The sequence below is a fragment of the Malus sylvestris genome, chromosome 9 (assembly GCF_916048215.2).
Source record: "Malus sylvestris chromosome 9, drMalSylv7.2, whole genome shotgun sequence".
In the NCBI taxonomy this organism is placed as follows: domain Eukaryota; kingdom Viridiplantae; phylum Streptophyta; class Magnoliopsida; order Rosales; family Rosaceae; genus Malus; species Malus sylvestris.
The window spans coordinates 10,349,887-10,403,136 of NC_062268.1; the positions used below are offsets into that span (position 1 = coordinate 10,349,887).

General features: G+C 37.1%; 4 protein-coding genes and 2 long non-coding RNA genes across 8 annotated transcripts; all 6 read right to left on the bottom strand.

Moving 5' to 3' along the window:
* Positions 1 to 10,001: 10,001 nt before the first annotated feature.
* LOC126582435 (7-deoxyloganetin glucosyltransferase-like) lies at positions 10,002 to 11,606 on the bottom strand. Its single transcript, XM_050246586.1, has 2 exons — positions 10,687 to 11,606; positions 10,002 to 10,594 (listed from the first exon to the last, which is right to left on the bottom strand). Exons 1-2 carry the CDS (start codon positions 11,210 to 11,212, stop codon positions 10,218 to 10,220), a joined length of 903 nt encoding a protein of 300 aa, XP_050102543.1. The 5' UTR covers positions 11,213 to 11,606; the 3' UTR covers positions 10,002 to 10,217.
* Positions 11,607 to 11,681: 75 nt separating this feature from the next.
* LOC126582434 (7-deoxyloganetin glucosyltransferase-like) lies at positions 11,682 to 33,496 on the bottom strand. Its single transcript, XM_050246585.1, has 3 exons — positions 32,764 to 33,496; positions 31,752 to 32,206; positions 11,682 to 12,381 (listed from the first exon to the last, which is right to left on the bottom strand). Exons 1-3 carry the CDS (start codon positions 33,263 to 33,265, stop codon positions 11,905 to 11,907), a joined length of 1,434 nt encoding a protein of 477 aa, XP_050102542.1. The 5' UTR covers positions 33,266 to 33,496; the 3' UTR covers positions 11,682 to 11,904.
* Positions 20,841 to 22,895, bottom strand: LOC126582436 (uncharacterized). 2 transcript variants are annotated; one of them, XM_050246587.1, is made up of 4 exons: positions 22,631 to 22,895; positions 22,452 to 22,550; positions 21,729 to 21,791; positions 20,841 to 21,047 (listed from the first exon to the last, which is right to left on the bottom strand). In XM_050246587.1, exons 1-4 carry the CDS (start codon positions 22,831 to 22,833, stop codon positions 21,041 to 21,043), a joined length of 372 nt encoding a protein of 123 aa, XP_050102544.1. In that variant the 5' UTR covers positions 22,834 to 22,895; the 3' UTR covers positions 20,841 to 21,040. The 2 variants fall into 2 exon arrangements, 1 of the variants encoding a protein (XP_050102544.1); XR_007609525.1 differs by lacking the exon at positions 21,729 to 21,791 and having other exon boundaries at positions 20,841 to 21,437.
* On the bottom strand, positions 26,653 to 28,718 carry LOC126582437 (uncharacterized). 2 transcript variants are annotated; one of them, XM_050246588.1, is made up of 4 exons: positions 28,443 to 28,717; positions 28,264 to 28,362; positions 27,541 to 27,603; positions 26,653 to 26,859 (listed from the first exon to the last, which is right to left on the bottom strand). In XM_050246588.1, exons 1-4 carry the CDS (start codon positions 28,643 to 28,645, stop codon positions 26,853 to 26,855), a joined length of 372 nt encoding a protein of 123 aa, XP_050102545.1. In that variant the 5' UTR covers positions 28,646 to 28,717; the 3' UTR covers positions 26,653 to 26,852. The 2 variants fall into 2 exon arrangements, 1 of the variants encoding a protein (XP_050102545.1); XR_007609527.1 differs by lacking the exon at positions 27,541 to 27,603 and having other exon boundaries at positions 26,653 to 27,249; positions 28,443 to 28,718.
* Positions 33,497 to 34,934: 1,438 nt separating the features above from the next.
* LOC126582438 (uncharacterized) lies at positions 34,935 to 35,395 on the bottom strand. The gene is made up of 3 exons (XR_007609528.1): positions 35,283 to 35,395; positions 35,074 to 35,169; positions 34,935 to 35,004 (listed from the first exon to the last, which is right to left on the bottom strand). It is a non-coding gene; the product is annotated as an uncharacterized LOC126582438 (long non-coding RNA).
* Positions 35,396 to 43,749: 8,354 nt separating this feature from the next.
* LOC126582439 (uncharacterized) lies at positions 43,750 to 46,774 on the bottom strand. Its single transcript, XR_007609529.1, has 3 exons — positions 46,129 to 46,774; positions 45,081 to 45,187; positions 43,750 to 44,122 (listed from the first exon to the last, which is right to left on the bottom strand). It is a non-coding gene; the product is annotated as an uncharacterized LOC126582439 (long non-coding RNA).
* Between the last annotated feature and the right edge of the window lie 6,476 nt (positions 46,775 to 53,250).

Consider the following 53,250-nt stretch of genomic DNA (forward strand, 5'->3'; position numbering starts at 1 on the left):
ATCCTTCAGTCAAGTTGGACACTTTTCCATATAATGTTTGGTTCAGGGATCCTTATACAAACATAATATTCTTATGTATTTCAATCAGACTTGACCATCATGATTTGATATGTGTAAACTGCAGCTTGGTTCTGTTTCTTCAGTTTCGTATGGAAACAGACCTTCTATTTTTTTTGCCCTTCAACAGTTGTGGTTCCAAAATCAGCTACTTGAACAAGTCCTTTAACACTTTCTGTTTTAAATTACCTGTTGAACTAGCTGCCTACACTGCAGGACACATATTATATGTGTGAACCATATGTTCTACTGTTTCTTAAGGAAACAAATTTTTTTTGGAAACCATCTCTTTCTAATCAAACACATACCAGCCTCGAGTGAGTATCCCTCTGTTTGTTTGTAATTGTCTTAAGTTTATTCAACTTAAATGTGTTTTATCCATCCGATTACTTCTGAAACAATTGGTGCTCGCAGTAACGCGTAGGTGTAATTTCTAGTAGATCCTAAAACCATGGCAGGAGAAAATCATGTGTGCCACCGCGTGAGTACACTCGAGTGTCTGCATCTATTGTCATGTGACACCAGTGACAGGGTAGAATCTCTCAGCAAACATAGCAAATAATGTAACATTAAGTTCAACCTGAAACTAATATCTAGATAAATTTGAAGATGGTGGCTGGCTAAACATGATGCTAATTCATTAAACCAACAACTTCTATGACTGCAGTGCATGTTTTCTTGGTTGTTCTTAAGCAGAACATCTGGATTTTTCTTAAATTTGAATTTGATTCACTAAATTTTCTAAGTTTGCAGATGATGAACCATGTGGCATCTGATTGAGAAGTAACTGGAGAGGGCCAATGGCGTAATCAGGTGGAGACATACTTGAGAGGGCATCCAAAACATCTTGCTCCAATGCATCAAAGGTGTGTATAATAATTGCTGAAGCTTCATGAACTCTATTCATTACTTCAAAGATGTTAGAATTTTATCGTTGGGATTTGTTGTTACAAAGTCATTGGGGAGATCCCTCAAACGGATATTTTTCATTCTTGGAATCCAATCTAGAACCTTGTCCAAATAGCCATTTGTCAAACAACTCTCATCCACAACACAAAATTTTTTATACACGTGTTATAAATAAGCAATTCAATGAGTTAACCATAAAAATCAGTGTGTTCAATAGTTGTATATATTTAGTGTTGAGTGGTGCAAGTCCTTTTTCGAAAAAGCACGAAGTTGAATAAGCTCATGAAGCTGCATGCAGCAATAGTGTAGAACAGTACTATAGGGACTCCAATTTCTTCAGCAGCTGTGATTGTGAATGTGGACAATGAAACCATCTTAAATTATGCGCATCACTGGAGGATTGTTGGATGTTGATGTGGCATCATTGTTGAGTTCATTGAGGAGGGCACGAAAGGGAGCCAACAAATTCGGTTTTCTGACATAGTCGGCAAGCAAAGTGAGATCTTGGGTGGTATCTTCATCTTATCTGGAAGGCCGTCTGGAATGGCTTCGCAACAAAAATCTGGCAAGCCATCAAGGGAGTTGGGGCCGAGAGATTTAAGAAAGCGCTTGTTGTTGAACTCCGTGTTGACAAAGGTGATATGAAAACCTCTGTGGTGGAGGAGCTTTGCAAATTTCAGCATGGCCTTGATATGGCTTTGAGCTGCAACTGGAATACAAACATCATGAGGCTTATTAGGTACTTCTTCAGTATCCATCCTATATTTTCTGTATGCCTATTATTCGTAAACTTTGTATTGCAGACTTGCAGTGGTTGCATAATGCAGAACATTTAGGGGGCGTTTGTTGTACCGGACTATCTTGGACTGGATTAGCTTCAGAGACTAAGTTGGACTGGCTTAGAATAGACTAAGCTGGACTAACTTAGTGAAGCGTTTGATGCACTATTGGACTAAATAAATAAAATAATAAAAATAATAATTAATTCTTATCTTTTACAGTTTTTTCTTTTTCTTTTTTCCCCTTATCTAGAAAAGTTTCCCACCCCCAAAAGCTCTCCATCTTTTTCTCCTGCCTTTCCAACTCCCTCTAACTTTCTCTCTCTACTTTCTCCTTCATCGTCAAACTTCATTCATTTTCACTATTATCTGAAAAAGCCATTTTTGGATGTTGAAATTGCAGACCATCAAACACCATTTCTTTTCACTATTATTGTCAAACTCCACCATTTTCACAACTCGAGCATTTTTGAAAAATATAATATGGGTTATGTAATTGATTTTTTGTTTTCTGGGTTTTGGCAGATTCGTGTCTAGGTTTTGGTGGGCGTCATGAAATTTGGTGACGGTGTCGTGGTGGATAAGGCGCGGTCGAGCGAGGTCAAGCAAGCCGAGGATCTGAACAGAGGAGAAGTATTGCCTCTCGACTGCAAGATCGGTGATAAACACGAGATGCGCGCGAAGAAGCGCAGGGAGTCGCGAATCTGCCTGATTCTGGGTTTAAATTCAGGGCGAGGAGAGAGGAAAGAGGGAGTGAAACAGAGAGCAGGGAGAGTTCTTAGCTAGTCCCATGGTTTCGAGGGACTCTCGCTAAGAACCTTTAGTATAGGCAAGTCCGGGCTAGTCTCATTAACACTAGTCCCGGATGATAACAAACACCGAATTGGACTAATAGTTAGTCCGGTCTAGTCTAGTGATAGTTAGTGAGGGCAATCAAACGCCCCCTTATGGTCCTAGTGAGAACTTTTCAATATGTTTGTGTGACATAAGTTGAGATTTCGCAATAAAATCAATTGGCAAATTAGGGAGTAATCCAACTCTTTTTGCGTACATGCAAAGTTTGGGTAAAGTTCCCATGTAAGACATTTTTCGTTTTCTCACACATTTTCTCATATGTGACGAATTTTCAATCAAGACATGTGGATAACCAAACTTAGTGGTGTGGAATACATGTGGACGTTTGGTTTCACATGTGAGCCAACCTATTCTGATTCTGTGAATCACATACAAGATTTTAAGGGGAGCTTTAATGAAACGGGCTTGGGCCAACAAATATTTAACCAAAAACCATCATAAAATGTTATTTAACCAAAAGAGCTCAAAGTTTAATAAAAAATCATCCAAAACTATTGTCTACCTTTTTCGAACCCTTATCATCCTCTTCCTCATCATTGTCCTCATCGTTATCCTCTTATCAGCACCACGTGTTAGTATTTTATTCGAGTCAGATCCAATAAGGACCTACGGTCCCAATGATGTACGTATATGTCAGGCATCTGTAAATAGAAAAAAAAAAACAAAACATAAAACTGTTTTTGGAGAACCCAAAACATAATATTGTGTCTGGAAAAAAAAAATCAAATACAATGTTTGTTTTTTCTATGCACAAACAAACACTGTATCTGGAAAGAAAAGAACTAAAATCCAGAAACAGTGACTTAAATTTCAGAAATAGTGACTTAAATTCCAGAAACAGTCTATGTTTTAACCTTTGATTGTTTCTTTTCTTTCATGCATCAGTTGATTATATTTAAGAAACAAAATGCTTATTTTGCTTTGAATCCAAATATAATGAATTTCACTATTTCTTTTCTAGCTTACATTTAAGAAACAATGTGTCCATTTCATTTGGATCAAGAAACAATGACTTAGATTCTAAAAAAAATAACTTAGATTCCAGAAACAGTTTATTTTTACAATCCAGAAACAGTGACTCATCATTATTATTGAATAACATGCAAATCTCAAATTTATTTTCTGGAGAAACAAACGATGAACTCCACTAAAGAAGAAAAATTGAAAAACAGTACCTCAAATACATTATGAATAATAACGACGATCACGTTTCAACGAAATAATACAAAATATAAATTAAATAGTATGAGGATCTATATTTTTGTTTCAAAGAAAAAGAAGAAGGTCTACAAAACAACGATGAACTCTATTAACGACGAAAATCTAGAACTCAACCTAAAAATGTTAGGGGTAAAATCAACAAATCATAATTTATTATAGTTAGACCATTTTTAGTTGGACTACTTTAATATGGGCCTTATACTAATCATTAAACATAACTTATAACATGGTTTTTTATTAAAACTAAAAATTTTCAAGCCCTTTTCATTAGTTTTCATTTCTTCATGTTGAGACATTTCTTCACATCCTTACATTCCTATTCTTATCTTCACGCCAGTTCAGGCAGTGAAATATATAATCTTGTTTGAGGAATCTTAAATGGGTGATTCAAGTTGAATAACGAGTCAATTGTAATAACAAAATAATCAGAAAGTCCTTTGGGTGTGATCATATGCTTGATGTAAAAGACACATAAACCATGTAATATAAGGAATTCTAGAGAAAACTGTTTTGAAGAAAGTCCTTTGGGGCTTTTGATTGCCCAAAGTAGGATTGTATTTGGCTATTTAACACCAATTCCAACTTCAACTAAACATGAGGTTAATTGACAACGGAATTAATTCGAAATACAACTTTTTTTGAGAAATTTGGAAAAATAATTAGAATTTGAACCTCGTATAAAATTATAGTAATTATTTTAATTTCATGTAATTATAACCAAAAATTATTATGAAAGTACTAATATACCCTTAAAAAGTACTATTACACGAAGTTGTCACTTGCAATTATTAGCTATGATTGCAATGAGGAAGAATTATGAGTTCAAAGTGGATAGATCGAATAAGGATCGTTTGGAAGTTAGATATATAGATGATAATGGCAAGTAACAACTTCGAATTAAATTTCAATGTATCCACTTTGAACTCATAATTAAAATATTGACTATAATTTTACATGGGGTCCAAATTTCAATTATTTTTTTTCAAATTTCCCCTTTTTTGTGGGGGCTTATTTTAAACATTTAAAATGAGGAGTCTAAATAGAATCGATCCAACACAAGCCACTAATCCAAATTAACCAATCTCTATAATTAGTCCAAATCAAGTCAATCTTATAGATTAAGTGTGCGTTTAAGTGATTATTATCAGTGTGCCTTTATGTGATTATTTTTTTTTTTTTAATAAACGATATTATCTATACTAATTGACTAACAATAATATGATTCAAATTCGTTTTTTTTTTTTTTTATCAAAGTCGCCTTAACCTCTCATTATGAGTGTGTAAAAGGACGTTTCCGTTGAAATTACTCAAATATTCACTAGGTCTTCTATTGTGACAACCCGTCCCAAATTTTACAATTTTACAAAATTTAAAAGTGTGACTTTACGAAAATGCCCTTAGAGGCGAGGGTCTTGACTTCCGTTGACCAACATATAACGAGGTGTATAAATTAATCTATTAGCGTTTTCTTGAAGTACTTTTGGTTTGGTCACTATTTATATATATATTTTTATATATTTTTCTAAGGTATTTATTTTATTTATCATTTTAGTGATTTGAAAAGAGTTGAAAAAGAGGAAAGAAGAAGGGGGAAACGGGGAGAAGGAAGACAGATGGGCTGCTGCCCAATTGTAGAAGAGGAAGAGAACTACCTAATTGGGCGAGAAGGAAAAGGTGAGCAAGGAGAGGGGGGGCAGAGACTGCCCAATCAGAAGAGGGAAAAGGAGGGAAAGGAGAGGAGAAGAAAAGGAGGGGAAAATGGAAAACTTACTCGGATCCCCACAACCCGGTTGCTACCCATTCTCTTCCCATCGCCGATTCCGTCAGTTTTTCCGGCGATTTACAACCTTCCACCCCTACCAAAAAACTCCATAGTCCTCCCTCTTCCATCTCCACTCAGAATTGATGGGGTTTAAGCTTGAATTTGGGTAGAATGGAACCTGTGGGTTCCGAGGGTGCCACGGCGAAATCCGACGATCGTGAAAGTAATATCGACCACCACCACCAAACCACTTCTTCAAATGCCAGGAACAAAGCCCAAACAGGGCGTTGGTGTTGCGGTTGGGTCAAATTGAAGAACACCCAAATACTAGGGTTTTCCGACGAGTTTTAACAAAATTGGGACTCTTCCAAGCCAAATTGACCTTGGCCGCAGGTATAAAGTTTACTCTACTCTTTGAGATCTTCATTTATGTAATTTTTGAGAATTTTTAGAAATAGTTAAATTTTCCGGCTGGTTGATTGTTGAATCTAAATTCCCGATGATATGTGAATAGGCCAAAATATGAATCGACGATCCAACCGTTGGATCGTCACCAAACTTTAATATGTTATAATACGTAATATTTAAGAACCATAGGAACTTATGGATCAGGAATCCGATGTACGGATCTTCCCAAATTGAATTTGGAAGTTCATAAAATAAATGTTAACCGCCATTTGATTTTGGGCAATTGGTGGAGATCCGACCATTGGATCGTAATGAAATTTTAGTATGTTATTCTAGAGGGAAAATGTGGATCTTTGGAAGTTGTGGATTGAAAATCTGATATGTAAATCTTCCGGATCGAGTTATACATGGTTGTAGACCCTACCGTCGATCTTTGATCGACGGTTAACTCATAGTCAATGAGTCTCAAACTATTTGAGAATGTCCTTGAGGATGTGCTTTATGTGAATTTCGTATTCTATCGATAAGAATTCTGAGATGTGATCCGATAATTGTTATAGGCGCCAATCTTTCGGGACGTCTCAATGTGCGTGCTAGAGAATCATAGCGTGGACTCCTGGTGAGTGGGTCTTTTCCTTTTATCATAGGCATATAGTTGATAGTTCCACAAATGCTTCTAAATTGATTTATGCATTTTATGCCAGGTCATATATATATATATATATATATATGTGTGTGTGTGTGTGTGTGTGTGTTCTAAAGTGCTAATAGATGGTTGAGTTTAGATTATGTCATAGTATATCCATATGCATGTTATCTACAATTAATTATTGCGAACTACGAATGGCTTGATCCCTATTTGGGGTATGTAGGCAGTCTAGCGAGACGTTAGATGCAACCATATAGGAAATGAGATTAAATAATTAAGACAATAACCTTGTTTAAGGAATTGAGCGATGTGATGGATATTGGTGAAAAATGTGCGTTTTAACTTTATGTTTTGGTGATTAATAGTTAGTACACCGTATTATATAATTGGAAATATTATGAAATGTTTTAATTTTAGATTTTATCATGGCATATCCATACGTATATTCCTTGCACATAATTATTGTGAACGCTCTGAAGCGGAAAGGTGAACGCAGGACACACAGGTAAGTTCAGGTAAGTTTAGGTGAATTCAAGTAAGTATACGATATTAGTTGAATTGATGGGGTTATGATATGACTACATTTATGTTTTTAGCAACTTCAACACAGTTGTACAGGTTGCATATGAATCGTACATGTGTATTAGATGCATTTAAAGCTCATAAACCTGCACCCCAGGTGATTGTGATTTAACCAAAGATATGATACATGCCTATTTATAATGTCACCTCCCTCACCCTATACTCACATTGGATCTAATTTAGGTGCACAGTCTTGTTGTACAGACTACCATAGGTGGTTCCGACTCGTAAGTGATTAACGATTTATCACATGGCTATCTTGAGTGCGTAGCATTGAGCATAACTATATTACACCCAGTCTTGTTGTACAGACCTTTTCAGTGGTTTCGACTTGTGTGCAGTGTAGTGCCATATACGTCAATTATAGTGACTCCGGCTTATGTGCTAGCAATGATTGATTTCAGTCGTACAGGTCACTAAAGGTGACTCCGGCTTATGTGTTAGCAATGATTGATGAGATATGTGATGAAATATGGATAAGTCGTATAGGTCATTATAGGTGACTTCGACTTACGAGCTAGCATACGTGATGAATATGTGATGAAAATGTGATGAGCTAGCATACGTGATGAATATGTGATGAGCTAGCATATGATGAACTGTGATGAAAATGTAATGAGCTAGCATACATGATGAATATGTGATGAGCTAGCATATGTAATGAATATGTGGCGAGCTATCCTATGTGATGAACTAGTATATGTGATGAGATATGGATAAATCGTACAGGTCACCCTAGGTGACTCCGACTTGCGTACTAGTATGAGTTATTAATCGTATGATTATTTGACATTATTGATGAGATGCTGTGTGTGGTATACTATAATTTTTCTGGAAATTATACAGGTGTTGTAGCGAGGGATTATAATTGTTTTATATGTTTTATATTAGTATTTTAGTTATAGGGTCACTCAGCCTTGTCTTGTCTTCACCCTCCAGGTTTTATTAGCTGCGTTTTCTTATCACCAAAGACTCGTGGCGATTCTTAGTATCGGAGACTATTTCGAGGATACGATTCTTAATTCACTTTTATGTACTTGCTTATGCTTTAACGTCACGTGTGAAGTGAGATCATTCCCGCTCACCAGTGCACTCTGGTATTTAGGCACTCTTAGGTTTAAATTTATTCATAATTTTCCACATCATCACACTTTATGGCTTCGTCACCTTCCAGGTGTCGGCCAGCACAGCTTAATTCGGAGTCCTAATGGACATTTCGGGTCAGGGTGTGTCATATATTCTTGTTGTCATTGCTGGAGATTTAATCCAAGTTTGTATGTAAAATTCAATGTTACAGCCAAGCATGAAGGCAGCGCATACACGTGCTATATATAAAAGTTTTGTTTACATCTTCGCTTTCGTAAAAAGCATAAAATAACTTTAATTTAGTATTACGATCTAGTAGTATTCATTTTCACTTGTAAGTGAAAGGTCTTAGATTCGATTCTCGCCGCCAAATGCGAGTTTGAACCATATTATTGCTAGTCCATTGCGAGGCAAAGCCACCCCTTTTTTCTTAGCGTAGATAATACTATTTGTTCAAAAAAAAAAGCATAAAATAAGGAAAGTGTTATAGACACTCTAAAAATCTCATTCTATATTCCTCACAAGTGTATTTTTCTTTCCTACTATAGAAAGTTTGGAGTGTAAATGAGATTTTTGGAGTACTAATAACAATTCCCTAAAATAACTACAATTATTAGACCCTAGTATATAAAAGGGGAAAAGGGTCATCGCTGAATCTTTTTCCTTGGGATCCTAGGGATCTCGTGATCAGGATCATTTATCGTACATCGTACGGTAAGAAATCATTTTAAATTTTAAAATTAAATATAAATAATATCTAAATAAAACTAACCGTATGATGAACAATCCCGATCACGGAATCCCTAAGATCCGAGAAGGTTCTTCAATCATGCAGCTGCAATGAATATATGGGGTCGCCGGATCCTTTTCTTATATAAGGTTCTTCAATGATGCAGCTACAATGAATATATGGGGTAACATATTAATGATCTGTGTCGGTTGTCCCATATATTGGTCATGATGCACAACCACGCTACCAAAACAAGCAAGCAAACGTTTGAGGTTGGCAGGCCTATCATTTATTACAGGGTATCTTAACGAAATATTTCTGGTAGTGTCCACTTTTAACGAAAATGATATTTTTATCTTGGAAAGTCATTCCTGGTACTATTCCCTTACACTTTTATTTTGTCACTTTCATTAAAACTAAAGTTTTTGAGGACTTTTCGTGAGTTTTTCTTTTATTCTTTTATATAATGCTGAGAATACCGTATACTCATATAGTTTCAAAACTCAGAGTTGGTTTAGGATAGTGGTACTTTAAAAAAAAATATCAGTTTATTAAAAAATTGGAACATTAAATGTGTTTGGTAAAATTAAAAAAAAATTGTTTTTAAAAAACAGTTGTCAATGACAGTAAAAAAAGGCATAGAAAAATAGAAGCATAGTCTACCATGCTTCTAAAAAAGTACCATGCTTCTAAAAAAGTTTTTTTTTTTTTTTTCAAAGCATAGTGAACAATGCCTATTTAATGAAATTTTCAAACAACAAGTATACTTCCGCATATTTTACAAAATTATAATAATTGTTCCTGCATTATTTTATTTGGCAATTATTATGTCATATTTAGTAGCATATTTTTTAAGTCATTCATATTCAGAACAATTTTATATAAAAGTTTATCAAAACACTCTCGACATTGGTTTTTTTTTTTCGTTAAAAGAATTTTTACAAAAAAAAAATTTACCAAATACTCGATAACTTTGTTTTACAGTTGCTTATTCACATAGCACAGTAGAAATAATTTTTTTTTTTAAATTACAGCAATACCAAACTAGTTCTTAGAACAATAATAATATGGGTAATTTTGAGATAGTACTAACCACATACAAACATTTATTTATTTTTTAATTACGAACGATATTCTACACTAATGAAAGAAAGAGTTCTAAATTACATACTCTCGCATCTAGTTTTTTCTTAGTAGAGCTCGATTCACTAAATTGTCTAATTTTTTGTATGAAGAACCATTTGGCCTAGTAGCTTCTTTTGCAAGTTTCTTCCACTCCATGACCTTATTTTTCAACTTCTTACCCTTCTCTCCCTTCATTAACTCCTTGACAAGCTTCTCTACTTCATCCCTCTTCACATCCTTACTAATCTCCATCCCAATGCCCCATTCATTACAAGTATAGTGGCAGTTCATTTGCTGGTCGCCAAAGGATGGCCAACATAGCATAGGCACTCCTATGGTCATGCTCTCAATTGTTGAATTCCAACCGCTGTGAGTTAAAAATCCTCCTACTGATGGATGGTTCAGATATCCATTTGTCAAACAGCTCTCATCTACAACAAGAAAATTTCATTTGCATGTTTAGAAAATAAGCAAGAGTTAACCACAAATTAAGCAATTGCTTCAACGTTTATATATATTTCACCTTCGAGTGGTGCAAGTCCTTTTTGAACCAAAGTGCGAAATTGCATAAAGCCCATGAAGCCGAACGCAGCAAAAGTGTAAAGCAGCACTGAAGGGACTCCAATATCTTGTGCAGCTGTGATTGTGAATGGGGACATGAAACCATCTGAAACTATGCAAGTCACTGGTGGATTGTTGGATGTTGATATGGCATGGTTGAGTTTATTGAGGAGGCCACGAAAGGGAGCCAAGAAATTCTGTTTTCTGACAGAGTCAGCAAGCAAAGTGAGATCTTGGGTGGCATCTTCATCTGAATCTGGAAGGCCATCTGGGACGGCTTCGAACCGGAAATCAGGCATGCCATCTAGGGAGTCAGGTCCTAGAGATTTAAGAAACCGCTTGTGATTGAACTCCGTGTTGACAAAGGTAATATGAAAACCTCTACTGTGCAGGAGTTTTGCGAATTTAAGCATTGCCTTGATATGGCTTTGAGTCGGAACTGGAATGCAAACAGCGTGAGGCTTAGTAACTACTGTTGTAGCATCCATTTTAGATTATGTGTTTGCATTGCAGTGCAGATTATTCATAGTATTACTGTGCTAGTAGCGAGCTACTTTTCAACATATATGTGGTTCAAGTTGAATGGTAGATTTTCTTGTGGTTGAATTTAGAGGGAATGTATGCGTTAAGATCTGTAGGGAAGATGCTTTAAGATAATTTGGTTAGTAATTTGCTTTCCAATCAAAGCTGCCAACGATAAGTGAAGCTAGACTTAGTGGCTTCTTCTGTTGTGTCATATAGCATCACTTTTGCTTTTCTGTATATTGCTGAAGAGAAATGATAAACGCACTCTTTTTCTACTTCTGCACACCTTGTTAGATCCTTTCTGTTGTTTTGTTTGATTTATTCAGCCTGATGACAAGAAATAAAGAGGGTATGTGAGAGACTGTTTTTAATTAAATTGATCTTATTTGTCTTAGAAATTTTTGATTAAAAGTCCAAAAATATCAACACGAATAGAAGAACTAGCGCATTGTTGCTCATATATATATATATAACCTACAAAACCATTTCAAATAGTTTAATATCAACATGAATAGAAGAACTGATTTTCACACCATTTTTAGTAACTAAATAAAACTGAAGATGTAGTAGCAGGCATAACATGTTGCTAGTTCTTTTGAACCGATAACTGTTAGGCATGCAATACATGTCTCTTATTAGTTCCAATGCACAGCATCTAGATCTTTTTAGACTGAATTTGATTCACTAATTTTTCCAAGTTTGCAGATGAAGAACCCTGTGGACCAGTGGCTTCCTCTGCCAATTTTTTCCACTCCATGGCCTTATTCTTCATTCGCGTACCCTTCTCTCCCTCCATTAACTCTCTAACAAGCTTCTCAACATCATCTCTCTTGACATCATTATTGATCTCCATACCAATGCCCCATTTTTTGCAAGTATAGTGACAGTTCGTAGGCTGATCAGCAAAGAACGGCCAACACAGCATAGGCACTCCTGCAGACACACTTTCCACCGTAGAATTCCAACCACTGTGTGTCAAAAATCCTCCAACTGATGGATGGTTAAGGACTAGCTCTTGAGGGCACCAACTCGCTATTAGACTTCTCCCCTTAGTTTCATCCACAAACTCGGGTGGCAAAATTGTTGATCTACCAACTACCAAGCCAGGCCTAATTACCCAGAAGAAAGAAACCTTGCTATTTGCAAGTCCACAACCAAATTCCACAAGTTGTTCCGGGGTCATGACCGTTATGCTGCCGAAAATTCACATAAACAACTGAGTTTGGCGCCTTATCGTTCAGCCATTCGAGGCACTCTGTTTCTTCTTTCCACAGGCTATATCCCAGGGACTTCAAAGGGTGTTGTGGTGTCTGATTGAGAAGTAACTGGAAAGGGCCAACGGCGTAAACAGGTGGAGACATAGATGAGAGAGCATCCAAAACATCCATCTCCAATGCATCAAAGGTATGTAGAACAATTGCTGAAGCTTCATGTAGTCTGCCCATTCCTTCAAGTATGATATTCCAGATTGCATCATTGGGATTTGTCGTTATAAAGTTGTTAGGAAGATCCCTTAAACGAATACTTTCAATTCCTGGTATCCAGTCTACCTCTTGGTCTAAAAAGCCATTCGTGAAGCACCTCTCATCTACAAACAGCCAAGTAATGCTTTATTAGTAAAAAGTATCTTCATTTGCTTGATTAACATATACAAACTCTCTCATGGACAATTTGTCTTTTTTTGCCAATGCAACAATTGTCGTTCATGAACTTTGAAATTAGGACGTCTCCAACAAATTCGAAATTGGGTGCTACTAGATTAATTGACCATTAGCAACCACTGTTGTTGATTAATTAAAAAATTAGAACTAATAACCAAATTGTGAAACTGTTATTAGCACTTCAGAAAGTAACCATGCCTTCTTCCCTTTCTTTATTTTTTTGGGTAATTGCTTATGTTGATTACCACTTTTTCTCACACTGCACATCCTTATTTATTTGTTACTATTGAATTGGTTGAATAAATCAAAGCATAATCAAGTAACAAAAATAAGCATGATGAAATTATTTCCCTTACTTTTTCACTGGGGAGGAGTGTAAGATGAATTTTTGTAGATTCAATAATAGTTTCCTAAAATCAGACCCCAAAAAAACAAAAAAAAAAATAGTTTCCTAAAATCAAACAATTGCTTTAATTCTTTACCTTTGAGGGGTGCTAGTCCTCTTTCCACCAAAGCAGGATACTGCATATAGCCCATGGTGCTGCTTGCTGAATAAGTAAACAAGAGAATGACGGGGATGCCAAGTTGTTGAGCTGCAGGGGTTGTGAATGGCATGAAACCATCTGAAAAAATGCATGTCACTGGAGGAGTACTACTACTATTGTTGAGTCTCTTTATCAGATCAACAAAAGGTGCCAAGAAGTTGTTTGTGATGGAATCTGCAAGCAAATTGAGGTCTTGGGTGGCATCTTCATCCGAATCCGGTAGGCCATCTGGGATCGTTTCAAACCGAAAATCATCAGGCAAGCCATAGAGGGACTCGGGTCCTTGAGATTTGACTAACCGCCTATGATTGAACTCGGTGTTGACATAGGTTATACGAAAACCTTTATGGTGGAGAAGTTTTGCTAATTGAAGCATTGCCTTTATGTGACCTTGAGCCGGAGCTGGAATACAAACAGCATGAGGCTTGTTAGAACACATCTCAGATTTGTGGATCTCAGAGTGTATGCTTACTGTATGAGGGTATTTTAACAGCAAACGTGTATGGATCTATGAATTTGTAGTCTGTCTTGAGACAATGAATGGTGCAAACTTACAAAAAGTAAGGGCTGGATGTCAATAATTTTGGCAGTGCCGATGAAATTCACAGGGTGATGACAAAGCTAAATTAAAAGAACAAACTAACAATGGGATGAAATAGAAAGCTAGGTCCCCTCCCCCCCCCCCCCCCCCCCCCCAAAAACCCCCCCCCCCCCCCCCAAAACCCCTCCTTCAAGATAACATTTAAGTGGCAAAGACACCACCCCCCAACCCCGCTTTCAAGATGACATTTAAGTGGCAAAGACCATCACGTAATGAGTACTATGGCCTAGTTCCCGCAACTCTACCCTAATAAGTTTTGCATTTCCCTTCATTTGCAGAGGACCGTCACTATGCCTCAATTCTAAATGCTTTATTACAATAATTTAAAGGAGGGAAGTTTTGAACTCGGATTACATGGGTAGAAAGTTAGAAACCTAACACTTTATCTATTAGGATGTTGGACCACGTGGATGACATAGATTTCAATGTGTTGAAAACACGGTATAGTACACCAAATATCATAATACAAGTGGTTGAACACTTGAAAAAACAATTTACAACCATTTATATTATGACATTTGATGTACCGAACCACGTTCTCAGCGCATGAAAACATAATTTCAAAGGCTTAGAACCTTTTGCTCATGCCGCCCCTATTTTCTATGCATTTTAGTTCAACACTAGATATTTGTACCCACACGTTGCTGAGGGATTGAAAATTTTATGAAAGATTATGCAACTTCATTCTCTTCATAAGCAATGTTTGAGTTAATTTTGTTCCATTTATGCAGCAATGAGAAATTGTAGAAAGGTAGAATTAACGTATGCCAAATGTATTTCAATGGCACTAATTATATAGAATTGGAAAGTCAAATAAAACATATATAGCCACAAAATAGTAACTGGTGCAGATGAGATTAATCAACATCTACCAAATCAAAAGTAGATGTACAATTGAAATAATAAACCTTGTTTTTTGTTCAAAAGGTCATGCAACGAGGGGAACATGATAAACCGGATAGAACACTATGAGAACCAGTTTGGAAGAATTTTCCATAGTGATTCTTTCGTGCAACAACTACCATGAACTTTGGAGACCACCCTTCATCAAGAAGCTTGCAGGCCTGAAATACATATATATATATATATGTGTGTGTGTGTGTGTAAGAAATTTTAGATTTGAACATTTCCTATTTCCAAGAAAGAATTAGAAAAAACATTTAAACTGGTGAAGGCTCAATTCATCATTTAAGACTTGGTCAAACTGTGATAAACTCACTCCATCCGTAAACAAAAGAAACCCAAACCAAGTTCAGCAAGAATTATTAGGGGTGGTTCGGTATGGGATGCCGAACCGAAACCTTAGTCCCGATTCCCAAACCGAAAATTTTGGGATTCCCAATTTCAAGACCGGTCCCAAACCAAATTTTCAGGAATCCCGAAATAGTTTCGGTATTTCGGGACAATGGGAATCCCAAAATATTTTTGAACTTTTCAGCTTTTCGGCTATAATAACTTGGTTGTGGCTGTGCAGTGTGCAGAATAGCAAATCTGCACCGCATATCTTGGCTGTGCACTGCATATCTTGGCTGTGCAGTGAAGTGATCATCATAAAAGAACAGCACCACCTATCCATTAAACACCACGAAATGAGCAAGACCATTTATTAATTTGAAACATAATATCAACACATGAGTCATGACTAATAAATTTCCAGATTAACTATCAATTTTCAGTTTTCACTACTTATTTCAACCACTTAACAAATACATACATTGCCCATAATTATATTCCAAAAAGGATGTTGTGTAAAGCAAACCCAAGTATACACTATACTACAGAAAGTGTTCACCTTTAGCTAAAATTTGAAGCCAGACTAGTGATAAAGATAACAGTAGAAATTATGTTTGGCTCCGGTTGTAGTGATAAACATCTGTAGAAACATGACTCCCACACATTTTACATTATTACATATATAGTTGTTGGTAAACCTTTTCATATGCCATGATGATCCAAGTGACTTCATTCAAACCAACTGCTCAACACACCATTTTTTTTCTTAAGATATCTCATTTCATATTTGTCCTTCCATACCACCAAATATATATACTCTCTCAAGACTCATCATGTCAACATACATTGAAGTTTGAACAATCGTGTATATGAAAAAACAAAATAGCTTATAATTATATCAGGGGGCAAAAACCAGAGTTTACTAGGTTCCTTCAGAATCTCTTCTACGACTGGCATAATTTGAGTCAGAGAAGTGGGATATGAACTTATAGTTTACATGTGTGCAAGTGTTCCCGTGAGTGAGGATCTGTGCATGTGTAAACAGTTTAAAAGCACAGATAATGTCATGCTTTGATGACCATTCCAGCAAAACGTTTTACAAGGAACAAAGAAACAAAAGTAAAAAAGCTCTGATTGCAGAAGGTATTTTAGAAAACATGATTTACGTCAGGCTTCCTCCCCCCCCCCCCTCTTTTAACCTCTCATTCCCTCTATAACCTCTCTGTCGATTCAAAATCCCTAATTTTAAAAGCCCTAATTCAGAAACCCTAATTTCAGAATTCCTAATTCAGAAACCCAAATTCAAAATCCCTAATCGAATTTGGAATCAAACAATTTGTATGAACTTTGGTTGAGTTTATTGCAGAAATTTCTTACCTTTTGCAGTGAGGAAGAGTGCGGACTGAGACGGAGAGTTTGATTCGGGAGTCGAATTTGGGTGGTATGGACAGTGTGTGAAGGCGCGATTCTGGTGAGGAGTGAGGACTGAGAGGAATGAGGACTAATGTGGGTAGATTCAGGATTCAGGCGATGGATGTGGGAGGAGAGACAAATCGGCGAGGAGAGTGGTAAGGTTTCGTTCAAAAGATACTGAGGTGAGGTGAGGTTTTGAGTCTGAGGTGAGGTGAGTGTCGAGAGACCGAGAGAGAGAGTCGGAGACTGGGTTTGATAACTTTGATTTATATTCAACGGTTGAGATTAAATCTCAACATAATCCGACGTCTATAAAAATTCTAAATATATATTTAAAAATTAAATAAAACATATATATATTTTTCGGTTCGGTTTGGGATTACCGAAATCCCAAAAACTTGAGACCGATTCCCGTGCCGAAATTTTGGGATCGGTTCTGTATTGGGTACCGAAATTTTCGAAAATTTCGGTTTGGGATTTTTTCGGTTCGGTTTCGGGAATTTTTCGGTTTGGTTTGGAATTTTTAGGATTTTTTTCTGGCCCTAAGAATTATGCACAACCTTTTTGAAAACTATATAATGAATTATAAAAAATTGTTAAACAAACATGGACCGGAGGTTATCTTAAAATTCATTTAAATGAAAAATGGTATATTTGGTTCACTTGAGATGGTAACCTTTCAAAATACGATACTAATCAAAGTTGCATGTAAGGATGAAATGCATTAACACTTACACTTAATCACAAAAAACTAACAAAATTCTAATTTGTTTTTCTACTCAATGTTCTAGGAAATTGCCTAAACAGCAAAAAAACAATTGCACATGGAGCCTATAGGTCAAGATGATTGCCTGCCTCTTTATTTAAACCATAAATAAACACTTGCAATAGTTTCCCGATGACGATGGAGGGCATAATCAAAATGAATTTAACTCTTTATATATGTGGCATTACTCTTTTGAATAATACTACATCCGAAAAATATTATTTGTTCCGGTTTACTGCTCTTTGAAGCACGATAAAAATCTAGCAACAATTCCGTAAAAAGAACATATATGTTACAAAATTGATTGAAAAAAATATAACAGAAGTCTACTCAATTCTTATTAAAGCATGCAAATTTCAATCTTTTGACCTCCTCTATTGGTGTCAACAATATCTAACTACTTTCCTTTATATGTAGTAATAAAATTTTCTTATATGCTTTCATTATTGTTCCCTTTCCTACGTCATGGTTTCCCCGAATCTGTTTATTTCTAATCTAGCATTCCTTTACATGTCCACATATTTGCCTTCACTCCTCATTGCAAGTAAAAGCCAAAAAAGTAGAATTGCAATAAGCAGAAAAATCGAAGAAATCAAAGATTTACCTTAAATATGAAAAACGAATTTGAGACAATAATAGGTTTCTTAGACCTTCCACCATATGTTACCATGGTCCTGCCGCGCCTATAACACAAACAAATAATATTTACAAATGACTATTAGATTTGAAAATCACTAAAAAAAAAAGGGTTTCCTTCTTCAAAACATGTAGGACTGTAAGTCTGCAAACCATACCTCCAAACAAGTTAAGAACCAAAAAAGCAGCATTGCCTCCAACACAGTTAAATCCCAAAGGAAGTTCAGTTAAATCAGTTTAAATGGAAAATGATTAGTCAAACTCAAACAACTAAATGGAGGAAAAATCAAATCGTAATATACAAATTAATTATAGTCAGTTCCAAACTTCCAGAAGACCCTTGACATCATAACTGTAGAAAGCAGATAGTGCGGTAAATTAAAATAAGATCCTTTACAAGAAAATTTATTTTTTCTGGACTATAATAGTGAACTTTCATTAGTTTTCCTTTTAAAAAAACAAAACTGAGATTCAAGTATTCAAAGTTACAATTCGTGCAGAATGGTAATCATACAATTAAAAAAAAATGGGCATGCAACACTAAAACACCTGTAATAGAAGCACACGAAGCGCTGGAAACTGGAATTTGCCTACTAAAAATCCAAATCAACTCCCCTGCAAAGCAACTAAACTATTTTCAGCAGTCTAAAATGAACCTAAGTAAAAGAATTACAAAAACCCAACAATCAAAGGTCTCATTTACCTAAAAACAATTCGACAATTTTATTGCAAGTAATAAGAAAATCAAACATCACTCTATTCATATATCTATGAAGAATGCGGTCAACAATGACTCAATACTATATTACAGTCTTGGTAAGTATTATGGTTCTATGTATGGGCATTTTCGTATGCGATCTCGAAGCATATACAAACAAGTTTGACTATTGGATCGTTGAAATTAGTTTCATATAATTTGTATCACATCAAAACGATAGATTCACTAACATTTAGAGTTTATTTATACTTTCATTAAGTATAACATAAGATTTTGTGGTATCCACTAGTGTAAATATTTTAAATTGAAAATCGAATTCATTCATTGTATTCATATAGGGTCAATGAGTGTAGCTCTAAAAAAATCATCAAAATCAGAGTTAAAATAACCGTTAAATCATGATTTTTTGTTTTACAACCGTCGAAAAGTTTTGTTCCGTTATTTGATCTCTGAATGTTTGTTTTTTGCGATTTTTTGCTGATGCGATCTTGAAGCATATACAAACAAGTTTAACGGTTGGATCGTTGAAATTAGTTTTGTGTATCTCATCAAGTTCAATGGCATGTGTATATATATATATTATGTAGATTTAAATCTATTTATTTTGTACGTATAATTATTATAGTTTTTAGGGGTATAAAATTTAATTTAAAATTTAATATATATATATATATATATATATATATAATTATTATAGTTAATATTTTGGGGATATAATTATTTTAGTTAATATTTTGGCGGTATAATTATTTTAGTTAATATTTTGGAGGGTATAATTATTATAGTATATATAATTATTATAGTTAATTTAATATATATATATATATAATTATTATAGTATTTTTTAGGATTATAAAATTATTAAATTAATATTCTACTTATCGTGTATTGTGTTACCCACGTGTATACCCGAACCAACCCGTTATCTTAACAAGTGCTTTTCGGGTTACCCGATAACACCCGATTCATTATCATGTCGATACGAACACTGTTAAAGAAGAGAATGCTTTGAATAATAATATATTCTTCTCAATAAGAGGAACTTATAGGTGTACAACCCTAACATAAAAGGAAAGAAAACTAATTACAAGTGATTACATGGGATTACATATCAATTAGGGATCCTACCTAAAATACAAAAGTCAACACTCCCCCTCAAGTTGGTGCATATATGTCGCTCATGCCCAACTTGTGTAAGAAACTTGAAAACTTGTGACTCGAAACAGCTTTTGTGAGGATATCTGCCAACTGATCTTCTATTCTTATCGCCGGTACTTCAATTATTTTCCCTTCCAATTTTTCTTTGATGAAGAATCGATCAACTTCAACATGCTTTGTTCTATCATGTTGTACCGGATTATGTGCAATGTCACGAGCAGCTTTATTATCACAAAATAATTTCATGGGCTGATCATGTTGTATACCCAAATCGCTTAACAGAAGCTTAAGCCACAAAATTTCACAAATCCCCAAAGCCATACCTCTGTATTCTGCTTCTGCACTGGAACGGGCAACCACATTCTGTTTCTTACTTCTCCATGTAACCAAGTTACCCCCAACAAACGTAAAGTAACCTGATGTTGAGCGTCTATCATCAATGGAACCTGCCCAGTCTGCATCAGTATAACCTTCAACACTAAAGTGATTATTCCTCTTAAACAAAATTCCTTTGCTCGGACTTCCCTTCAAATATCGCAATATTCTCATCACGGCATTCATATGTTGTTCTCCAGGATCATGCATGTATTGACACACTACACTCAAGGCATAAGCAAGGTGCGGTCTTGTGTGTGCCAAATACATCAACCGGCCTACTAACCTTTGGTATCTTCCTTTGTCAACTGGTACTTGATTAGGATTAACACTAAGCTTCAATCCTTCTTCTAATGGTGTAGCTACTGGCTGACAAGCTGACATGACACGCCCCGATCCCGATATTCCTCGAATACCAAGATAGGCACGTGCTGGCCGACACCCAAGGGTGACGACAGCCATTAATTGAAAGCAAATGCTGAGAATAAGGAATAAATAAGGTTTATAAATATAAAAGAATAAAGAATATGCATTTAAGGAACGTGTTCAGAGCACACATCTAATCGAGAATATTAGAAGAATTAACATAAACAAATTGAATGAACACAGAACGGGGTCCTACACCTAGAGGACTCGAAGATACCGATGCGGAAGTGTCTGGATGTCGGGATTGTACGCCTCGATTCTAAGTCCTGAAGGGGGCGCAAAACAAACATGAGTGGACCAAGTTGATATATATATATAATAAAACAGTTATCAACGTACTAACCCCCAGGTTTTATGAAAACACATATATAATGTTAAACATAGGTTTTCCGAAACCTAGCATGTCGTGCAATGTCTCAAATCATAACTCATATATATAATAATCACTAGTGAATTGTCCGATAACCTGCAGGCCCCATGCCAGCTCCCCGTCTCTGAGCGGACAGTCAGAGGAATATACACTACAGGCCCCATGCCGGCTCCCCGTCCCTGTGCTAAATAGCCAGAGGAAACACACTCCAGGCCCTATGCCAACACCAAACCGTCGCCCGGGACGGACCGGAATCTATCCCTACGTCCCGTAGCGGAAAGGACCACTAGGTAAGTACGAAACCATTGAACATATATATACTGAAAAACAACTTCGTAGTATAAAGTCATCCATCATCTATACTACAAAGAGGTGTTCTAAACATGTTCTAAATATCATATCGTCATCCATCGGATATTCTATAAGAACATGGGTTATAGGAAAAATAGTAATAATTCAATCTAGCCTCAGTAAGCATACTATCTCATAAAGTATTTCATAAAACATAAGTATTAAATCATGATTTTCATGTATGCATTTCTATTGTTAAAACATGCTTTTGAAGGGGTCCACTCACAAATACTTAGCCGCCGAAGAGCCACGCAAACTAGCAATCATGGAAACGTCACAAATATTGCCCCTAAGCACATAAAGGGTACAATTAATAAAACTATATAATAGCAATTGAATTTGGGAAAACGGACGTTGGAAACGGATTCGGAACGTCGAATTTAGCCTAGGAGAGGTCTTGGACGAAACCCCAAAAAGTCAACTCAAAAAGTCAACGTTGATCGTTGACCGATCAAAGTCAAAGTCAACTCTGACCGTTGACCGTTGACCAGGTCAACAGTCAACTGGTCAGAGGTCAAAGTCAATTGGGCTTTGAATTGGGTTGGGCTGAAAAGGGCTGAAAAGGGTTTTGAGGAAAAGGGCTTTCAGCCCCTTAACAGAAAATGGCCCAAATGGCCCTAAATTCCTAAAACAGAAAATAAAATAAACAAAAACCTTAAAAGGTTTTTGGGTTGGGTCATGGGCCACAGACCCTAAACATAAACGGCCCGAGGGCCTTTGGTCTTAACAAAATAATTAAATGAAAACAAATAAAAGGAAATGGGTTGGATTGGGCTGGCCTCACCACACGGGCCTAAGGCCCTCTTGCTACAGGAACCGGCCTGGGAGGCCTGGCCTCACCGGAGCACCACCACCAGAGCTTCACAGCTCCGGCCGACTTCCACACACAACCCTAGACTTCGATCTAGGTACCAAAACGAAGAGCAAGACGAGGGGAGTATTTCTATACCTTCCTTTCGTCGTGGAATGGCCGGAGATGGCCGGAAAAAACCCCCGAGGTTGCCGGAGTTGGGTGTGCTTACACCCGGCTTCGATTTCGTCCCATAACCTCCAAAAATCACGAATTAACTCCAATTAAACCTCAATCTCGCAAGAATCAAGGACGAAAAGAGAGAATTAGGGGCTTACCTAACCGGAAAATACAAAAATCCGCCGGAGTTCCTTTCCGGGTTTTTCGCCGAGTTCACAGAAACGAGAGGGAGAGAGAGCAGGACGAGATGATGAAGGGTGATGGGCTTCCTCGCGCGGGGAGATGGGTGCGTGCGTGTGTGCACGGTGCAGAGAAGAGGGAGAGAAGTGAGAGATGAGAGAGAGCCGAGAGGGAGAGACATGAAGAAAGAAAAGAAAAACAGAAAAGAAGAAGAAAGAAGGGAGTTCACGGGGGAAAAGAGAGAAGAAAGAGAAATTGTTTGGGGGGGCTGCCACGTGGCAGATTTAGAAGGAAAAGGGATCCAATGCTTTGGATCCTGATTTGGTAGACAAAAAGGATGAAATAGATATATTTAAAACATTTAGGGGTAATTACAAACATAAATCTTTATAATTAGGGGGCGGGTGTTACAATCTTCCCCCCTTATAAAAATTTCGTCCCCGAAATTTAAAATCATTTACTAAACTGAAGTATTCGAAAATAGTAAGAAGAATATATGTATAAAGAGAAATCAAGTCAGAGTGGGTGCATCAAAGAGAATATGCCACACCGTCGCGAGCGGGTTGCAAAATCCTCTATCATGCCTCCAAGCTCTTACTTTCTTCCCCATTAGTGTAAAAAAAATAGAAAACATACTTTAATAAGATATAAGGTCAAAAACATATATTGACGTAAGGAAAAAAATAAGTACATAAAATACGATAACGTCAAAATAGAGATTACTAACATATAGGTCGAAAACTCGAGCTGAACTTAAAATTGAAAACGGAAAACACTTTCCTCTAAACATTTATAAAGACCAAAAACAATTAACTAAATTAGAGGAAGTTAAAATACTTATACTAAAAACCAAAACTGAAAATGGAAGTGGGTCTCGCCCAAAAATTCGTAACTTCACGTACTTCGAGAAAAGATGAGTCTTTGGGTCGAGTCCCAAGAATATCAATTCCGAATCTGCATCAGCTGCTGTAGACGAATCTTCTTTTCCACTTGCTTAATGAATCCAACGAATAAGTTATCGATACAACAGTCAGCCGCCCGTGATATCGATTACACATTTGTTGTCTCGATAAGCAAGCAGTAATTTCCTGAGGGTGCACAATTTCACACGTTGTAAATTCGATCCTCCGAATACAAGTTCGCACAACTCCTCTATCAACCAATGTTGCATGTAGCAACTTTCATACCATGTCGCGAAAAGTGCCATCCACAAACCGAGCAAAATAAGAACTGTCGTCGTAAAACTTTATCCAGCACCAAGCATCCTATCCTCCTCAATTCTTCCAAATGTGACCAACTACTCCAGAATTTTGCCAATAAGTAACCCATTTGAAAACTGTACCTTGAGATTCAAGAGAAGTGGCTACCATGCTAGTAGTAGACCCAAAAGCTCAAACCAAGCAAGCAGAAAACGAGAAGTCATCTTCCTCAACATGAAGTATCTCTTGGGAACTGTTGTAGTGCTTAATCCACCTCTCCATTTTTGCTTAGTTGCAGATTTCTAGTCAACCAAGGTCAAAGTTGGTGGAAAGAAGAACGACTCGCAAATGGTCAACCTAAAAACAAAAGAGAGTACACACATTTCGAGAGAAGTGCAAAGATTATCCGATTCTTGTCTCGATCGTTCTGTAATGCCATTCCAGAATGCACCAAACAGATCTGCTAGAAGGGATTCAACATCCACATACTCACAAGAATAAGGTTCAGAAGTGAAGCAGTCGAAATATGCATTGAGACGAACACATATCGTTGGAAAATAACCGATGTGATGCCTATGAATTGTAGTAAGATGGTGATACAATATGCTGACCTTCTGTACTAAAACCTTCAACCAACTCTTACTAAAAGACCACTCAAGCCTCATGCCCACGTGCTTTCAAACCGAATGATCCTGGTTAGAGGTAGTGGAAAGTTGCGTTGAGGCGAACATATCACATCATCAAAAAGGTCTACCCGAGTAAGATATGATGGTTATGAGTTGTAGCAAGATAATGAGTGGTGACCATTCAATTCAGCATGAAGATAGTGATGCAATATGCTAATCACCTGTACCACAATCTTCACCGGTCTCTTACCAAAAGACGAATCAAACTTCACACCCACGAGGAACTCTTTCTGGTAAGTCTGGTAAGCTTGTCAAAATAATATGCTCCCAACATTCCTGTCCAAAACGATAAGAATTGGGCGTACACTTCTGCCGAATTGATCGATCGTGAATTCCTCACTGATTGAGCGAGAAACCATGTCGAGAAGGCTAAAAGAACATTCAAGAATTTGAGAGTCAAAACAAGTCCATTAAAATTGGAGTACAAGATATCGGGATTTAAACCAGAAACCATGCTGAGAACAAATTTTTTTTTTTTTGTTCCGACATGATTGAGTTTACATTGAGAAACAAACAAGCGAAGGAAAATGGAGATGCAGAAATAGAAGTCACTGTTTATGATTATTTGGCTAATCATCACAATAAGGTCGACTGGTTTCTTAGCCAAAAGGAACAGGTCTAATCTCAAGAATAGTTAGAAACTGCTAATAAAATTTGACGAGGCCAAAGATATTTCGAAATTCACAATACTTTGTGAGATTTGTTTCAAAGTTCAAAAATTAAACATAGAACCTTTGAATCAACAGAATGACGAAGAAGAAACATACAAAGCAGCCTGCGTATGCATGCAGTGACACGATTAGCTACCTTAAAGTGATGCTCTTGCGCAAACCAAGGCTCAATGAATCCAGAGAAGTTTAGAGCAAAGCTCGATCTTCGTACAATGATGAATATGGTAGAGTCTCAAGTCATTACACTGAAAATTACAAGGCTGAACAGTTAATGGACAGAAGCACTAGTCAGTTGAGCTACAAGCAAGAGGCTAAGTTCACCTCTACCGAAAAGTACGTAAACAAAGAGCTAAGGTTTACTACCGAGTACCAGACCCAGGTGAAATTCAAGGAATCTGTTTATCCAAACAAGTCTGAATTTTCATCATCCAAGTCCAACTACAACAAGAACAAGAATCGTAACTCCATTTTGGGAAAATTGATGGGAATAGCATCTGCTACCGAGGAGTTTCCCAAGAAAATGAAATCTCTAGACGAAGTCAACTCTCGAAGGATTTGATGTGAAGTTGACGATCAAAGGTTCGTGAACTTGTCTTCGTCATTGAGTAAACAAGAAGGTAATCGATAGAACAATCGCCGAGAATTGTTATAAAGATTAATCCAAATTTCTTTGGTGGTAATGAGTCCGAGAACATTGATTTGTTCCCACTAACTACCACCTACTAACCGTCGTCACCACTCGCACTTACTCGCTTACTTAGCACACACTTCGAACAATTCAAGCAATTTCCAAGAGATATGACTCTGCCCGCCATTCCTAGGGAACGCATGTTGCAGAGTGATATCACCGCTTCAGATCTCTAGTTGGTCTTAGTCAATTCATACTGCCAAGATTTTTTTTTTTCCGCTTCCCAAGATTTCGATGCAAAGCCGACTCCGCCCGTAATTCCTAGGGAACGCATGTTGCAGAGTGGCATCGCCATTTCGGATCTACAACTGGTCTTGACCAGAATTCCTCAAACTGAGATTTCTAAAACACGCCGCTTCCAAGTAACACCGACTATGCATGTCATTCCCAGAGAATGCACTTCACAGAGTATCGATCCGATGCTGAAAGTCGTCCAACAATTCAAACACGTCACCGATAAGGCACAATCCCGACACAAATTCTTGAATTTCAACCAGAATGTGACAATTCAATCAGAGAGAGATTTGCACAACTGCACCGACTGGCACAAAAATCTGGAAGTCGTGACATCCAAATGATGTCAAAACCAAGACTTTATGAGAATAGAAGAGAATCCTAAGTATGCTCTGAACAAACCACGCTCTGATACCAATCTGACACGCCCCGATCCCGATATTCCTCGAATACCAAGATAGGCACGTGCTGGCCGACACCCAAGGGTGACGACAGCCATTAATTGAAAGCAAATGCTGAGAATAAGGAATAAATAAGGTTTATAAATATAAAAGAATAAAGAATATGCATTTAAGGAACGTGTTCAGAGCACACATCTAATCGAGAATATTAGAAGAATTAACATAAACAAATTGAATGAACACAGAACGGGGTCCTACACCTAGAGGACTCGAAGATACCGATGCGGAAGTGTCTGGATGTCGGGATTGTACGCCTCGATTCTAAGTCCTGAAGGGGGCGCAAAACAAACATGAGTGGACCAAGTTGATATATATATATAATAAAACAGTTATCAACGTACTAACCCCCAGGTTTTATGAAAACACATATATAATGTTAAACATAGGTTTTCCGAAACCTAGCATGTCGTGCAATGTCTCAAATCATAACTCATATATATAATAATCACTAGTGAATTGTCCGATAACCTGCAGGCCCCATGCCAGCTCCCCGTCTCTGAGCGGACAGTCAGAGGAATATACACTACAGGCCCCATGCCGGCTCCCCGTCCCTGTGCTAAATAGCCAGAGGAAACACACTCCAGGCCCTATGCCAACACCAAACCGTCGCCCGGGACGGACCGGAATCTATCCCTACGTCCCGTAGCGGAAAGGACCACTAGGTAAGTACGAAACCATTGAACATATATATACTGAAAAACAACTTCGTAGTATAAAGTCATCCATCATCTATACTACAAAGAGGTGTTCTAAACATGTTCTAAATATCATATCGTCATCCATCGGATATTCTATAAGAACATGGGTTATAGGAAAAATAGTAATAATTCAATCTAGCCTCAGTAAGCATACTATCTCATAAAGTATTTCATAAAACATAAGTATTAAATCATGATTTTCATGTATGCATTTCTATTGTTAAAACATGCTTTTGAAGGGGTCCACTCACAAATACTTAGCCGCCGAAGAGCCACGCAAACTAGCAATCATGGAAACGTCACAAATATTGCCCCTAAGCACATAAAGGGTACAATTAATAAAACTATATAATAGCAATTGAATTTGGGAAAACGGACGTTGGAAACGGATTCGGAACGTCGAATTTAGCCTAGGAGAGGTCTTGGACGAAACCCCAAAAAGTCAACTCAAAAAGTCAACGTTGATCGTTGACCGATCAAAGTCAAAGTCAACTCTGACCGTTGACCGTTGACCAGGTCAACAGTCAACTGGTCAGAGGTCAAAGTCAATTGGGCTTTGAATTGGGTTGGGCTGAAAAGGGCTGAAAAGGGTTTTGAGGAAAAGGGCTTTCAGCCCCTTAACAGAAAATGGCCCAAATGGCCCTAAATTCCTAAAACAGAAAATAAAATAAACAAAAACCTTAAAAGGTTTTTGGGTTGGGTCATGGGCCACAGACCCTAAACATAAACGGCCCGAGGGCCTTTGGTCTTAACAAAATAATTAAATGAAAACAAATAAAAGGAAATGGGTTGGATTGGGCTGGCCTCACCACACGGGCCTAAGGCCCTCTTGCTACAGGAACCGGCCTGGGAGGCCTGGCCTCACCGGAGCACCACCACCAGAGCTTCACAGCTCCGGCCGACTTCCACACACAACCCTAGACTTCGATCTAGGTACCAAAACGAAGAGCAAGACGAGGGGAGTATTTCTATACCTTCCTTTCGTCGTGGAATGGCCGGAGATGGCCGGAAAAAACCCCCGAGGTTGCCGGAGTTGGGTGTGCTTACACCCGGCTTCGATTTCGTCCCATAACCTCCAAAAATCACGAATTAACTCCAATTAAACCTCAATCTCGCAAGAATCAAGGACGAAAAGAGAGAATTAGGGGCTTACCTAACCGGAAAATACAAAAATCCGCCGGAGTTCCTTTCCGGGTTTTTCGCCGAGTTCACAGAAACGAGAGGGAGAGAGAGCAGGACGAGATGATGAAGGGTGATGGGCTTCCTCGCGCGGGGAGATGGGTGCGTGCGTGTGTGCACGGTGCAGAGAAGAGGGAGAGAAGTGAGAGATGAGAGAGAGCCGAGAGGGAGAGACATGAAGAAAGAAAAGAAAAACAGAAAAGAAGAAGAAAGAAGGGAGTTCACGGGGGAAAAGAGAGAAGAAAGAGAAATTGTTTGGGGGGGCTGCCACGTGGCAGATTTAGAAGGAAAAGGGATCCAATGCTTTGGATCCTGATTTGGTAGACAAAAAGGATGAAATAGATATATTTAAAACATTTAGGGGTAATTACAAACATAAATCTTTATAATTAGGGGGCGGGTGTTACATGACATGCCAGTTTCGTGCAACAAATTAATAATATACTTCCTTTGAGACAAGAAAATTCCAGAACTGCTTCTCGACACCTCAATCCCTAAAAAATATTTCAAGGATCCAAGGTCCTTCATTTCAAATTCTGTAGACAGGTATCTTTGCAAGGCTGCACGTTCTTCCGGATCATTACCTGTTACCACCATATTGTCTACATACACAATAAGTGCAGTAAGCTTCCCATTCTGTCTTTTCAGGAACAAAGTATGATCAGAGTTACTTTGTCTGTAACCAAATGCTCTCATAGATTTTGTGAATCTTCCGAACCATGCTCGAGGGGACTGCTTCAAGCCATACAAGGATTTCTTCAACCTGCACACTTTTCTTTTGTATTTATCTGGAGCATTACATCCCGGTGGAAGATCCATATAAATCTCTTCTGTCAAGTCTCCATGCAAGAAGGCGTTCTTCACATCGAACTGTTGTAAGGCCAATTAAAATTTGCAGCCAAGGATAACAAAACACGAACTGTGTTGATCTTGGCTACAGGTGCAAATGTGTATGTGTAGTCGATTCCATATTTTTGAGTGTATCCTTTTGCTACCAGTCTTGCCTTAAAACGATCCACTGTCCCATCTGCTTTGTATTTCACAGTATAGACCCATTTGCATCCCACAGGTTTCTTGCCAACTGGCAAATCTGTGATCTCCCAGGTAGCATTCTTCTTTAAAGACTTCAACTTTTCATTCATTGCTACTTGCCAACGTGGATCAGTTAAAGCCTCATGCACACTGTTAGGAATAGATACAGTAGATAATTGATGTACAAACGACTTATTTGATTCTGACAGGTGACTGGTAGACACATAATTACTTAACGGGTATAACACATTAGACTCAGGGTTGGGCTTACTCACCGAATACCTAGTTTTACATTTAGGGTCAGCTTCATAAGTAAGTTTAGGAATACCTCGGTTGACGCGATCAGGGAGACGATGTGGTGGTGGTGCATCCGGGATCGAAGACGATTGATTATGGTTATTGGGACTCAAGATCGACTGTGAGGTAGCTGGAGACACAGGGCTGTCTAGTGGTGAGGAAACTGGCAGTGAGCTATCAGGCAGTGAGTTATCTGGCGATGTCGACTCGTCCCTTTCAAGGTTTTCAACATTGTTTCCATGTGAATGATCACCACTTGTCTCCAAGACATTACCACTTAATTCCAATTCATTCACATCATTATTTTCGTGTGAATGATCACCACTTATTTCCAAGACATCACCACTTAATTCCAAATCATTCACTTTATCTATATCTGGAATAGTATAATCAAGAGTTTGAACTTCTTTCTGATTCTCCCCCTGAAGTGAAGACTCGGGATTGGCAAAGTACATATCATTCTCATGAAACGCAACATCCATAGTGACAAACAACTTATTCGTCGGTGGGTGATAACAACGGTATCCTTTCTGCCTTGATGCATACCCCACAAACACACATCGTAAGGCTCGAGGTTCAAGCATACTACGCTGTTGTTTATGAAGATGAACGAAGGCCAAACAACCAAACACATGAGGTGGAAGATTAGGGACTGCAAGAACATCAACATGTGAAGAAAGTGCCTGAAGAGGTGTTTGAAAATCAACCGATCGGGATGGAACACGATTAATGAGATACGCAGCTGAGGTGAGAGCTTCTCCCCAATAGGATAACGGGAGACGAGCCTCGAGTAAAGAAGCACGAACAACCTCCAGAAGCTGACGGTTCTTTCGTTCGGCAACCCCATTTTGTTGTGGAGTATATGGACATGTAGTTTGATGAACAATCCCATGATGATCAAGAAAGGCACCAAGTTCAAAGTTAACATATTCGCCACCATTATCACTCCTGAGAACCTGTATTTGTGACTTATATTGTACTTGTACCATTTTGTAAAACTGTTGAAACAAAAAAGTAACTTCACCTTTGGATTTCATCAAACAAACCCAAGTCATACGTGTGCAGTCATCAATAAAAGTAACGAACCAATGAGCACCACCAAATGTAGCAGTTTTAGATGGACCCCAAACATCATAATGAATTATCATAAATGGAACAGAACTTTTATTCAAACTGGATGGAAACGAAGCACGATGACTTTTAGCTAGTTCACAAACATCACATTTAAAGCTAGAAACATCATGCTTAACAAATAGGCTAGGAAACAACCTCCGTAGATAGCGGAAAGAAGCATGTCCAAGTCGACGATGCCACAACCAAACCTCCGAATCTAAGACAAATAAGATCAATTTAATTAAAAACCGTAACAAAATAAAACTGAAGATGTAGTAGCAGGCTAAACATGTTGCTAGTTCTTTTGAACCGATCACTGTTAGGCATGCAATACATGTCTCTTATTAGTTCCAATGCACAGCATCTAGATCTTTTTAGACTGAATTTGATTCACTAATTTTTCCAAGTTTGCAGATGAAGAACCCTGTGGACCAGTGGCTTCCTCTGCCAATTTTTTCCACTCCATGGCCTTATTCTTCATTCGCGTACCCTTCTCTCCCTCCATTAACTCTCTAACAAGCTTCTCAACATCATCTCTCTTGACACCATTATTGATCTCCATACCAATGCCCCATTTTTTGCAAGTATAGTGACAGTTCGTTGGCTGATCAGAAAAGAACGGCCAACACAGCATAGGCACTCCTGCAGACACACTTTCCAGCGTAGAATTCCAACCACTGTGTGTCAAAAATCCTCCAACTGATGGATGGTTAAGGACTAGCTCTTGAGGGCACCAACTCGCTATTAGACTTCTCCCCTTAGTTTCATCCACAAACTCGGGTGGCAAAATTGCTGATCTACCAACTACCAAGTCAGGCCTAATTACCCAGAAGAAACAAACCTTGCTATTTGCAAGTCCACAACCAAATTCCACAAGTTGTTCCGGGGTCATGACCGTTATGCTGCCGAAATTCACATAAACAACTGAGTTTGGCGCCTTATCGTTCAGCCATTGGAGGCACTCCGTTTCTTCTTTCCACAGGCTATATCCCAAGGACTTCAAAGGGTGTTGTGGTATCTGATTGAGAAGTAACTGGAGAGGGCCAACAGCGTAAACAGGTGGAGACATAGATGAGAGAGCATCCAAAACATCTATCTCCAATGCATCAAAGGTATGTACAACAATTGCTGAAGCTTCATGTAGTCTGCCCATTCCTTCAAGTATGAGATTCCAGATTGCATCATTGGGATTTGTTGTTACAAAGTTGTTAGGAAGATCCCTTAAACGAATACTTTCCATTCCTGGTATCCAGTCTACCTCTTGGTCTAAAAATCCATTCGTGAAGCACCTCTCATCTACAAACAGCCAAGTAATGCTTTATTAGTAAAAAATATCTTCATTTGCTTGATTAACATATACAAACTCTCTCATGGACAATTTGTCTTTTTTTGCCAATGCAACAATTGTCGTTCATGAACTTTGAAATTAGGACGTCTCCAACAAATTCGAAATTGGGTGCTACTAGATTAATTGGCCATTAGCAACCACTGTTGTTGATTAATTAAAAAATTAGAACTAATAACCAAATTGTGAAACTGTTATGAGCACTTCAGAAAGTAACCATATATGCCTTCTTCCCTCTCTTTATTTTTTTGGGTAATTACTTATGTTGATTACCACTTTTTCTCACACTGCACATCCTTATTTATTTTTTACTATTGAGTTGGTTGAATAAATCAAGGCATAATCAAGTAACAAAAATAAGCATGGTGAAAATATTTCCCTTATTTTTTTTCACTAGGGAGGAGTGTAAGATGAATTTTTGTAGATTCAATAATAGTTTCCTAAAATTTGACCCCAAAAAAAAAAAAAAATAGTTTCCTAAAATCAAACAATTGCTTTAATTCTTTACCTTTGAGGGGTGCTAGTCCTCTATCCACCAAAGCAGGATACTGCATATAGCCCACGGTGCTGCTTGCTGAAAAAGTAAACAAGAGAATGACGGGGATGCCAAGTTGTTGAGCTGCAGGGGTTGTGAATGGCATGAAACCATCTGAAAAAATGCATGTCACTGGAGGAGTACTACTACTATTGTTGAGTTTCTTTATCAGATCAACGAAAGGTGCCAAGAAGTTGTTTGTGACGGAATCTGCAAGCAAATTGAGGTCTTGGGTGGCATCTTCATCCGAATCCGGTAGGCCATCTGGGATCGTTTCAAACCGAAAATCATCAGGCAAGCCATAGAGGGACTCGGGTCCTTGAGATTTAACTAACCGCCTATGATTGAACTCGGTGTTGACATAGGTTATACGAAAACCTTTATGGTGGAGAAGTTTTGCTAATTGAAGCATTGCCTTTATGTGACCTTGAACCGGAACTGGAATACAAACAGCATGAGGCTTGTTAGAACACATCTCAGATTTGTGGATCTCAGAGTGTATGCTTACTGTATGAGGGTATTTTAACAGCAAACGTGTATGGATCTATGAATTTGTAGTCTGTCTTGAGACAATGAGTGGTGCAGGGCCGGATGTCAATAATTTTGGCAGTGCCATTTAAGTGGCAACGACCATCACGTAATGAGTACTATGGCCTAGTTCCCACAACTCTACCCTAATAAGTTTTTCATTTCCCTTCAACACTAGATATTTGTGCCCACACGTTGCTGCGGGATTGCAAATTTTATGAAGGATTATGCAACTTCATTCTCTTCATAAGCAATGTTTGAGTTAATTTTGTTCCACTTAAGCAGCAATGATAAATTGTAGAAAGGTAGAATTAACGTATGCCAAACGTATTTCAATGGCACTAATTATATAGAATTGGGAAGTCAAATAAGTCATATATAGCCACAAAATAAGGTGCAGATGAGATTAATCAACATCTACCAAATCAAAAGTAGATGTACAATTGAAATAATAAACCTTGTTTTTTGTTCAAAAAGTCATGCAACAATGGGAACATGACAAACCGGATAGAACACTATGAGAACCAGTTTGGAAGAATTTTCCCTAGTGATTCTGTTGTGCAACAACTACCATGAACTTTGGAGACCACCCTTCATCAAGAAGCGGATAGAACATATATATATATGTGTGTGTGTGTAAGAAATTTTAGATTTGAACATTTCCTATTTCCAAGAAAGAATTAGAAAAAACATTTAAACTGGCGAAGGCTCAATTCATCATTTAAGACTTGGTCAAACTATGATTAACTCACTCCATCCGTAAACAAAAGAAACCCAAACCAAGTTCAACAAGAATTATGCACAACCTTTTTGAAAACTATATAATGAATTATAAAAAATTGTTAAACAAACATGGACCGGAGGTTATCTTAAAATTCATTTAAATGAAAAATGGTAAATTTGGTTCACTTGAGATGCTAACCTTTCCAAATACGATACTAATCAAAGTTGCATATAAAGGATGAAATGCATTAACACTTACACTTAATCACAAAAAACTAACAAAATTCTAATTTGTTTTTCTACTCAATGTTCTAGGAAATTGCCTAAACAGCAAAAGAACGATTGCACATGGAGCCTACAGGTCAAGATGATTGTCTGCCTTTTTATTTAAACCACAAATAAACACTTGCAATAGTTTCCTGATGGCGATGGAGGGCATAATCAAAATGAATTTAACTCTTTATATATATGTGGCATTCCTCTTCTGAATAATACTACATCTGAAAAATATTATTTGATCCGGTTTACTGCTCTTTGCAGCACGATAAAAATCTAGCAACAATTCCGTAAAAAGAACATATATGTTACAAAATTGATTGAAAAAATATAACAGAAGTCTACTCAATTCTTATTAAAGCATGCAAATTTCAATCTTTTGACCTACTCTATTGGTATCAACAATATCTAACTATTGTAGTAATAAAATTTTCTTATATGCTTTCATTATTGTTCCCTTTCCTACGTCATCGTTTCCCCGAATCTGTTTATTTCTAATATAGCATCCCTTTACATTTCCACATATTTGCCTTCACTCCTCATTGCAAGTAAAAGCCAAAAAAGTAGAATTGTAATAAGCAGAAAAATCAAAGAAATCAAAGATTTACCTTAAATATGAAAAACGAATTTGAGACAATAATAGGTTTCTTAGACCTTCCACCATATGTTACCATGGTCCTGCCGCGCCTAAAACACAAACAAATAATATTTACAAATGACTATTAGATTTGAAAATCACTAAAAAAAAGGGGTTACCTTCTTCAAAACATATGGGACTGTAAGTCTGCAAACCATACCTCCAAAAAAGTTAAGAACCAAAAAAGCAGCATTGCCTCCAACACAGTTAAATCCCTAAGGAAGTTCAGTTAAATCAGTTTAAATGGAAAATGATTAGTCAAACTCAAACAACTAAGTGGAGGAAAAATCAAATCGTGTTATAAATATGTAAAAGTTAGATAAATAACCTTTATAGTGAGTTGAGCGAAGTAAAGACAAAATATCACATTATAATTATAACTCAAGTGAATGACAAATAAAAAAGGGAGGGATGGATGATGTTATTGATCTTTCTTTCTTTCTGTTTGCTATGTGTCTTGAAAGCATACGGAGCACTCTATTTATAGAGCAGCTCCGATCAAACATATTAATTATACATTTGAATTTACAACACAACTTTTGAATCTGCATCCCCAAAGTCAATTTTGATTTGTATGGGCATTGAAAACTTCTGCCAAAGTACTGTGGGCATTCACTACCCACCAACATTTTCAACACTCTCCCTTGGATGCCTACATATCAACATCAGTTGCCTCGTTAAAACCTTGCTTGGAAAAACCCAGTGGGAAAAAACCATAGAAAAGGAAAAAGAGTACAACTTTTCCTAGATTGTTGATATAGTGTTAAATATGCTTATGTTGCCTCGTTAAAACCTTGATAGGAAAAACCTAGTGGGAAAAATCCTAATTGAAGGAAAAAGAGTACAACATGCATGTATCATGGATGCTCCCCCTGATATGTATCTCCCCCTGATTCCGCATTCTCCAAATTTAGCTGTTTGGTAAGTCAACGCAATCTGATACTTTGCACTAACTTTTGAAACGTGCATTTTGGTGGAGACTTGGTGAACAAGTCTACCAGATTTTCATTGGAACGGATTTGTTTGATTTCAATAACTTTAGCCTTCTGAAGCTCATGTGCACTGAAAAACTTTGGAAGATATGTGTTTAGTCTTATCGCCCTTGATGAATCCTTCCTTCATTTAGGCAACACAGGCTGCATTATCTTCATGAATAATAGTTGGAGTGTCTGTCTTTGAAGTTAGACCACATGAATTCTGGATATGATGGATCATTGATCTTAACCAAGAACATTCACGACTTGCTTCATGTAAAGCAAGTATTTCTGAATGATTTGAAGATGTAGCAACTAATGTTTGCTTTGTTGAGCGCCATGAAATTGATGTATCTCCATTCTTAAATACATATACAGTTTGTGAGCGGGCCTTATGCGGATCAAAGAGGAAACCAGCATCTGCATATCCAATAAGGACCTGGTCATTTGTGGAGTTCTTTGAGTAGAAGAGACCCATGTCTGTTGTCCCATGAAGGTATCACAATACATCTTTGATACTCTTCCAATGACGAATTGTTAGAGCAGAACTATACATTACTAACAAGTTGACTGAAAAAGCTATACCTGGTCTAGTACATTATGCTAAATACAAAAAAGCACATACTGCACTCAGATATGGTACTTCTGGACCAATGACCATTTCATCTTCTTCTTTTGGACGGAATGGATCTTTCTTAATGTCCAGAGAACGAACGACCATTGGCGTGCTGAATGGATAAGCTTTCTCCATACCAAATCGCTTCAGGATTTTTTCAATATAAGTTGATTGGTGGACCAAAATTCCACTAGCACAATGCTCAATCTGCAGGCTGAGACAAAATTTCATTTTTCCAAGGTCTTTCATTTCAAATTCACTTTTCAGATATTCAGCAGTTTTATTGAGCTTTTCAGGGGTTCCAACTAGGTTCATATCATCGACATATACTGCCACTATAGCAAATCCAGAGTTGGATTTCTTAATGAACACACAAGGGCAAATGACATTTTTGATATATCCTTCTTTGATCAAATACTCACTGAGACGATTATACCACATTCATCCAAATTGTTTTAGCCCATACAATGATCACCTTAATTTGATCGAGAGCATACCTCGTGGTTTGTTAGTTGTTTCAGGCAACTTAAGTCCTTCTAGGACCTTCATGTATATGTCAGTATCTAATTCTCCATATAGATATGCAGTGATGACATCCATAAGTCGCATGTCAAGCTTTTCTGAAAACACTAAACTTATTAAGTAACGGAATGTAATTGCGTCTATTACAGGAGAGTATGTCTCCTCATAATCAATTCCAGATCTTTGCGAAAAGCCTTGTGCAACGAGTTGTGTTTTGTATCTTGCGATCTCGTTTTTCTCATTGCGTTTCCTTGTGAATACCCATTTGTAACCCACATGATTTACATCAGGCGGGGTTTGGACTACTAGTCCAAAAACACTTCGCCTTTCCAAGGAATTTAATTCTGCCTGGATTGCATCTTTCCACTTAGGCCAATTTTGTCTCTGTTTACATTCAGCAACAAAGCGGGGCTCAATATCATCACTTAATATGATTTCAATGGCTACTGTGAATGCAAACATATCGTTAATGATTATTTCATTCTGATCCCACAATTCATTAGTACATGCATAATTTATGGAGATTTCTTTACCTTCATGTACTTCTGTCTCTTCAAGGACATATGTCTCATCGAGGACATTTTCTTTTTCTGGAAGTCCAGAATCATGAATTGTGGATTTGTCATTCATTCTCTATTCCTGAATGATTTCATTTGGATTCAACTATGCCTTTGTCTTTCTCTTTCTAGTGGCTGAATCTTTTGAACCTGGGGGTCTACCACGCTTCAGGCGTGCACCAGATGAATCATTCGCTGCCACTTTATTTTGTCCAACAGTGACATCAATTCTTGCAGGTGCATTTGCAGCTGGTATATGTGATTTTGTCACTTTCATAGCATCATTAAATGCATATGACATTTGATTGGCAACGCTTTGAAGATGAACGATCCTTCTTACTTCATTTTCATATTGAACATTTCGACGATCAAAATGAGATAAGGTGGGAACAACCCATGTCAACTCTTTTCATTTTTCTAGAACGGTCTTTTCTCCCCCTAACAACGGGAAAACTATCTCATCAAAGTGACAATCAGCAAAACGAGCTGTAAACATATCACCTGTCAAGGGTTCCAATTATCTAATGATAGATGGTGAATCAAAACCCACATAAATTCCCAGTCTACGCTGAGGTCCCATTTTAGTGCGTTGCGGGGGTGCAATAGGCACATAAACGATACAACCAAAAACTTGTAAATGTGAAATGTTTGGCTGATGCCCAAACACAAGTTGTACTAAGGAGTATTGGTGGTTGGCTATAGGTCTCAATCAAACCAATGATGCAGCATGTAAGATGGCATGTTCCTATGCAGAAACTGGCAATTTTGTTTTCATGAGCAGAGTGCAAGCTATTAACTGAAGCTGCTTGATCAATGCTTCTGCTAAACCATTTTGAGTATGGACATGAGGAACAAGGTGTTCAACATCAATGCCCAATGTCATACAGTAATCATCAAAGGTTTGAGACGTAAATTCACCAGCGTTATCAAGTCGGATTGAATTAATGGGATAATCTGGGAACTATGCTCGTAACTTAGTTATCTGAGCAAGAAGTCTTGCAAAAGCTACATTTCAAGTAGACAAGAGACAAACATGTGATCATCTGGTAGATGCATTAACCTTTAGTTGTGATGGTCTGAATACCAACTTCCCTTGAGAACAAGCCTTGTAAGGGGTTATCATTTAAGATAACAATGTGTCTGCTCAATAATAGATGTCCATTAAAGTTGGTAATGATCCCACGCATCATGGTAGATCCTGGATGACCTAGACGGTTATGCCAAAGCATGTAAACTTTTGAATCAATGAACTTCTGGTTCATGACAGTGTGTGATTCAACTGTCTTTACGTATGTATAATACAATCCACTCGAAAAACCATGCAACTTCTCCAATATACGCTTCTGGGTATCATTAGAGGTAATGCATAGATACTTCACATTTTCTGCACTTTTCATTTCAATGTGGTATCCATTTAAACGTATGTCTTTGAAACTCAACAAATTTCGAGTAGATCGAGTAGCGTACAGCGCATTCTGTATGGACAATATTGTTCTATTTGTTAACATAATCTGGGCTTTCCTTGAGCCTTCAATTACATCTGAAGGTCCTGATATTGTTGTTACCCTTACTTTTGTAGCATCAATCTTGAGAAATACTTTTGATCTTGAAGTAATGTATGCGTAGTTGCGCAGTCTGCAAGACAAATATCTTCGTCATTTCTCATGTTTTGAGAATGACCATAGTCTTTATCCATGCTCTCTGAGTAAGGGAATCAGAGTTAAAAGCAAGTTATAGCAGGAAATTTACATGCTACTTTTATTGAATCTAAAATGTCACTACAAGTTCAACATAATAAAAGTACATCAAATATAAACGATTCAGTCGGACCGGTATATACTTCATTCCCCCTTTCCATAATGAAGTCTGAAACATCTAGGTGAGTTGTGTTCAACTGCCCTGATAAGTCACACACTGGATCAGGTATATCCATTCGTTTAGCCTGGTCGAGAAAATTAGTCTCGACACATTCTCCTTAAGGGAGGCTTGATATAGATCCACCAGCTGTTTTGGGGTACGACAAGTACGCGCCCAATGCCTATTACCACCACACCTATGGCAGGCTCATTCAGAGTTCCTGGGAGCATTGTTCATGTGAGCTTTTCCTTTGTGGCGATTCACATTTTTAAAGCTCGGGCCTGAATTATATCTTGGAACCTGGTTGTGAAACTAACCACCATGGTTATTACCTTTCTTATTCCATCAACTTCGCTTGTGGCCACGTCCTCGTTTATGATTATCACTACCAGAAGATGTGGCGTTCACTTCGAGGGAAGCAGCATTCACTTTTGGGAATGGTGCAGATCCAGTAGGTCGAGAATAATGATTTTTTATCAGGAGTTCATTGTTTTGTTTAGCTACCAGGAGCACAGATATCAGCTGGTTGTATTCAGTGAAGCCTCGTGCTCTATACTGCTGCTGCAGGAGCCCGTTAAAGGCATGAAATGTGCTGAAAGTCTTTTCCAGCAAATTTTCCTCAGTAACAGTATCCCCACAGAGATTCATCTGAGAGGTAATTCTGAACAACGCATAATTGTACTCAGCCACTGACTTGAAATCCTGGATCCTTAGGTGAGTCCATTCATAGTGAGCTTTTGGAAGAATCACCGTTGTCTAGTGATTGTATATGCTTCTCAAGGTCTGCCAAAGAGCTAACGGATCTTCAACCGTTAAGTACTCTTTCTTTAGTCCCTCATCAAGATGGCGACGAATAAAGATCATGGTCTTCGCTTGCTCTTGAGATGATGAGTTGTTCTCTTCCCTGATGGTATCTCCAAGATTCCCTACTTCTAGATGGATCTTGGTATCCAGTACCCAGGTAAGGTAATTCTTCCCGGTAATGTCCAGGGCAGCATATTCAAGTTTTGCCAAGTTCGCCATTTTCTTTTCTGAAAGAAAAATGAGATGTGTAAGAACTTGCAATAATATGTATTCCTGGAGGAATATAGTGTTAGAACTTCTGGTTCTTACAAATTTTTCATTTTGATCTTTAGGCCAAAATAATAAGCATTCGAAACATCTGGCTTAAGATTTTCAAGGTGAATGAGGAGAGTAATTGTACCACACCATTCTCATTGAAATAATATAACATATGATGGGCGATTATTCCGCACCACTCCAGTAGCAGGAAAAATTTAAATACGCAGAGCAAGGTGGGCGATTATACCGCACCACCTAAAATTGTAATGAATTCAACAGCAGGCAAATTTAAATATGCAAGGTAGGGTGGGCGATTATACCGCTCCACCTAAAATTTGCAATAAAATTAGATCTGCAATCCAAGATAGGCGATGATACCGCACCATCTTGGATCGCAATAAGATTAAATTTGTAGTTCAAGATGGGCGATTGTACCGCACCATCTTGGATTGCAGTAAAATCAACATAAATAAATACTATGTTAGTAATCAAGATCTACACCAAACAAGAAATCAAAGATGTATGTAACTGTTAAGTTGAAAACTAAAAGCAGGTATGGAGCAAACAGTTCATCGCGAGGGTATATCGCGCAGTTGAGGTAGAGGAAGAAGATGAACAGTAAAAACCTTAAAGGAAACCTTTTTTCTTTCAGCGAAGAGAAATGAGGAATAGTTATATTTAGATAGTCGTGCTGATAACATGTTATAAATATGTAAAAGTTAGATAGATAACCTTTATAGTGAGTGGAGCGAAGCAGAGGTAAAATATCACACTGTAATTATAACTCAAGTGAATGACAAATAAAAGAGGGAGGGATGGATGATGTTATTGATCTTTCTTTCTTTCTGTTTGCTATGTGTCTTGAAAGCATATGGAACGCTCTATTTATAGAGCAGCTCCGATCAAACATATTAATTATGCATTTGAAATTTACAACATAACTTTTAAATCTGCATCCCCAAAGTCAATTTTGATTTGTTTGGGCATTGAAAACTTCTGCCAAAGTACTGTGGGCATTCACTACCCACCAGCATTTACAACAAATCGTAATATACAAATTAATTATAGTCAGTTCCGAACTTCCAGAAGACCCTTGACATCTTATGTCACAACCGTCCCAGAATTACATTATCGTTGATGTGAAAAGATGAAATTACCCTTGACGGGTACTAATGTACGTGTGACGTATTATTTGGAATAATGCATACTCTCCTAATTTCTTGGAAAATAAATTAAGTGGATTTATTTTGTATGCATTTTGTGTGGTTAGGGATTAAAGGACTTTGGAATTGGGTTTGTTTTGTATGGACCACACACACACACAGGACAAGTACTCCCCGTGCTCTTTCTCTCCCTTCGAACTGTACGGATACACTCACCCACGATCATCCAAGCACGGATCGAAGGTTCCAAGGGCACCATTGTACTCGTGAGGACCCTACGAACTCATCCATACCCATTTTAGGTAAGAAATATTTCGATTTCACGTTGAAAACTCAAGGTCCGATTTGGGTACTATTGATGTGGGTAATTTGGTATTCTTGAAATTATCACCTTGGAGAGGTGTAGTGCGATTTGTAAAGAAAGGCAAGCTAAGTCCTAGGTATATAGGACCTTATGAGATCACTGAAATGATTGGTGAAGTTGCTTACAGATTGGAGTTGCCTCCGGAGTTATCTAAGGTACATAATGTGTTTCATGTCTCGATGCTTCGACATTATGTTTTAGATCCTTCACATGTGATTCCTCCTCAACCTTTAGAGATTAATCCGGATTTGACGTATGATGAGGAACTAGTGACTATCTTGGATTGGAAAGACAAGGTTTTAAGGAATAAGACAGTGAGCTTGGTAAAAGTATTGTGGAGGAACCACTCAGTAGAAGAAGCCACTTGGGAGACAGAAGATCGAATGAGAGAGATGTATCCGAGGTTGTTTTATGAATATTAGTGGATTGTTTGGTTGTATGAATTTCAGGGACGAAATTCTATAAGGAGGGTAGATTGTCCCAATACGTCCCGGAATTACATTATCGTTGATGTGAAAAGACGAAATTACCCTTGACGGGTACTAAGGTACGTGTGACATATTATTTGGAATAATGCATACTCTCCTAATTTCTTGGAAAATAAATTATGTGGATTTATTTTGTATGCATTTTGTGTGGTTAGGGATTAAAGGATTTTGGAATTGGGTTTGTTTTGTATGGACCACACACACACACGGGACAAGTACTCCCCGTGCTCTCTCTCTCCCTTCTCAGTTTCTCTCTCTTTCCCTTCGAACTGTACGGATACACTCACCCATGATCATCCAAGCACGGATCGAAGGTTCCAAGAGCACCATTGTACTCGTGAGGACCCTACGAACTCATCCATACCCATTTTAGGTAAGAAATCTTTCGATTTCACGTTGAAATCTTTGGGTTTTTAGGACAATCCAAGCTCATAGTGAGCTTTAGGAGGTTCTCACGAAGCTCGGGGACGTTCGTTTGAAGGTTTTGGACGTCGGGATCACAAGGTTCGAAGATGGCCGGTTTTGGGTGAAATTTCCCGACATGATTTCGAAGGATTTGGAAATTTTTAAAGGTATAGCCTTCTTCCTCTCGTAATTTGTGAAGTTTTGGTGAAAATTTCATGGAAAATGGTTGAGAATCGAGTGAGAAAAGAGCGATTACAGGTCTGCCCAATTTCCGGCGCCGGCGAGTTTTTCCGACGACTGGAGGTAGAGGATGACGCGCGTGGACCTGTGCCTATCCCGGCGCGTGGCAAGTCCAAAAATTATTTTAAAAATACCTCGACGTCCGTGACGTCGAGTAGGTCACTGTGGTATATTCATATACCCAATTTGAGCATCGTATAAGAAGTTATTACGTATTGTCGGTTATGTGCTTTAATTAACGTTTTTATAGTTGTTTCGCATATAGGTGATACCTATCCCGAGGACGAGCGCATTCAAGGACGTCATGGGGGTTACGACCCTTCGACTTACCAGTGAGTGGGCAGTATTTTCTGTATTTACCTATATACTATTGATTCTTCCCAAAAATTGAATTTAAATGAAAGTGTGTTTTGAAATGCCATGCATGCATATTATGAAATATGTGAATTAGTATTTAATGCATATATATATTTGAATTGGTGCCGTGGACGCACAGGTGAGTATCAGGTGAGTTTTATGTTAATCATGTGATTTATTGTGATGTGAATTGTATTGAAAGCTCAAACATGCACCCTTGGTGTTAGTGCTTATATTATTCACCCCACACCACACGCTCACCTTGGATCCAAGTAGGTACATGTCGTACAGACCATTAGAAGGTTCCGATATGTCGTACAGACCATGAGAGGTGGTTCCGACTTGTAGGTGATTTTAAATTATTATACAGCTGTCGATGAGAGAAGCACTAAAGCGTATTCTTACACCTTTCTTATTGTACAGACTACTTCATGTAGTTCTGATTTACGTGCAGAGTAGCGCCGTACAAGTCACTGTGGTGACTCCGATTGGATTGGATACTGAACTTTAGAATTAACCGTACAGGACCAACTGCAGGGTCTCCGGTTGATTCCTTATTTCACCTGTTATAATTTGGTTATTAGATTCTTAGTAGGCAAAGCAAGAAAATTACACATAACGAAACTATTGAAACTTTAAGGGGAAAACTTGATATAAGTCCAATTTTTTTAGCCAATAGTAGGAATAGTCCAATTTATTAAAATAAGCCCAATTCCTTAAATTTCATTATTTAATTATCAATTATCTATTCAATGATAAGATTTATTATAAAAAATCAAATTTCTTCCTAATTATCTCTTTGATTATTTACTTTTTTTGTTATTTCTTGTTCTTCCTCCTACTTGAAACCCCATTTATAGATTTTATTTTTAATTTTTATAATCAACCTATATCACAGGTTAATTATTTTTATGTATCTATATGACAGATTCTTTTTTATAACCAACGTGTCACAGATTAATGCGTCTTTCTTATAGGTATATTATGTTTTTTTTCTATCTTTTAATTAGGTTTCATATTTCTCTTACAGGTATAATTTACATTCATATATTTGTTACTTGAGTTAAGGTAGAATGATTTGTAGATAATTTATGTTAGTATATTAGTTTTTTTTGTTTTAAGATATTAATTAGATTTTTAGGAGTTGAAAAATGCATAATATTAGAAGATTTTAATTGATTTTTAATATTTAAAAAAATATAAAATGAGTATAAAAGAAATAAAACATGTAATTAGATAAATGAACTCACTCCTAAAAACCATCTATATTTTTGGACCTAGATCTAAAAGCCCCAACTTTAAAACCCACTTCCCAAATTAGGTTCTCTGATTGGCTAATGAGCATATTGATTTTAAACTATCATCCCAAACCAGCAATGCCTGAGGGTTTTTTTTTTTTTCTGGACAGTCTAATTAATCATTTTTAATAAAAGAATACAATTTATATAATAAGTTATACAATTTATATAACAATAATTAGTAGAGAAAACGAACGCAGTAATGTAAAAATCATGGGGTTACTTGAATTTTGAGGGCTGAGGACGATCGCTTAATGGCACCAAGTTCCATTTTTTGTCATAGTTCGAAATTGAATAGTTCGAAACTGAATTTGAGACTCTTCTAGATTCCTGTTAACAAACATAACATGGTGGATCAAATTAAAAACATATTTAAACAAAAAATTATAATTTGAGTTTTTCTAATTTTTTTCTATAAGAATTCCCATTACTCAAAACAAAAAGAAAAGTTTACCACAAGCTTGGAGCTAACTGGGGTCAATTCTCCTTGCTCTACAATCACACTAAACAAAATTCAAAGTACAAATATATATATATATATATATATATATATATATATATATATATATATATATATTATAACTCGCAATCTGTCATGTAACCTCATCTGCCAACTTGTTAATCCTTTAATCAGAATCCTACACTATCTAGTAACCAAACCAAACAATTAACTAAAAAAATCTAGAATTTATAAAGTTTAAACCATAATTATTAAGGTTAGAATTCAGGACAACCAACCTCTACTTGTTTTCTGGCAAATTTGGGGTCCTTTGATTTCTAAACTTTGAGTAGAAACTGATTATTCCATGGGCTAATATTCAAGTATCACAAAATATAATTTTATCGTAGTAAGCTTTTCGATTCACTCCAAACGAAGGTATTAAATGTTCACATATATATAATCACAACCATAAGAAAGAAGAAAACAACTCTTGGTACAGAGAAAAAATGAAGCACTAACAGATTCCCACACACCAAACTCTGAGAACAAACAAAAACAGAACCAAATTATATAGCAGCATGCAAGTCACGAAGGAAGAAAGAAAAAAGAACACTCATTTGCAAATCCAAAATTAGAAAAAAGCGCATGGACAAAATTAGGAAACTCTGGAGTTTTTTTTTTCAACGAAATTGGAAAATCTGAAAAAACTTGCAGCCTCAATTTTTCAAGAACAAACCTTCGGCGTCAACATTTTATAACAGAGACACACAAAAGTTAGACACAAAGAGAAAACGATGCATTGAAAATTTTGGAAAAAAAAAGGACTTACAGTGAGTCAGTGACAGATGGCGGAGGACAGATGTGCGATCAAAACCCTAGCTTGATCCACTCCGCGAGGCAAAGTTTTGGACAGTGTAGGAATCGAAGGAAAACCCAAATCCAAGAAAAAACAAATGGCTTTTCGAATTCGATATTTTTTTTTCAGCAAGAAAGTTGGAGAGAGAAGTCGAGATCGGAGAGCGAGGGAAGGCAAGGTTTAGCAACATAAGAGTTCGTGGGAGAGATCGAAATGGATTGAAGGCTTCTTCAGTAGAGAAGGAAAGCATGAGAAAGAGTAAAAGCTGAGAGAAGACCGCAAAGTGAAGGAGAAAGTCAGAGGAAAAGTCGAGAAGGAGTCGAAGCAAAGCCCGTCGACCATGATCGACGCGTGGACAGGATAGACGTCATTCCACTGTGCGGAGGAGGAAAAATGGGGAACAGCAGATTGCGAGTTATAATAGGTTATTTTTTAGTAAATGTTTTATATCTATTATAAATTTGATTAAATTTACTATATTAAATAATAGGTTATTTTTTTCAAAAGAAGAGTATATATGTAAGGTGAGAGTTTTAGGTCTATTATGTGTGAGGGTGAAGTAAATATTTTTGTAGGATGCAAAATATGGTGGAGCCTTAAACCGAAAAACAAGAAAAAGAAAGAAGATCTATAAAATAGGGTGGGTCTTAAATATGTGGGCACAAATAAATAGTTAAATTAAAGAATAATAGTCAAAATCTGCAAAAAGGAAGATGTGGGGAAAGAGAAAAAATAAAATTAAAAAAAAATGAAGATAAATTTTATTTGAATCCATATAACTTTTTTATACATTCAACTTACTCTCTACACTTATATTATTTTTAATTAAAGAATTAATATCTCTTTAAACCTGAATTTATTATCTAAACTACCCTCACGACCCTATTTCAAAATGTAAATTTATCTTTACACACATTTAGAAAATAAACCGCAAATTGAATAATTTGGTGAAGTTTCTACTTGTTTATGGGAATGAAAGCTTTATGAAGTTTGATTTTGTGAACATGTTGAATAATTTGATGAAGTTTCTACTTGCTTATGAATCTTCTATATTCTTGGATCTCACATAACTTGAAAAATATGGCCTATATTGTGAATTGTACGTGTAATACTTTTGATTAGCATCCTCTACCATACTAGGAGAAACAATAGGGATATTGGAAATGACAGGCATAAGATAACACCTAGGAGTAGTATTTCGTTGACTTGTTGTAGCTCTTCTAGCTATGCACCCCAAATTGAGAGCAGTTGGGTTGTTTTACGAAAAATCAAGAGGTAAATGCAGACGTTCATACATAATTGAAGTTAACATTTTTAAGTGAAAAACTACTCCCAAACAAATAATAAACAATATCAAGAAATTACGCAAGCCAAAATTGTTGTAGCTACTTTCAATACAAGGCTGAAGAAACTCTTTAGTTTTAGTAGTCTCGTAGCGTCGAATTATCGTGTTAGGGTTGTGAATGAGATCCATAGCTCTGCTACTAAGAAGAACAAAGAATGGCAAGAGAAGGTCCCTATTGTTGTTCTTAAAGATGAAGAAATCATGTACTCCAAAGCTAATTCGGCGCCGAATCAATTAGGGAACAAGCTCCAAAATTATTTAGTGTGGGTTTATTGATAAATTTTATTTTTATTGTTAATTTTATTTTGACAGGTAGTTGACAGCCGGCACTCTTAGTTTACGTCAAATCCTGATGAAAATGAATCCAGAACGAAATCGCGCTAAAGTTAGAGCGTTACCCGTAAGTGGCGCGCTGTGTGGCCCGAGCACAATCAAAACCGAGCGCAATGGCATTCTAGGATTCACATAGCCGACCCCACTTAGTGGGAAAAGGCTTTGTTGTTGTTGTATTGTTAATTTTATTTTGTACTTAATGATAATTATGCAATAGGTTAAAAAAAGTAATTCACATTTAAATTTTAAGTTGGGTGTAGAAAGAGGTTGTATGGGTTCAAATAATATTTCCCAAAAACGAATATAGACGAAATGGTAGCAAAGCAAGATGGTGGATCCGCTTAGACCAACTCCAACCCTTGGAGTAAGTCTTAAAATTTGCGTTCTATTCCCTCCCTCCACACGGCCCCCCCCCTCCCCCTAACCACAAAAAACACTCTAACATTTGGCCTAAAATTGGGTTTTGGGCTAAAACTCAAAAATTGCGCCAAATTCCAACCAAGATTTAAGTTTGGGTTAGTGGGCTGGCCCAAGTCTATGAGTGAACCCGTCTAGTTTTTTTAAAACATCATGGGATTGACGCGCCATTTACAATCCCACGCCCCCCCCTCCAACTTTTCCAAAACAAACAGCAAAGGGACCCACCCATGTGGCACGTCGAAGAAGATATATGAGCCCAATGGCTCTTCATTTCATCTAATAGTGCATAGCAATGGTCCGTTTGTTCCATCCAACGGTCCATATTTAAACTTTGTTAATTTCAAATTTTATATTTATAAAATCATTAAATCCAACGGCTGATATCTAATATAGTCAAATCCAACATTATAAAAAAAATCTAACAACCCAAATTTAAATCCAACAGCTAAAATAATTTTTAAAAAACTACTTAACTCAAAATTCACCTAAATTTAGTGATTTTTCAATATTTATCGGAATCTAAATATTTTTAGGTAAAAATGTTCATATAATTAAATTAGGATAGTGTACATATTTTTTTATTTTAATTTACTTAAAAAAATTACCCTAAATTTATTCTTTAATAACCTCGGGCTAAAAAAGTTAGGCCATAAGGGTTGGAGCAGAAAAGTTGTTTCTGGGTAAAAACCTAAATTTTATGGGTTAAAAAGTTTAGGTTTTACTCCAAAGGTTAGAAATGGTCTTAGAGAGAGAAAAAAGCTAAACAATTGAGAAGTCAGAAAGTTATATTAAAACCTAAACGATGTCGGGTAAGTTTCAAACATACTTCATCTTCTTCGCGAGTCTCCAACGCTTTGCAACTTCTTCTTTTTCCAAAATCTATTATCCACCTAGCCACGCCCAGCTCCACCTAGCCTCTCCTAATTCTGCCTAGATTTGGCCAGAAGCCGCCTAATAAGTTATCCGACTTTCTTTGGCGATTTGGACTAAATCTGAGTGGCACTTCACCGCCTAACGCCTGGGTGCCGCCTAGGATGATTTTTTAGAACACTGGTAGATATCACTACCCTTCATATATTGCTTGAATATGTGAGATTTTCGACTGATTAACTAGATTGGCATAGTCATATACATTCAACTTTGACCTATTCTTATCACGTACTCAAACCTAATTATTGTCTAATCATATAATCCTTAAGTATTTTCTAGTACCATGACCCAAATTTAGCTAGGGACCGTTGAGATCCAATGACAGCAATAAAGCATGGCACGTGCATGACAAGGACGTTTGTGGGACAAGCTCATTAATGTCTGTGTGGTTTAGAACATCTCTAGATAAGATGTTAAAATTTTAAGTGGAATATCACTGTGCATATTTGATGACGCGCCCCAACCCCGATATCCCCAAATACCAGGGTAGACACATGTTGGCCGACACCCGAGAGTGACGATGCCATTTTAAACATGCATACAAATAAAAGATATGTAATTAGAACGATTATTCCAAAACAGAAACGTGCTTAGAGCATACAACTACCAAGAATAATATAAAAAAATTACTAGAAAAATATACGAACAAAAGAATGATACCTATATTGAAAAGACTCAAGAATACGTATGCAGAAGTGTCTTGACACCGGGATCATGTGCCTCGAATTTAAATCCTGAAAGGGGCGCAAAACAGAAAATGTGAGTGGACCAGAGTTTATAATAATAATACTTGTTGATGCACAAAACCGGAGGGTCTTGGAACAACGTAAATCCGACCGTGAATCTGCAAGAAAGTAAAGAACACAAAATGTATCGTGGTTCACACCAATGTTTGAGCTACGTCCACACTAATATTGTATTTCTCTTAGAGGATTGTGAGGGAGAGAGCCTCTGTATGTGAGGATGAGAGTTCCTCTGTTTGTGAGGGTGAGAGTGAGGCTTTGGGGATCTCAAGCCTAAGAATTGGCCATCCCCTAATGAGGAGAGTGAGGAGTCCTTTTATAGAATAAGAGCGCATCACTTATTACATATTTACCTCTTCATTTATTACATAATTACATTTGAGTCCCCAGAGTATTTATACGAGGTCTAAATACGGAAGCCCTAAGTATGGTACAAACAATACTAATAATAGGAAAATATTTTATTTCTGAACATAGTATCCCTTATTTTGAAAACATATATAGGTTTTATGAAAACCCTAGCATGCCATGAAACACATTCATAAAACATATGTAAATAATATCCGCGATGTACTCAACTAGGGGTATCATAGTCACCCGAAGGCAATACCTATCCATCACCCAAAGGTGAAGCTGAATGACCTGTCCATCATCCGAAGGTGAAGCTATATAACTTATCCATCACCCGAAGGTGAAGCTGAATAAATAGCATAACATCCACACTGACACTAGCTGTGGCTAGTGAAGCTGTTCGACATCGCTTTCGACGGTGAAGCTGAGGGTATAATATATATCATAACTCACTCCTTCATCATCTGTGTCTTATGGCCATAGACATAATACCCGTGGTGTGCGGATGTGTCGTATGATAACCCACTAGGTAATTACCAAAAACATATCTCAAAATCCCAAGTCAAATCCGGAGCTCGAAAGCTCAAAGTCTAATCTTATAAATCATAGAAACTTTCTAGCTCAATTCATCAATATGAATCATAATGAATCCATATACATAAATCCATCATATAAATCATAATCGAAATCCATATAAATCCTTATACACAAATCCAATCATTCATATCCGCTTGTAAAAACATAATTTTGAATAAATCATAATATTTCATAAAGTAACTTTATTAAATCATGAATTCTATATAAATCATAATTATAGAAATCCGTAAAACATAATATAAAACATATTAAGTGCACGAAATATGAAATGCATACTAGGCTAAGATTTTATAAAAATATACAAGTTATGAAGGGGTCCACTCACTGATTTTATTGCCCGAGAACCGCTCGAACTAGCGAGGATGACGTCACTTCCCGCCAACGCGCCTAAACACAATTAGGGACCTTTTAGTAAAACTATACTAAAACGTTGTAATTTTGGAAAACGGATGGCGGATTTGGATTTGGCACGTCGAGGAACCTCCGGTTTTTCCTCCACGCGCCGCCCCCAATTCGCCGGAAAATCCAACATCTCCAAAAATTCCCAAATCTTACAGAAATGAATATCTCAATGAGATGAACAACTTTCATACCTGCGACCAAGGCCAATTTGGCCGGGAAAAGTCTCAATTTCACTAAATCCGTCGGAACCCTAGAAATGGGTAGTTCTTGATTCGACTTGAAACAAGCTCCGACGCCTCAACCAATGCATGTGATTTGTTCCTAAGTTCAAGGAGTATATAATGGTGGTATAGATCGAAGGAATTTGCTTCAAAAATTGGCGAATTGCCACCAAGAACACCACGGTGCTGCTAGTGCCATTCCCACTAAACCAAGACAAAAAACCGTCGGGTTTGGGGTGGAACTTGAAGAATAAGGGTCGTGGAGTTGATTCTAAGTGGTGGTGCGGCGTGATTCGCTGGAAAAATCGCCTGAATGGCGTCGGAAAGCATAGGTGCTGCCGGGTCAGGTACGGGTCAAAGGGAACCCAACGGTTTCCTCTCATTCTCCCCTTCTCTCCTTTCTCTCCTTTCTTTCCTCTCCCATTGGTTGATTCTCTCATCTCTCCTCTCCCGATTGGCCTTCACTTCTCCCTCATTTCTCTCCTTTATCTTCCATCTCCACCGCCTATTTTTTCTTTCCATTAATCTGGACCACACACATGGCTTTCCAGATTTTGATCCAAAAATCTGGAGCCTTCCAGAAACTAATTAATTGACCATTTTGTCCTCAACTTCGTTTGTTAATAACTCCAAATTGCGTTCCGTTTGCGCTCACGCATTCGTAGCGACGAGTACTACTAATATATGCCAAGAAAATGAATCTTACGTGACACAACAAGACGGTCAACAAAATTCAACGTATTTGCCTAGAAGGGCATTTTCATAAATTCACATTTTAAAATAATAAAAACTATAATTTTTTGGGACGGGTTGTTACATTTGACATCAAAAATCTATCCAACCAAAGTGTTATTTGCTGACTAGATTTTAAGGCTTCATGATTAAGAGTCAAATTTGACATCAATGTCAAATTTATTTTTATTTCATTTTGATGGTGAGTCTCTTATTCCATTAACATTTCAACCAATAAAAATTTTGTTTCGACATTATTTTAATTAGAACCATTTAAAGCTCTAATAATTTGACATATCAACCCTCAATTATAATTTGACTCTTATAATTTGACATTTCTTTTGGAGATGACCATTTTCTTATGATATATGAGATTTTAAGGAGTATTTTACAACACTTACAAGTACTTAGTATTACTATTAAGTGTTTCTAACCAGAGCACCTAATAATTTTGTGCACAAAGTGTTAACTTGACAAGAAATTACATGAAAACATACAGTTTTAGGTCAAGGTTTAACACATCGGATTGTTATCGACCAACCCTTTTAAGATAATGGGTTGATTCAGATCTAGACCTGGGTAACCCATTAGGACTTTCTGTTGATATTACTCAAATATTCCTTTACCATCTGAATCTGTATGGGTTATATTCACTAGGTCTTCTATTCTTGGTTTTTTTTTTTTAATTTTATTTATTCTTGTTGATATTGCTGGAGATTCAATGTTAGAGACAAGCATGAAGGCAGCGCATAAACGTGCTATATATAAATGTTTTGTTTACATTTTCGCTTTCGTAAAAGGTATAAAATAGCTACAATCATTAGACCCTGGTATATAAAACAAAGGGAATTGTTATTAGCATTCCAAAAATCTCATTGTACACTCCAAACTTTCTATATTATGAAAGAAAAATACACTTGTGAGGAGTGTAGAATGAGATTTTTGAAGTGCCAATAATACTTCCCAAAACAAAAGGGCATTCTTCAATCATGCAGATACAATGAATCTATGGGGTAACATA

What these genes read in the sequence shown, in the direction of transcription:
- LOC126582435 (XM_050246586.1), bottom strand. Translation starts at nt 11,212, where the DNA reads ATGGATGCTACAACAGTAGTTACTAAGCCTCACGCTGTTTGCATTCCA. An exon ending in AGGACTTGCACCACTCGAAG is followed by an intron (nt 10,595 to 10,686) that starts GTGAAATATATA and finishes TTCTTGTTGTAG; the next exon opens with ATGAGAGCTGTTTGACAAAT.
- LOC126582436 (XM_050246587.1), bottom strand. Translation starts at nt 22,833, where the DNA reads ATGTCTCTCCCTCTCGGCTCTCTCTCATCTCTCACTTCTCTCCCTCTT. An exon ending in TTTTTGTATTTTCCGGTTAG is followed by an intron (nt 22,551 to 22,630) that starts GTAAGCCCCTAA and finishes TGATTTTTGGAG; the next exon opens with GTTATGGGACGAAATCGAAG. An exon ending in CATTCCACGACGAAAGGAAG is followed by an intron (nt 21,792 to 22,451) that starts GTATAGAAATAC and finishes TTATGTGCTTAG; the next exon opens with GGGCAATATTTGTGACGTTT.
- LOC126582437 (XM_050246588.1), bottom strand. Translation starts at nt 28,645, where the DNA reads ATGTCTCTCCCTCTCGGCTCTCTCTCATCTCTCACTTCTCTCCCTCTT. An exon ending in TTTTTGTATTTTCCGGTTAG is followed by an intron (nt 28,363 to 28,442) that starts GTAAGCCCCTAA and finishes TGATTTTTGGAG; the next exon opens with GTTATGGGACGAAATCGAAG. An exon ending in CATTCCACGACGAAAGGAAG is followed by an intron (nt 27,604 to 28,263) that starts GTATAGAAATAC and finishes TTATGTGCTTAG; the next exon opens with GGGCAATATTTGTGACGTTT.
- LOC126582434 (XM_050246585.1), bottom strand. Translation starts at nt 33,265, where the DNA reads ATGTGTTCTAACAAGCCTCATGCTGTTTGTATTCCAGTTCCGGTTCAA. An exon ending in AGGACTAGCACCCCTCAAAG is followed by an intron (nt 32,207 to 32,763) that starts GTAAAGAATTAA and finishes GGCTGTTTGTAG; the next exon opens with ATGAGAGGTGCTTCACGAAT. An exon ending in GTGGACTTGCAAATAGCAAG is followed by an intron (nt 12,382 to 31,751) that starts GTTTGTTTCTTC and finishes GCAAATAGCAAG; the next exon opens with GTTTCTTTCTTCTGGGTAAT.